The 72,089-nt window shown below is 37.6% G+C and overlaps 3 protein-coding genes across 3 annotated transcripts; 1 reads left to right on the top strand and 2 right to left on the bottom strand.

Annotated features, from left to right (window-relative positions):
- Positions 1–24,876: 24,876 nt before the first annotated feature.
- ctsl.1 (cathepsin L.1) lies at positions 24,877–29,038 on the bottom strand. The gene is made up of 9 exons (XM_039674086.2): positions 28,945–29,038; positions 28,680–28,780; positions 27,940–28,082; positions 27,652–27,849; positions 25,930–26,121; positions 25,664–25,829; positions 25,428–25,533; positions 25,221–25,323; positions 24,877–25,064 (listed from the first exon to the last, which is right to left on the bottom strand). Exons 2-8 carry the CDS (start codon positions 28,777–28,779, stop codon positions 25,224–25,226), a joined length of 1,005 nt encoding a protein of 334 aa, XP_039530020.2. The 5' UTR covers position 28,780; positions 28,945–29,038; the 3' UTR covers positions 24,877–25,064; positions 25,221–25,223.
- A 4,080-nt stretch (positions 29,039–33,118) lies between these two features.
- On the bottom strand, positions 33,119–41,156 carry vgll2b (vestigial-like family member 2b). The gene is made up of 4 exons (XM_039674087.2): positions 40,803–41,156; positions 39,903–40,209; positions 35,244–35,663; positions 33,119–33,889 (listed from the first exon to the last, which is right to left on the bottom strand). Exons 1-4 carry the CDS (start codon positions 40,887–40,889, stop codon positions 33,846–33,848), a joined length of 858 nt encoding a protein of 285 aa, XP_039530021.2. The 5' UTR covers positions 40,890–41,156; the 3' UTR covers positions 33,119–33,845.
- A 9,733-nt stretch (positions 41,157–50,889) lies between these two features.
- On the top strand, positions 50,890–62,997 carry ythdf2 (YTH N6-methyladenosine RNA binding protein F2). Its single transcript, XM_039673574.2, has 6 exons — positions 50,890–51,066; positions 51,231–51,255; positions 53,271–53,350; positions 54,886–56,502; positions 60,868–60,930; positions 62,348–62,997. The coding sequence occupies exons 1-6, from the start codon at positions 51,040–51,042 to the stop codon at positions 62,369–62,371; spliced, it is 1,836 nt and encodes a 611-aa protein (XP_039529508.1). The 5' UTR covers positions 50,890–51,039; the 3' UTR covers positions 62,372–62,997.
- Positions 62,998–72,089: the final 9,092 nt, after the last annotated feature.

Here is a 72,089-nt window from a genome sequence, read left to right as displayed (position 1 = left end):
AAAGAGGCTACTTCCACCAGGGAACCCCATTTTCTTGAAGGCCTTGAAGGTCAGCAACAACGTTAAGATAAGTGGAACGTGTCAAATTTACGTCCATATGAATGGCTGGCCCCAAGGTTTCCCAGCAGAACATTTCCCAGAGCATCAGACTCCTACCATGGGCTTGTTGTCGTCTCACAGTGCATCCTGCCATCACTTCCCTGGGTAAAAGGCACATATGCCCGTCCACGTAAAAGAAAACGGGTCTCATCGGACCAGGCAATATATTCTTCTACTGCTCCAAGGTCCAATTCGATGCTCGCGTGACCATTGCATGCTCTATTACTTTGTATCTTACGTTACGGCCCCATAGAAGCTGTTTTTGTAAAAATAGGCTAAAGATTGCGTCATAACCACGGGACTTTCTGTCGTACAATAGAGACATTACCGTATAGACAGGAGGAGAAGCTCGCAGGCAATCTTTTACTGTCTATGAGGCAATCGGGGGGACATGAAGGCCGAGGTAGAAGCCCATAAATAGAGAGTCCATAAAAGCAACGAGACAAAATATTTTAACAACTCTTTTGAGGAATTAGGGGATTCAGATTTGTCTTGGCACAGCTAGAAGATTTTCAACTGTCAGACTGTCGTCACGCTCAGTTTGAGCCTGCACAGTTTCTTAGACATCAGACAGGAAGTGCTATAATCGGGCTTCAGTCTTCACTGTTGAAATCAATGGGGTCGCTGTGTCCATTTCTTTTACTGTCTATGGGGATACTGGCGGCTTCACTTCTGACCAATGGACGGCGAAGGGGCGTTGTCCATCTTTTTTACAGTCTATGTTGCCATCTAATGGCAGCAGAATACAGCTTTTTTAGACATTTCCGCGGATCCATGTGAACGAGGATCGTTTTGACAATGGTGTTGTCTGTACGCAGAAAACACAGGTCACACTCAGTGTGACAACAAGATGTTACTGCCCTCTCTCATCCACTTATCCACTTTACCCCCTAACACCCTCTTTTCTCAATCTTTTATTTGTATTTATTTATTAATATTTTATTAATTTTACATTTATTTATTTTTTTATTTAGCGTTAAGTATTCCATGATGTCCAATTGTTTGGTCCAGGGAAATCATATTTTCCCCCTCTCCACTTTCCTTTAGCAAATTAAATTTGCTCCTAACTGTCCCACTGCAGTTAATTAACTGCCTGTGGTACCAAATTGCAAATTTACATTTTTATAGTTTTTCAAGTTAATTAGCGTGCTCACTCAGCCAGACACATCCTGTTTGTGTGTCTTCCGTTTTGGACCACCTGTTTCGAAACTATTCTGACAAAACAATGTCTCTTGGTGACAAAAAAAAAACCTTCAGCATTTACAAAATTCCTCAAAGTGATGTCATGAATGATATAATAACATAAAACGAAGTTTCTCTAGAACGTTGATTAATGATTGAATATTTAACAAACTCATTTATTTATCTCAACGTACCTCTCCGTGTTGCTCCCTTTTTTTCTCTTTTTTTTCCGGCAGACCCTCAGTGATAGATTGGCAAGGTGACCAGGCTCAATCTACTAAATGCCTGTTTTGTAGAGTCAAGCACACCCGTTGGTCAGCAGGATAAACCTATTGGGGTGAGTTGTTGAATATATGCCCATTCTGCAAATCAGAATATAAAGATTGTCACCAAATACCAAACTGAATCACAAAAGTATTGTTTTGTAACTTGAGAAGTAATTGCCAATAGAATAATATGTGCTCACCCCTCTGTGACCCCATTGCAAAAGACACAGCCAGAATGTGTCTGTTTATCACAAAAGGAAAGAGAAAAATCCTTCTGATGAGTCACATGACCTGTCAACCCAATGCGTTTTAGCAAGATACCTCTGGGTGACAGATACTTCACACTCATTTCATCTGTATTACAATTCTGTCATCATTCATTAAACATTCAGATTGAATTTAATGTGTTTTTACGTCCTATATGTTTTTTTTTTTTTTTTTTTTGATTTATGGATTGTTTAATATACAGTAGTGGGTAAAATGATGTTCTGCCTTGGAAAATTCATCACCCTTTTATTATTATTTTTTTTTTTTTAAAGACATTGTAAGCATATTGTTATGTTTATCAGTGTAAAGCTCAATGCTTCTGTCTAATGCATCCCTCCTGATCTCTCACAGGCCTTGCTGTCTGTCTCGGACCTGCTGTTCCCCATATCTCCCCTTCTCTTAGTTAGCAGCATTCACAAGCCAGCTGTTTATAATTAAATTTATACGCAATGGTGAATAGCCAGATAAAGGGAGCAAATAGTTCTGTGTGCTTTAAATGCATTGCAGAAAGTCGACAAGCATATGTACAATACCACTAATTAAGAGGGTTGTTAGGAAAGGGCAAGCTTTAGGTGATCCTGCTGTGATGTAAAGGCAGGATGTACTTCTCATTTTTGCTGCATCCTTACTTTTTTATACAACATATGTGTGCGTGTGCATGTGCATGTGTGTGTGTGTGTGTCTCTCAGTGCTTTTGTAAAATTATCCGAAACCCCTAGAGAGGATCTAGCCAGATTGAACGAGCTTGTTTTTTTATGTACTTTTATCATTTTGTTTGGCTCTTTGCCTCTTTTCAAGAGTGTGATAGATCGAGTGAGTATACTGTTGCTGTAAGGTCCCTTTCCAGTATGGGGGTAATGATTTCTCAGTGGGTAAACAAAAAAGAATGTAGAGCACTTTTTTTTTAATGTAGAGCAAGAAAAAATTAATTTACTTGTTACACAGATAATTACAGTTAATTAAAAATGAGATTATCATTCAAATTAAAATCATCCTGTCAACATATATAGGGAGCAAGGCTGTAAATCAGCGAATTTGAGTGAATTGTGGATGTTTCAACCAATAAGACACACAGAACAATAACATCCTGTATGTCTGTTATATTTACATTATTTTCTTTCTCCTCATAAAGTCATATATTTTGAAAGGGAACAGTTCGTTGGTGAGCGTGCGACTGAATCACAGAATTGCTGTGAACTAATGCTTTATCTCTGAGGACAGAGATCAGCTAAAATAAACATCAACGGATGCCATTGCTACCTTGGGGATGGTCCTCCATATGGTTTGATCACACTATGGTGTATTCAAGCAGAAATATTCTTAATAACAACTTTAATTAAACTCTGAACGACAGATTGAGACTTAACCATGTACAGTGGCCCTAAAACTGCAACTATAAGCACTTTAAAATTAATGTAATTGCATTAGATATAAAATACTAGTATTAACTCAAGTGCCATCTGCAAACAAATTGTACCCATTTTATAACTTTTCTGAAACATTTTTGCGATGACTTTTGCCCATCTGTTGTTGAGGTGTATTAAGAAAAATCTCAGTAGTAGTTCATCACAATGGCAGCTGTGACTTTTTATCTCACCATTCTGACTTATTTCTCACAACTGCGATCAATTCTGACTTCTTTTCTCAGAATTGTGAGATATAAACATGCAATTGCGAGTAATATAATATAAAAATGGAAGCCCAATTCTGAGGAAAGAATTGCATGATGTAAACTCTCAATTATGAGAAAATAATTCTGAATAGCAAGTTATAGTCCAATTCTGAGGGGGAAAAAAAATTCTTCAGTGAATGTTTATTTTTGTCACAATTCTGACTTTATAACTTGCAATTGTAAATGTAAACTCAAAATTGTGAAAAAAAGCAGAATTGTGTGAGAAAAAAAAGCAATTACCTTTTTTATTAGGCTATTATTCTTTGGCGGAAACAATCTTCTATACATCACAATGTTCCACTAACATGTGACAATCAAAAACACTTTTGACTTGATTTTAAAAAATAGGCTATCAATTATTTTATAATAATTATTTTTGCTTTATTTATTTGAAATAATATACGTTTAGTCACAAATCACAATGTGCTATACAGATGTGAAGTCGCTGCTGTGAAGACACGAAATGAGAAACTGGCACAGTCACATTTCCTCCGCTTGTTACTCATCAGCCACAGATGTCAGCACTCCTTTTGTCCTTGTAGTTGATGAGCATCAAGAGACTGCAGCTGTGATTGGTTGACATCCAGCCAGCCAAGTTGCTTAACCGTGGTGCTGTCCATGGTGCTGCAGCACACGAGACAAGAACCAAGGTTTTAGGGATTTTATTTCTCTTTTGCTAATCTGGTCATATCTGCAATGATTGCAGTTTTCATTGAATGAATACAATATCTAACATCCTTTTATCCATCCTCCTGTTCTACTTATACTGTTTAAATAAAGTCCTCAACTAAAATGTTCTGGGGGTGAGTCTACTGTCCAATAATCCCTGTGGTAATAAAGTTGCATTGTTTTGTATTGTATCACAAGTATTTTATATATTTAAAAAATATACTTCTCTTTATTGAAAACATAAATGAACATGTTCATTTAGCGTAAAAAAAAATCCCATTTAAAAGGCTAATGTGCGGGAATGTGATCTCTGATGGCAGTTTCAGATAGTCTGTATGTCAATACTCATTGTAAGTAACAAACTTATGAACTATCATACAGTACAGACACGCCACACCAGTCACACCTCAAAAGTAAAGCACTCCATTGTTAACATAGAGTAAAGGCCTATAAAGAGATGTCCGGCCTAGGAAAATTGACCTAAATTTGTATATATATTGCATATTGATAGACTGAAATGCTGACCAGCAAGAGAAGCTATGTTGGAGTGGCCCCCAGGTTACTGTTTGAACTGCTTATAAATTCATTGGACTTCAGCCCATCTGATAGAACAAACAGAGCCAGACCTATAAACTGAGCTTATGGGCCCATTAACTCCTCTCCAGGTCCATGTTTATCACAATATTGGAAGTGCAGGATAGTCCCTACGGACACAAAACAGCAGCGTAATCCACTTTGGCAAACCTCTGTGATCGTTTACAGCTCATTCTCGTGCACTAAACAGGTTTCATGGGCGTGTAGGAATCACTGGTGAATGGTGATCTCAACCCATCTCAAAATATGAGGCAATTACATTATGGCTAATTTGCCTATTTAGAGCAATTTTACTTCACATATATGGCACATTAAAGCGACAAGTATACAGGAATCTCAGTCACAAAATAACATGTCTAGCATGCCTGAATTCTCATTAATGATTGCAGCATAACTACTTTTGAGAGTTATCTTTATGACAATTCAGCTTGTGTCATTCACACCCAAAGTTTTATTGTGTTGACCCACACTGTTTTTCACGTGCCTTCCTAGATGATCATGTGCTAAATGGATGTCTTTAACAATTTACTTTTTGGATTTAAAACGCACCTTGAGCAACTTCACTCTGCTCAGGAGTACCGTTGCTCTCACATGATCATTTGGTCTAAATAAAAGAGTTTTATAGAAATGCATAATGGGTGTCATGCTCAACAAACTTATTCTGTAAAACAGGTTGTATTGCTTTTGGGTCAGGGGCCGTATTCACAAACAATTGCATCTTAACTATAGAATCAATTTGTAATGTGCATGTGAGCGCCATCAGCGTTTATCACAGGTTCGCGTTTAAAGTCTGTTTAGAGACATTCATATACATTTTTACCTTACAGTTACTGTCTATCAAGCCTCTAGTTCATAAACACCAGAGGAGAACTGACCCCCGACTGAGCCTGGGTTCTCCCAAGGTTTTTTCTTTTTTTTTTCTCCATTGGGTCACCTGATGGAGTTTTTCAGTTTTTTGCCACTGTTGCCTTTGGCTTGCTCAGTTGGGGATAGTCAAATTAATTACCCAATCAGTAATACATTTGATCAACTAAACCGAACTTGGATGTTTTTCTACTAAGAAATGGACATTGTTGTTATGTCTCATTCTTTCTTTGATACTGTGAAGCTGCTTTGATGCATTCTATATTGTGAAAAGCACAATATAAATATACTTGACTTGACTTAGGAGTAATCCTAAATCACACTAAAATATTTAAGCTAGAAGTTTTCTCTTAAAAGCTATTCACAACGTCTTTCAGACCTACTCTTTGTAAGGAAAAATGACAACTCCTAAGCTAAGACTGAGTCTTTGTTGCTATGGATGACGTCAGTTTCATGCACGAGGTTCCTCGCAATGATCACAGTGATTGGTTGTTAGATGACAGGGCCATCATGCAGAACATAACACCACGCAACAAATTATGGAATATAATCTAAATATGTCCTACACAAAATAATAATAGTAAATGTCATTGAAATGCATATAATGACATGTTTGTGCAGGCCCCAGTGAAGTGTGATTCTAAAAAGGCAGAGAGAGAGAAAAGTTGTGAATTCAATTAAATTAAAGTAGCCTAATACCCCAATGAAAACCGCAACTTGCCTAATAACAATTGTGTTAACACTTGCTTGGTTAATTGACATCCTATTAGCCTAAATAGACTACTTAAAGCAAGGAAATGTTGCTGCTATTGAAGTAATGTAATAGTTGAATGACGGTGGATTATGAACTTGCCAAAATAGAAAAGAAATCCCAACTGGACGCAGGATCAGTTACTGCTGCTGGCCCAGTTGCTGCTGGGGAAAAAAAACATAATAAAAGGGAAATTTGGCACAGGGATATCAAGCAAAACTAAGTGAGAGACATGGGAGAGGATTTGTTTGCAGATCAAGCATTCCCGCTTGTGTCGCACAATTGTCTGCGAGAGGCGGTGGTATGCACTACAATCCTTTGTGAATAGGTCTTTGTGAGTTAGGAGTGCTTTTGACTTCTTTTAAGCTGTCCGAGACTAAAATGCGTCGTGAATGACTCTTAGTGAAAAAAAATAATAAGTGACAAGCCCATTATTTTCAGGGGTTGCTCCTAAATTCGCCAGAAGCTACTTTTAGCCTTAAAATTCTTTGTGAAAACAGGCCCATAAAGATTCTAAGAATCCTCTCAGAAAATTCATAATTTAGCTTAAAAACGTTTAGGAGTCTTAGCTTAAGAATGATTCAGGACCGATATGAGAGAAACTCTGAGAAAAAGACAAAGGCCTTGTCCCAATATCTGAACTTGCGCCCTTGTGCCCCTCAATGCGCATTCTCACTAAGGGGTGCAAGACCGTAGGGTGTCCTCATCCTCTAATATTGTTCTCTCCAGGGGTGATCATAAGGGCACTTAATGCACCCCTTTCGCAAGGGCGCATCAGACCTCACTTTGCTATGGGATATTACCCAGAATCCTTGTAGTGTTGTGACGTATCGAACAGCTAACCAATGGGGGAGAGCGCTTGCCTTGCTATGATGCTTTTCGGGAGTGGAAACTCCCAAGATAAGGGAAGCTGGTGTGGTGTAATAAAAATATTAGTGTTTTAAGATTAATATTAAGATTAATTTTAAGATAAATTTTACTTCATAAAAAAACTTTTACTTGAATTTTTAGATCTGAATTTGACCAGTCAAATTTTTCGATCTGAATTTGAGCAGTCGAATTTGAGATCTGAATTTGAGCAGTCGAATTTAATCAACCTGAATGTATTTTATTAGAAATTCTGTAAGTTGATTTTTTTTTTTTGAGCATTGAAAAAATATTAAAAACGAAATTCAGGTTTTTAAAATAGAAATCAAGGCCTATTTAAATTTCAGAGGTAAATCCAAAACAAATAAATTCAGATGCATGGTTTCCAAAGTAAAATTATTACAAAGGGGTGAATTCGGAGCAAATAAATTCAGATAAATGTTTTTCAAAATAAAATATTTCAAAACTAAGTATTCAGTGGCTATTAAATTTCAAATAGTTATGTCTCTTATTTGCTCTCTTATAGTTAGCTAGGTTTTTAACATGAGCATCGATTTTTTTGTACTCTCCTTTGTGCGTATACAGTCAGATAAATTCCTGCAGGAACTCATGATTCATGTTGAAGCCTATGTCATATAAAAAAAAAAACTGTGAGTGTTCGACTTACTGTCTGTACACATCTCAGTTCAATTTAATTTCTAAAGGAACATGCCCTCAATCTTACACAATCATATCAGGCATTCACACTCCGTTCTTGTGCATTTAGTGACACAAGACAGCTCAAAATCCTCATTTCCTGTCAGTTATCAACACAAATAAGCTGCAGTGTCACAGGTGCTAGTGGGTTGAAGTGTTAATGTGGGTGAGTTATTTGAGCCTGATGTGTGTGTGTGTGTGTGTGTGTGTGTGTGTGTGTGTGTGTGTGTGTGTGTGTGTGTGTGTGTGCGTGCGTGCGTGTGTGTGTGTGTGTGTGTGTGTGTGTGTGTGTGCGTGCGTGTGTGTGTGTGTGTGTGTGTGTGTGTGTGTGTGTGTGTGTGTGTGTGTGTGTGTGTGTGTGTGTGTGTGTGTGTGTGTGTGTGTGTGTGTGTGTGTGTGTGTGTGTGTGTGTGTGTGTGTGTGTGTGTGTGTGTGTGTGTGTGTGTGTGGAGGGGATTTATATATCCTCACGTCTGGATTTTCATTTGGGAGAGAATAATAACAGATCAGATATGGGAGTTAATCACAGCTTTTCTTCTTTATATCACCCATGAGAATTAGACACTGCTCTCTCTCCGTTTCTGTCTCACTTTGTCTCTATCTCTTTCTCCTTCACCTTTTCTATTGTCATCTCTCCCTTTTTTTTTCCCTGTGTAAATGCCTCATAAATCAGGTTCATATAAAGCAGCCATCATAGTGGAGGCAGCTGTTGTCCCCCAGAAACTCATTAAAGAAAAAAGAGAAGCACTCTTCACTAATGAAAGTGAAGTGATGTCTAGGTCTTAACACACATTATTCTACAAGGTCTTATTGGGACAGTGAGAAGGAAGTGTTGGAATATGATAAAGAGGCATGGAAAGGAGGAGAAGAAAAGAGAGGAGACATTATATTGGAGTGTTATGATGATTAATAAGATTCTACGAGGGGTAGAGAAAAGACAAGCTGAAAGTTAGTGATACAAAACCGTCAGATAACAGAGGGGAAATGAGCATGTCTGTTCTCACATATGCTGTACATACTAACACAATAAAACAGATGGAATTAAAAAAAAATTAACTTGTGTTGAGGGACATATTAGCATGAATTTTTTTGCTTTGTTTGGCTAGTCAAATGTTTAGGCCTTTTGTAGTATAAGCTTTAAGTGCTGCTGTTTTTAATTGCTCCTTTGGGAACGATTGTAGGACTGCACATGCACATTAGCTGGCCTAGTCTGAAGAATAAGCGTTTTAATGCTATTTGAGCATAAGCAACAACATTTATGAGACATGTGTTCATGTCAGATTTTGTTGTTGATTTGAAATGTTATTCAAATGTGAGAATGGCAAGCAGGGTTTGAGGTTTCAGGATTTCCCCGTTCAAGTATGGGACTTGGTCTTGGATGCCTGAAATATCTGCCTGTTGTTGCAAATGCAGGCGGCGAGTGAACAGATTTTCCTTAATAGAGAATTTCACTAGAGTTAACATGCTAAGTGCAGATGTTTCATGTGTTTCATTTAGATTTAAGATTTAGCCTAAATATTTTAAAAACAAACCAATTTTATATGAATTTGTATAGGCTAAAGTGTTTTGTACATAAAATGCAACGCATTCTCATCCTAGGGCGTCATCTAACTTACGCTTTAAAACCAACACACATTGCACCCTTTAGCGTCATCTTTACTTAGATGACGCTTCCGTTATGGGTAGGTTTAGATGTGGGGTAGGGTTAGGGTTAGACCACTAGGGGGCGCCTTCTGGCACGTATGTATCTGCGTCTCATATTGACGCTAAAGGGTGCCATGTGCGTCGGATGTTGACGCATGGTCAAAAGCGTCAGTTAGATGACGCCTTGGGAGAAAAAAAAACATTAGCATGAAGGTCCACCTCTAACTCTACATAACAAACGAATATTTTAACGCATTTCAAAAATTCTGAAAATATCTATAAAAAAGACATCTAAACTAAACAAGGGAAAGGGGGCTAAATAATATATTAATTCATACATATATATGCAAAAAGTTCAATACTAATACTCTAAGTGTATTATGTGTCCATTTGTACTGTATATGTAAGTGTGTAGGCCTGTAAATGATTACGCTTCAAGCTATTTTTGTCCAGGTTCATCTTGTGGCTGATATATGTCAAGAGTAAAAGAGGTATACTACTATTATCAATAGAAATGTTGTGTGTGTCAGTGAGACAGAGAGAGGAAAAAAAAGAAATATGCGGTCTTGAGGCTCAAATGTGTTAGACTGTTGAGTGATGCCCTGTCCGGTTGCTGTTTTGACACTTGTCAGCTCCACACCTCTGTCGATGTTTGTGTGTGTGTTTGTGAGTGTATACAAGTGGGTCATTCTGACAGAGTCACTTGAGCCTCTATGGACCCTGTTGGAGAGAAAGTGGCAGGCTGGTCAGCTGTGTGAGTGAGCTGAAACATTTAACCAAGCTGACAGGTTAAACAAACTCAGATGACCAGGTAGAAGGAACATCCACCTCCATCTCTTCCCCCTACATTAACCTGGAACAATCACACTAAACGCTATGTTTATAGATTTTGAGTTGGCAGTCTGTGAATGTGATGCCAAAACAACAACAACAAAAACAATTACAACGCAAGCACAGTTATTATATTTAGCTAAACATAAAAACGATACATATATAAAACTATATATAAGATAATATTTAAACTTATTTTATTTCAGCTAGTTGCCAAGGAAACATTTCGGATTCCCGAAATAAGTAACTCTAATGATCCAGTTCGTTAAATGATTAGTTCCCGACATAGGCGCGTAATTAGCGGGTGGGACATGTCCCCACCACTTTTTGCCAGGGTCGATATTGTCCCCATCACTTTTGAAACAGCTTGCGGCATGGATCATGTAACTAATAAATAAAACAACTCTAGTTAACTAGCAGAACATTCATTTAGTTCGTTTGTTAAATAAGAGGCAATCACGCAGGCTGAAATGTGTTGTTTTTTAAATCAAGTGGTCAAAGTGTTGACTGCGATCAGTGGCGCGGACACAGTGTTCACGGTCTTCACACGGACAATGCCTTGCAGAGACTCTCTGTTTGTTCTGGTGAAATCACAAAGTAAAATGCACACAAACATGTCCCTGCTTGATATACAAGCACTAATAAACATAATCGGTTTTAATGAGAAAAAAAAACAAACAAGAAAAAATATATGATTGCAGATTAGAACCCGAGTCCCCAACACATTTCAAACCAAACTGACGTCCTTGATAGTGAACTATCCAGCATAGTGGTTACTGAATCAAATCCAACTCACGATTTTAGTTTGATTGACTCTGAACGAGTCACATGCAGTGGAATTGCTTTGCTGTTTTGGTTGTGCAGCATGCATGTTTTTTTTTATAATTTGAATAAACCATTGTTTACTGAGTGACAAACCACAGTGCATGGGAAGATATGAGAGAGAAATAATGAAATAATGAGGAGGAGACAGGTGGAGGGAAGAAGTAAAAGGAAGGGAAGGCTGGGAAATGAGCGAGACTGATGTTCAGCACTCTAGAGGATTGACATGTTTGAACACTACACTGGCATGCAAATATAGATAAAAAAGGTTTACCATATTTAACAGCAACTTAATTATCCACGTGAGATTGATACGTTATGCAAGACAGTTTTGGATAACTTAACAAAATTAGTACTCATTAATTGAAACGTGACGTTTTGTCAAACATATACACAGGAAGACACTCACAAATTGAAATGTATAAGCGATCTAACGTAAAAGTTCAACGCGTTCTCATCCCAAAGCGCCATATAGGACGCTTTTGCAAAAGCGTAAATATCCAACGCACATGGCACCCTTTAACGTCTAATGAGACGCTTCGGTTAATGGTTAAGTTTAGGTATGGTGTAGGGTAAAGGTTAGACCACTAGGGGGCGCCTTCTGCCCAAATATGTCTGCGTCTCATTTCACGTTAAAGGGTGCCATGTGCGTTGGATATTTACGCTTTTGCAAAAAAAAAAAAAAGTTTGGGGTCAGCAAGATAACAAAGACATTGTTACAAACAAAAATCTGTTTCATTAATGCTTTCTTTTCATCAAAGAAACCTGAAAAAAAGTATAATTGTTTTCAACAAAACATTGAGCAGCAAAAAAAACATTTCAAGAAAGATATTAATATGTGTGTGTTGAGAAAATCAGCATATTAGAATGATTTCTGATGGATCATGACACTGAAGTAATGATGCTGAAAATTCAGCTTTGCCAACACAGGAATAAATTGCATTTTAAAATATATTAAAATAGAAAACAGTTACTCTAAATTGTAATAATTTACAAAACGAGGACTTTGCCTGATCAGCCTACCAGTAACTCATTGACATTCGTCTGCTGTCGAAATACTGTAAGAGCATTGTAACACATCCACCCCTCTACACTCCTGTCTGTTGACACATCAGTTTATGATCTCATTACACAGTCCATTAATTAGCAGTGAATTAGTAAGAGAGAGCAGCCAACAGTGAACACCTGTCCACACACACTCATGGGTCCTCTCCTCTCTGGTATGTTTGCTCAGCTCATGTTTTACCCGTATGCCATTCTTTTCATTCAACCGTCTGTCTGATGCCATGCATTTTCAGGGCCCTGTGCCATGCCATAGAATGCCTCTGTGGGATGCTGAGCAGCTTTTTTTCTCAGGCACTCAGGAGGCCACCTAATCACATTGGCAATACAGCACAGCCTATCACTTAACTACCATGTCATTCATCACCATGGCGGATAATTGACAGGTTCTGCTGTAACTGGAAGAGCTGTGTCAGCACAGATAAATGCAGGGCGGGCATACAAATGAAAGCCACTGTATCAGTTTAGATGTTTATCAATGCGAGGCGCTCTAGAGGTCTATTTTACTGCAAATCGCTTTCGATATAAAATTGTAAATATAATACAATAGAGCGTGAGAGGGCCATGAGTAAGACACAATATGGAGATCCAATAGCCAAATATAGGATGCTGGCTGTCATTATCTACGTCAAAGACCCCAAAATAAAAATGCCTAGTGTCTCTGTAGGACCTATTTCTTCTGTGAAATTCAAAAGGAGATATTTAAATCAGAATGTCTAAGCTGCTTTTTCTATACAATGAAACGAGTGGTCACAGCACCATGGCTGTCAAGCATGTTTAAGGCATGATTTTCAGTGAATAACAAATTAAATGTACACAATCTCACAAAAAGATTTCAGAAGACATATACTGCAAAAACCATATAGAAATGCTTTTACGGTTCTTTTTGGATCCTGACATCCTGGTCCCCATCCACTTTCATTATATTGAAGAGATAAGTGTAATGATTCTACAAAACAGCTCATTTTGTGCTTGGCACTTTAAACTATACTTAAGTGTAAACTGAATGTGCAGTATTTTTGGACACGTAACTGAATGTTAATTGCAGGTAAATGAAAATGTATTATAATTTAAATGTATTAAATGCAATTGTGTTTTGGCCCACTTAACTTAAGTACATCCACTTGTAATTTCATAATTAGGCTACTTCTATTGGAGTGACAAGGGAGAAACAAATCAAACCCAAATGTGACAACTTTACAAATCATTCAAAGACAACAATGACTCACCAACACTGACTGAAACATGGGGCTATTTATAATAATAATTAATAATAATTCGTTACATTTATATAGCGCTTTTCTGGACACTCAAAGCGCTTCACATAGAAGGGGGGATCTCCTCAACCACCACCAATGTGCAGCATCCACCTGGATGATGCGACGGCAGCCATATTGCGCCAGAACGCTCACCACACACCAGCTTACTGGTGGAGAGGAGACAGTGATGAAGCCAATTGGTGTATATGGGGATGATTAGGAGGCCATGATAGACAGAGGCTACTGGGCAAATTTGGCCAGGATGCCGGGGTTACACCCCTGCTCTTACGAAAGACATCCTGGGATTTTTTATGACCACAGAGAGTCAGGACCTCGGTTTAACGTCTCATCCGAAGGACGGTGCTCTTTTTGACAGCATAGTGTCCCCATCACTTTGCTGGGGCGTTAGGACCCACACGGACCACAGGGTGAGCACCCCCTGCTGGCCACACTAACACCTCTACCAGCAGCAACCTGGCTTTCTCAGAAGAATTTATAACAGAGAAGCTAACAAGATACAATCAGGAAACCAATGATCAAAATAACTAAAGGCACTACAAACAGACATGAAACTAAGACGTGAAACACAATAAAAGTCCTTAAACACTAAACAATTATTTATAATATGTTATATAAATTATTAAAACATTTAAAATGTAATTTTTTTAACTTGATATTATTAAATTACTTTTTAAAACTTCACTCTTAAAAAAACTTTTGCTGATAATTTACTCACCCCCATGTCATCCAAGATGTCCATGTCTTTGTTTCTTCAGTCGAAAAGAAATTAAGGTTTTTGATGAAAACATTCCAGGATTTTCTCCATATAATGGACTTCAATGGGAACCAAACGGTTCAAGGTCAAAATGAGAGTTTCAGTGCAGCTTATAAGGGCTTTAAACGAAACCAGACGATGAATAAGGGTCTTGTAGCAAAACGATCGCTCATTTAAAAAATAAATAAAAAAGTTGTAAGTTTTATAAGCACAAATGCTCGCCTTGCTCTGTTCTGTGATGAGCGTTTGTGACTCTCCTGTTCAAACTCGTTCATCAAAATGAACAAATCTTTTTTTCGAGTCATGACTCGAAGGGTCCTAGTTAAGACCCTTATTTATCGTCTGGTGTCATTTAAAGCCCTTTGAAGCTGCACTGAAACTCATTTGGAACTTGACTGTTTGGTTCCCAATGAAGTCCATTATATGGAGAAAATCCTGGAATGTTTTCATCAAAAACCTTAATTTCTTTTCGACTGAAGAAAGAAATACGTGGACATCTTGGATGACATTTTTTTTTTTTTTTAAAGTGAACTACTCCTTTAAGTGTGTTAAGAAACAGTTATGGAAGTGTACTCTCTTTAAGTGGCCTTTTTAATTTATATTATATAAGTAGTTTTTTAATGTACTTTTAAGATTAGAAGTATATTACAGGTGCAAATAGAATACAATCAAGCACACTTCTTTTTCACAAGGGTCTTAAAACTGTTTTGTTTTCTCCTCCCAAAAGGTCACCTCTAACATCATTACAAAAAATATATAACAACTGTGTTACTATAAACAAGGAGCTGAACTCGGCAGTGTGGTCAGGTTTTAAATTACTGCTTTCCAAAGATCACTGAATCCAAGATGTGACTCAGATAGATTAGTCCTTCTGTCAGATCAATAAGTAATCAATAGCCATACCTGCTGGAACAAACCTGGTGGGCTTTTGACAGGCAGAGGTGACACAGAGACATCAGACACAGTGCAGGGCCGGGACCCTTCATTAGCAGCCAAAGGCCACAAGGTCAAGTCCTGCCTGAGGGACTTCTGCGACACAAGCCTCAAAAAACGAGGGGAGGATTTGGTAAATCTTTCTGTCTGTTTGAAGGTCTGAATAAGAACAGGCACCAGGGGAAAAGACAGAAAGAAAAAGAAACGGGTCAAAGCGGGTTCATGGAAGAGAGAGAGAAAAAGTGTACTCTGATTGTCTGGGTGAATTAGAAACGGTAGATATCTGCGTGCTTCTCTCACAGTGTCAGACACACTGAGAAGAATACCAATAACATCATTTCAAAACACGTAGAAACAATTATGGCTCATGACAACAGCTAACAGACCTGATCACATTCACACTGACACTTTAACTGGAAATCAAAATATGATCATATTCTCATCCCTCACGTCGTGAAACATTCCTGAACATTTTGAATGTGTTGGTTGCATCTTTCTTTTTCCACATCGTTAATAGTTTGTCCAATACTGTTAAATATGAGGCACAAATCATTCGCATATAATAACCAATTTCACTTCCTTTTCATTTCTTCCCTGTTAATAAGTTGAGCGTGCTGTGTGCTGAAGACCTCTTCCTATCTAACTAAAACTCTTCTCTTTGTGCTCTCAGTAGTTAATTTCATTTAAGTGCTTTAATTAAATGCTGTTTTGACGAGGCTGGCATGGAGAGACATGCACCGAAAAAGGATCAAAGCATATTAAGGAATCTCCCCTCTTCTCGGGAGGTTAATATTTCATTTTCAGCCTAATTTGCACCAAATCAAAAAGACATTGGAAAGCCGGGCAACAGCACGCAGCGGCTGTGAGCTTGGACCAGACATATCTCATTCCCTCTTATGTAGCAGAGGAAATTATATTTACCATCTATTTGAGGGAGAATGACCATTGTCTGGCCATGGCTATACGTGAGTGGTACACATTTGCTATTGTATATATATATATATATATATATATTCAAATAAATATAATAAACTAGATGAAAATAAGAAAAATATCATTTTAAGAAAATGCAGTTAATAAATATGCAAGCATTTCGGATTTGGAGCAGAGATGATTGTGCCCAGAGGTGGTCTGTATCTTCTCTTGCTCCTGGATTGTTTCTCTCATCAATGGAAAAACTTGGAGTGGACCTGGAGCAGTCAGAATTGCTGTCACTCCAGTCCACACACACATACTTTGTTCCAGTCTGCATTACTTGGCAACACAAAACATTTATTCATTTGGCTGCTTTTGGAACTATTTTTGTTGGCAAAGAAGAAGATACACTTACTTACTGCCCAGATTTTATTTGAAACATAAGTTACTTGTTATTAACTTCTGTGTTATAAAGGAATACTGACAATACATCCAACATCCCTCCACCTCCTCAACTCAAATCAAACACATCTTGGCATTGATTGCTCCATGAATCTACTGTTTGCGCTACAGGAAATGCCATCTCTTTTTCTATTCATTTCCATTACGGATAAATATTTTAGTCTTCATGAATTCTGTAGTCTGTGAGAGTAGTTATCCCTAGACTTTTACCTCACACACAAGTATTAAATAAAAATGTGAACTCATGAATAAGAGAAAAACAGCCCTCGAAAAAATTCTCAAGACCAAGACCAGCCATTGAATTTAGCCGTTTCGGGGTAAGACCAAAATCTCTAAAACTCAAGACATTTTTAACATTTTAAATCAGACAACAATGAAATCATAAATTGAGCTTCATAATTTTTAAACTGTAAACTGATGTTTACAGTTTAAATGCTATACAGTATTTAACAGCTGCCATATTTAGCAGCATGATTTCTACACACACGCTCTCTAATCATGTCACAATGTGAAATCATCCATAACATCTGGTTTGTAGCACCCACTAGAGGAGTGTGTGTGTTTTGCGTGTGTATTTGAAAGAGGCAGATGATAGCGTTCAGATTAAAACTCTTACTTTACGTTTGGATTGAATCCCGTAGGGACAGCATTAAACAACACTGCCTGAGAATCTGTATGTGTGTGGAAATGAGTATTAGTTTTGATTGGATTGAGGCTGGGGATTTGTGTATTTCAACTGAGATTACCAATGCGATCCAGCCTTTGAGAGCTCTCTACACACACTGACAGTGACACGGGGAAGGGGGGTCAGTGTACCTGACCCTGTTCGCTATAGCCTTCTTTCTGAAGCCCGCTTGCTTGGATAATCTCCCTGTGTCTAGGCCTACGTGCACTGAAACGTGGGGGTTACAGAAGAGTGACATTTCAAAAATCTGACAGCATGGATATGAATATGTGTGTTCGTTCATATGTGTGAATTTAAGCGCGTGAGGTGAGGTGAGAATTTCAGTCTGGTTTAAATGCTTCACTGATAGTGTTTTAACAGTGCCCTCTGCTGTCTGACATACCAATACACAACTCTTATTCACTCCATTAACAGAATTTAATAGAAAAATACAGGTGCTCCTTGGTGATCAGATTAAGCAACTAAAGAAATGAAGAAGTCCTTGAGAAATGTTGTGGTGTCGACCGGTAACTTCAGCGCTCAGGTGAGTTCAGTATGCACGATCAGCCAATTGTGGTGGTTCTACTCATTAGCTGTGTCCCAATGTGAAGGCTGCATCCTCCGAAGTCCGTATTTGAAGGACGGTTGGCCGTATTTGAAGACCGATTGCGTCACAGCCGCGCGACGAAGTACGTCCCAATTCAAAGGCTGCATCCGCGTAGTCCGCATTTAAAGGCCGATTGCGTCATCTCGGTGGGATGAAGGCTGTCCCAATTCAGTTATGCATCCTCCGAAGGCCGTATTCGAAGGGCGGTTGCGTCATTGCAGCGCGACGAAGGCTTACCTAATTCAAAAGCGACGCCAAATGCACCCTTCATTTCCCCGTGAAAGGAACGATACATAAATGGACACTTCGCGGACTATCCTACCCGATCCTACCCCATAAATCATTGCGCGGGTGACGACAGCATTTTTATTTAAAAAAAGGGTGGCCGAGAGTTCAGTGGTGGACGGCAAATTCACATTTAAATGTAAAAGTATTATGTTTTTATTTACTCAAATAGCCAGAGAAACCTAAGAGCCAAAAGTTTTTTGTTTTTGTTTTTCGTTTTTTTTTCTTCTTATTATTCATCTTAACTCATTCGTCAGCATTGCATGGTTTTGTCAAGTGGAAATACGAAAACGGCTTTTATAGCCTTGTATTGCATTTCTTGTACATTGTATTTCTTTATTATTCATTATTTCATTATTTTGTGCAACTTTAAATGTGTACACAAAAGAGAATTCATGGCTCTGGATATTTGTTTATTTTTGTAAGGGTCTGTGAGTGTTTGCAAGGTTGATACATTTAAACTATAATTTTGTTTTGTGTCGTTTAATGTAAAATGTGTAGTGTTGTGGTCCTGTAAAGGAGAAAAGGGTAGGCTACTTCACATTTGTACATGAATACTTTCGCAGTATGAAGTTCCTTACATTCTCCCACTGGTTATTTTAAAAATTAAAGTAACAAATTGTTGGTCCATTGTCACAATATTAACAAATTGTTGCTAACTTCAACTTCGTCCCATATCAAAGTGCGCACCTGAAGCGCTCGGACCGGTCTAGCCTGCGGAGGATTGTTCTTGTCGCCTAGCAACTGTGACTGACAGCTGACGACGACGAGCGGGAGTACGTTTGCACTGGACTTTTTATATTTGGTTTAAAATATTCAAATAGGATTGACAGCCTGTATAAATATATTCACCATGGTCCATTTAGACAATAAAAAGAAAACCCTACAAAATCGTATGGTACGATTAACATTTGAATAGGCTATTGGCTATATATGTGCCTATGTTTTATCATTATTATTTTTTAGGCTATTTCATTACAATATTTACGTAGGTTAACACCCAATATTTGAACAGTTTACAGTGTAATCTGGCTATTCAGGACGCAGCCTCTAGCATTAAACCAGCTCTGGCCAACTCTTGAGCCGAAATACATGACTCGAAATATTTTTTTAGTGGTTATGTGAATTGAAATTATGTGATTTTATATATATTGCCCCTCATTTAAAGACAGGACTATATAAAACATAAAATTTCCAGTAAAATATAAAACAACAAAATGACAATAGCCTTTCTCCATAGCTGTTTACTCAGTTTCATTAAATGAATGATCAGGGTGGCAGCTGTACTCTCGCTCCGTTGCTTGGCGCCAGGAGCAGTAATAGGGAACACCTGGCAGCGCAATTAGGAAATCCCACGAAGGCTACATGAAGCGTCCTTCGAAGGCCAAATAGACTGCATCCTTCAAAGTCTACAGCCTTCGAAGTACGCAGCCTTCACATTGGGACACAGCAATTGATTTTATGTCAGTCTTATCTCTGAAGGCCCATTACAGTAAACAAAGCCAGATGAATGCACGAACACAACCAAAACACACGTATCAGTTACATTGTTTGTTTTCTTTGTGTGTGTGTGTGTGTGTGTGTGTGTGTGTGTGTGTGTGTGTGTGTGTGTTTCAGAATGCCAGCTGATGTTATTTAGCATGCAGATAATCATATGGTGTCATCACATGTTAAGGTTCTGCCACTTTTTCAAGGATACATTGATAGCGCTGGAGAGTAGCTAAATAATTTAGCAAAACCGCTAACTTTAGGCATAAATTGCAAGGTATACTTCAGATTCATCAGCATAGTATATAAGTATATGCTTTGGCCTTTAGCAACAATGAGGCTAGTGTTCAATATAGTGTGGCTTTACAACAAGCTAGTGTGCTAAAATGCTACAATGACCTGCACAGAATTAAAGGGAAAGTTCATTTTGAAATAAATTTTTGATATGTTTTAGTTTACCTCAAGGGGATCCAAGATGTAGGTGTCTTTGTTTCCACAGCATTTTCAATTTTGACATTTTTTGGTCAAACCGTTGTTGTCTGTCAGTCATACACTGGAGGTGAAGGGGGTCCTCAATCAGTTCACCTCAAAGAGCATGCACAGAGAAGTCAAAATTAAACATGATTTAATGACTCGTACATGTAAGTACACATTGATGGCCTAAGACACGAAACGAGCAGTTTGTGTGAGAAAAAGAACAGTATATTTATATCCTTTTACCTCTTGTAATCATAGCCATGACAAAATGATCTGACGGCACGGGCGCTTCGGTCTGCGCATGCGCTGGAAGTGATCACTTGCACGCCTACGTCACTCTTTGTTTATACAGAGATTTCGTAAGTTTTATCTTTCACTAAACATATTTAGATATATGGGAAACCGCAATGGAAGGCGATTTCGGTATATCTATAAATATGTTTAGTAAAAGGTAAAACTTCCGAAATCTCTGTGTAAATATTGAGTGACGTCACACGCAAGCGATCACTTCCGGCGTAACATTGAACTGATTCAGTTCGGTTCAGTTGGACATTGCACAACTGATTCAGATCACTTGGATTACACGAGGTAAAAACGATATAAATACTGTTCGTTTTCTCACAAAAACCGCTCGTTTCGTGTCTTAGGCCATCAATGTGTACTTACATTTACGTGTAATTAAATCATGTTTAATTTTGACTTCTCTGTGCATGCTTTTTGGTGGACCCCCTTAGCCTCCAGTGTATGACTGATAGACAACAACGGTTTGACTGAAAAATGTCAAAATTGAAAATACTGTGGAAACAAAGACACCTACATCTTGGATGCCCTTGAGGTAAGCTAAAACATATCAAAAATTAATTTCAAAGTGAACTATCCCTTTAAATGCAGAGGACAAATTCCTCTGGGATAACCATACTTGGCCTTCACCAGTCACCATTGAGTAAATGGACTTGAACTCGCATAAACTTTTTTATCTGAAACCAAACAATAGACAATAGAAAATAGTTCATGTGTACCGAGATAAAATCCTGCAGGCGCACCTGGTAACGTGTTATTTTTCTAACACAAAATAAATATTTATTAATATGCATGACAATATAATTACCTTTATAATTTGGGTGTCTTTTGCAAGGGGGATCATCATTTTAGGGGTCCTTGCCATCAAAAATTTTTGTCATCAAAAACTCCTAAACTACATAAAGAGGTTTCAAAAAAGAAACTCATGTCTCGGTGTAGCTACAAGCACAGAAAACCCTTCCTTCCCACCGACATTAGTTTGGGTAATTAATCTTTTCTTCTTTCACTTGCCACAAATATCGCTCTGTATTTTTGGAATAGCAAAAAAAAATCATTTTCATCACAAACACCACTGAAAATGAGAGCTGAGAGTCTCATTAACCAACAGCTGTGTGGTGATGATAGATTCATAGAGAGGAAAAGAGGAAGGAAGGAAAGAGAAAATGATGGAGGATGAATATAGCATATCAAATCTGTGTAAAATTGATAATATATTCATGTGTTCATGATGCAAATATATATATAATATGTATATATATATATATATATATATATATATATATATATATATATATGATGTAAATGAATGAGGCGCTGTGATACAAATATGAAATAACCCTCCTCTCCTCCTAAGTAAATATTGTTTCTTCTAGCAGGTTGCTTATGCCTTCCTTGATTGGCAGTATCAGTATCATTAGCTCAATATAAAGCAAAATAAGTCAATGTTGAGTCCCATCCATGACAGAAAATCAAATGTATGTGTGTGTTTATGATACAAGAGTGAGTCTGTGGGTGTTAATCGCACATTAATCTTGGCTAGAATGCTGCAGCTTTTTATTCTCGCACAAATATTAAGATCAGCAGTATGAGATTGAATGACTCTGAACTAGTAAATCAAGAAGAGCTGAATTGCAGAAAGATTTTTTTTATTCTCTTATGATTCAATCCATCGCCGCCTCCTATGGTTATCAACATGAGAGGGAGGGTCATTATCATTATTATTGCATGTGACACTCTAACGAAATGCCATCATCAATCTTGTAACTGGTTCTCAGTAGCTTGTTATAGCATTCGAATGTTGTTTGTATGTTGGACTGGATAATTATGGCAAAAGTCACTGCAAAAACAAACAGATGTTTAGATATAAATTCATAATTTCTTCCACTTGCAAAGAATAATGTGAAGGGACTAGTTTTAAAATCAAAAAAAAAAAAAATCATGAGACTATACAGAGGCGAAAGCTCACCTTAATCCCACACAACAGCATAGAAACTACAAAGGTACCACAAGTTTAGGACTGTTTCGCCATCCAGTGGTTATAAGCATGAACTGCATTTCAGTTTTGTTTTGGGTTTTTTTGTTTGTTTTTTGGGTTGAAGTACTTTTCTTTTCCATCAAGTTAATTTCAGAAATAAATAACATGTGACATAAAATAAACAAAGTAAGATGATATAAAGGAAAAAATACAAAAAACAGAAACCCAATCTCTTCTTATTGCTTATGGTTTTTGGGCCTTGGAGTGTACACTGATCAGCTAAAATGACCACCTGTCTAATATACTGTTGGACTGCTCTCTTGTCTCAGTGTGTGCACTAAATCGCTCTATCTTGCGGCAAAGCTTTGATAGCACTCAGCTTAGCCCAGTTCATTCATTAGGATGAATGGGAAAGAAAGGTGGTCTCAAGTAACCATGCCATGCTCAAACTTGCTTAAATCCCCTTTCTTTCCCATTCTGACATTCAGTTTGGAGTTCAGGAGATTGTCTTGACCAGGACCAAACCCCTAAATGCATTGAAGCAACTGCCATGTGATTGGTTGATTAGATAATTGCATTAATGAGAAATTGAACAGGTGTTCCTGATAATCCCTTAGGCAAGTGTATATGGAACATTCTGATGCCGTGTGATGTCAGCACAAGCAGGGTAATAACCAATGAATAGGCAGATCGAATGGAATGATGAATGGATGAATCATCGAATGGATGATTTTTTTTTTTTACTTCAACAGACGATACATGTTAAAAAAAAATAGTGTTTATAAAAAAATGGCCTACCTCAAGTTGAACAAGAGGAATAAAGAAGTATTTGATGATTAAGCCTGTTTTAGAAGCTAACATCAGGAGTTTTTGTGACATTATATGACTAGTTTTCCACGCCAAATATATCTAATTCTCTGTACTGGCATTTGAATTAAATAATAATGTATTATTTTAATCATAAATACTTACACATCATGGTAATATTCCTTAAACTGTCTTAAATATATATGTGTATTACTCTTTTACGGCAATGTTGTCATGAGAACCTAACGAGATAAATGCAAAGTACTTTTTTTAGGTCAAATGTGACCAGGAAATTGTAAGATGTTTTTTCACTCAGTTTGCACATACTGCTGATATATGTAGCTGTGACAATGTGCCTGGAATGCAGGAAAATGTGCCAAGTCATTTTCTGTAAAGTAAATTTTGACAATATGTTTGGAATCAGGAAATCACTGTGGAATTATTACCAAAAACAAACTGTTAAAAACTGAAAACATTAAAACTAAATCATGCATTCAAAAGCATATAGAATTATTTTTAACGGACCGAAATCCGTAGTTAGTATGCTATCAAAATAAATATTAAAGTCAAGCAAGACAAGTCATGTCATAAAAAATATCCATGTGTTTTAATAAAGATGTAAAATAAAGATACAAACTCTCTCATGAAGTCTGTGAGGTATGCAGTCTAAATAAAAGTACATAGGCCTACTGTTTTAAGGGGGGTGTAGGAGACATTAATGGGTTCATGTCATTTTCTTTCACACCACTAGAGGGTATAAAATGTATTTGTGTTGTCAAGTTCACAAAGGTCTGCACATAGGTCAAATAAACTTTTTGATCGTGATTGACTTGAATGGATTGTTTTGATGACATGCATTATCTAAAAAAAAAAACAATTGTATTTTTTTTTTTTAAAAATAGAACAAACGCGTGGCTAACAGGGGAAAAAGAACTATTGTATTGTATGGTAAATATGGTATTTGTGAGGGCATAAACTGATGTGCCAAAAAGAGCCACTGATGTGTATTTGAAAATTAGATTATGAATGAACATATGCTATGTTTGAGGTTGCACAAAAGCCACTAATAATGACAATAAATGGTTTCACTTTATTTGGATGGTCCCTTTAACACATTCAGTTGACTATAAGTAAGGTTGCACCTACATCTCTACTAACTCTCACTAGAGTGTTAATAGTATTATTAGACTGGTAGGGTTAGGGATAGAATAAGTTGACATGTAGTTGCAAAGTTACTTATAGTTTGTAGAATGTTTGTTGGAGGATCATCACAATAAAGAGTTATCAGATATTAAGCAGACAATCTACTAATAATCTAATGAGAGATATAGTTGAAATGTAGTTGCAAAGTTACTTATAGTCGACAGAATGTTCAAAAGGGACCATCAAAATAAAGTGGTACCCAATAAATAGTGAATACAGGAAGCCGTATCACAGGGTCTATTTTAAAACTTTATATTTCAATAAAAAAAATAAAAAAATAAAAATGCATATGTTCCTTACAAATAAACCTGGAGAGACTTTCTTGTGGAATAAACTTTACTGAAACACCTCCTTAAGTTTAACTTTCAGTTATCATATTTTCATGAATTCTTACAGTCATTATAATAATATGCTTGATAATAACAAATACCCCACACTGATACGTTCATTTTTGTTTTTATTCCATATTTCGTGTTAACATAGTGTTTTGAAAATAAAAACAATAGCTATAAAATCAGTTTTTTTTAATAAATGAATTTTCATTCAAATAAAATTACAATTATGATGAGGTATTATTGTAGAATCGGTTCACATTTAATTTTCTCCCATCTGCTCCAGGTCCCTTTTCCTGCAGAACATAATAAAATTATTAGTATTATTATTATTATGTAAACTATGGAATTTATCTAAAAAAGTAAGCCTATGTCTTACATTTTAAATAAAACTTGCCCCCAATTCAGTGCTCTGACTAAAGCCATAAAAGCATATTAGCATAAAACCTCACCAATTAGACCAGAGGGTAACTGGCTGCAGTAGCAATGCCGCATTGGTTGTTCTTGTTCCTTGCCATCATGATGTAGCCATTGACTCCCCATTCCAGCCCCCAGCTAAAATCACAGCAGTTTGAGCATTTAGCCATTTCTCTGTTCAGTCGTGTACTATCAATTTGTTAAATCATTCTTGTTTCGTTGTCTTGTTCTTTTTTCTTAACCTGTTCTTAACAAGCCAATAGTCCCCTCCAGTCCCAGTTCCATAACCAACAGCCAGAACGCCATGATCTAAGTCAGAGCTGCTGCAATCGGGCTCGTCATAGACGCCTAGAAACAATAATCAGTACATTAGCTTGTCCATTAATTAGCCAGCAAATATAGAATTAAAAGATGAATAAATAGTGTTCAAAGAATACATTTAAAACCTAACACATAAAAAATAGGCGATGGCAGTTACCAGATTCATAGAGCTGAAAGCTGCTGTGTCCAGCATCGATAGCAACAGATACAGGGCCGATTGTTGCAACAGCCTCCTGTAGTGCACTTTCATCCCCACTGGCGACATCGACGTATCCTGTGCAAGTGGCAGCTATGGTGCTTGGTTTAAAACGGCACTGACCATCCTGTGTGGAGAATATTGATGAGCAAAAATGGTTTACAAAAAAACCTCAGCTGAAGTTTTACGGTTGAGATTTTTTTCTCACTAACATTGTTAGGACTCACCGTAGCCTCATATGGGTAGGACTCCTCTGTATCCAGACCTTTATTGGCTTCGATGTACTGGAAGGCCTGGTCCATTAGTCCCCCATCACAGCCCATGTTCCCATAAGCACCAGAACAGTCCACCAGCTGCTGCTCACTCAAGGACACCAGTTTTCCTGTCTTCTTGAATGTTTGACCCTCCAGGGAACCAGTCTGAGAGACAAAAGAGGGATGAATAGCAGCAGAGGCATGCTGAACTGGTATGGCAAGCCGTTTTAGCTTCAAATGTTGCCAGCATACTTGTCGTAATTGCATTTTAAAAATTAAAGGTACTCTAAGTACCGATGTTCAAAGTATTGTCAAAGGCTAGCTAGACTCTAACTCCTCCTCATCCCGTCCCCTCCCCCTGTAGTTTTACTGATACTTCATTTAAGGTGTAAGTTAGATAAATGCTTTCATAGAATGCAGAAAAAGAGAAACATTACCGGGAAAAACCTACCCTATCTCACAACCAATTCGTACGAGTGATTAAAAAGTGGCTAATTCGTACAACCTCACTCGTACGAATTCATACGATTTGTCTAAACCCACGTGATGGTTAGGTTTAGGGGTGGGTCAGGGGTAGGTCAATCGTACGAATTCATACGAATTGGCCAATTCGTAAAATATGTACGATTTAGCAAAATCGTACTAATTTGTACGAGTGAGGTCGTTTGAATTGTTACGAATTAGCCACCTCGTAAAATTCGTACGAATTCCCGTGAGATCGGGTTTGAAAAACACGATAAAACGTTTTACCACCTGACGTTATACCTTTAGATCCCATACAAGGACGCTATAATAGAAAGTTAATAGCTTAAACAGCGGCTCTGTTGTAAACAAATATAGTCAAAGTTGTCAATAGGCTATGAATGAACATTTAAATTCATAAACAGAATGATTCACACAAACTGTTGCCCTACTGTGAGTTAGCTTGATCATTTACAATAGAAATCGATCGCTAGCTGCTAGACACCTATGTTGTATTCACCAAAGTTAGCGCTGACTGCATTGTTCTAGCTAATTATATCCTTGTGTATGTTAGGCGAACATGAAAGTCTATTTAGAAAAACCAAACTGGATTTACCCACCTGTCCAGCAAAAACAGAGCTACCTGAATGTCGGATTGCCGACAGAGTTCTTGCCACCTTTCAAAGTCTTTTCTGATGTAAATTCGGGACTTCATGCATTCCTTCTCCTTTTCCCTTTTTTCTTAATTTTTGCATTTTGATCTGTTCATCGGAACATCGTCTCTTTAGTCGTGTGTTGGCCTGGCCATATCAAACTTAAAGAGTTTTGGCCTAAAAAACTTGTGACATTGCTTAGAGCAACTTACAGTAAAATTCTTAACAATTCCAATATAGAGTGCTCTCTAAATACATTTTTACTGCATTTTTCTAGTAAGTATTGAATTAGAGAGCTCTGTTATTGTAATTTGTACTAGTAAAAATTAAATTAAGCTCTCTAATTGGAATTCTTACTAGTAAAAATTAGATTGTAGAGCCCTCTAATTGTAAATGTTAGTAATAAGAATTGAATTAAAGAGCTCTCTAATCATAATTGTTTGTAAAAATGCAATTACAACGAGTAACGCTGAGAAAAATTTTAAGCTAAAACGGCCATTGCCATTGAACCGGACTATATGGAGTGTTTAAGCATTTGTCATTTAAGATCTGTTTGTAATGGCAAAAATGTGGGTCTTACTGCACTGAAGGCCCAGCATGATCCGCACTGCTTCTGATCTTTAACATCGGTCACGTAGCCCTTGTCCCTCCAGTCAATGCTATTAGGCAGCACAGCGCCATCTCTCAGCCGGAAGAATGTAGAACCTCCACGGGCCTTGGTGTGATTCATGGAGCCCAGGCATCCACGGAACACCACCTGTCTGTATTCCTCGTTGGTCTGAGAGAGGATAGGTGGAAGAAATATCATGAATTCTAAACTTTTGAGTAAAGCAGAACAAACATATTTGACAACATTTTAATTTCTTACCATGTCAGCAAAGTATGTCATGCCAAGCCTGTAGGATTTGATGCCCTGATCTGCCATCATGTTGTGGACCAAAACCAGTTTGCGATTGGACAACCAGGTCATCCTACGGTGAGATTCTTCCTCAGTTGAACGGTAGTTTTTACCTGAGGCACATGAGAAAAGTTGATGAGGCATTGTTTTAAACAGCGTTAACTTCTAATTTCTGCAAAGGTTTTGCTAGTTTCAGTGTTGAAATAGCCATTTGTTAGTAAAAACAAAATATTTAGAAATAAATGAAATGTGTATAAAGCAAATCAAACATTTAGCAAAAAGGCAAGTGATGTTTGACTGACAATTTAGTTTTGATTTAAATGAATTTAGTTTGATTGTAGTAGTGTCATCTTTTATATTAAAAAAATATATAATTTATATAATATAGCTTTTTATTATGAAATTTCATATGTGGAAAACAAACCATTTTCTTTCTTTTTTTTTTTTTACAACAATGTTACATTCACAAGCATCTCCTGACTTTTGTCACCTTCACAGTGTCCCATAAGAAACCTGTTTGATACCATGATCCAGATGCAAAAATTACTCTTTACTGTTTGCATTTTTGGCACTTTTGTCTTTGCTCGCTGTCTGAGTCTGAACGGCTTCAGTGTTTGTCTGTTTGGTCTAGTTTTTTTCATTCAGTAAAGAAGAGAACATTTTGAATCTTTTTCCCAATTTAATACAACTAAAGAAGGAAACTCTCTTACCAAATTTCAGTTTCCATGCGTAGAACTCCATGTCCTCCAGAGAAAGACTGGCAGCACTGGCAACAGCCAGAAAAGCAGCAGCAACAACCAAAAGCCTCATCCTGCATAAAGAAAGAGATGTGACAAGTTTGAGGTGCACAAGTTAAAACAGAACTGAGTGGCATATGTCACTGTTTCCTTTCTTCTATAACACTCCCACACATGTTTCTGTATAGTTCCAGTATAGTTCCATAGGTCTGAAATGTGGTTAAACCTGAGTACTTACTTGTGATGGAATGTATAGATTTCCTTGATGTCAGTCAGCTGTGTTTCAGTGTTTGTGAGAATAAAGATCTGAGTTTTTATAGGAGTCTTTAGTGTCTATGATCAGGTGCCTCTCATAAACCCATAAAAAACAGTGATGCCGAGTGTAGAGAAAAATAGAGGGGAAATTACGCAACAACAATTGGGTGTAATGCTGGGGAAAATGCTGCGTAGAGGGAAGTTTCCTGTAATTACCGATCAGTGATTCTTTTATTCTGTTTTATTTTTACAGGGTTTTTTTTACGTTGATTTTTTTCTTTTTCAGTGCAGCTGTATATGAGTTAAGTTGTTTGCATATAAAAAAAACGGTCAGCTTTCATGACAGTGACATGACAACACCCTGAGATAAATCATAAATATTTTTGCAGTTTTTTTTTTTTTTTTTGCAATTTTACTACACTTCCAGTAACACACATCATGTGACATATTCTTTCAGAGCCGGTATACGTATGTGCGTGTGTGTGTGTGTGTGTGTGTGTGTGTGTGTTATAGCTATAGTTCCTACATGTTCCTAAAAATGCCTGAAAACATCCTCATTTGTTAAACACAGCATAGACATAAATAAAATAATAATTTTGTGTTTTAATTAAGTTTTCTCCTTAAAATCAAAATAGATAATTCTTATTTTTATGGAATAATGCAGTATTTATGATAAATTATTTATTCATTCAAATCATATGCCTCTTCTATCCATCTATCTATCTATCTATTTATCTATCTATCTATCTATCTATCTATCTATCTATCTATCTATCTATCTATCTATCTATCTATTTTAATTTATCTATTCTAATTAACAAACTGAAAAACTGAACCAAATACAGAATAAGAATTATTTATTCCATATTATATCTATTCCATAGAATTATTTATTCCATATTATTATAGTATTAAAAGGCATCTTAACAAAATGCATAAATAAAATATATGTAAAAAAATTCCATTAACATCATGAATTAAAATTATTAAATTCATTTTTAATTAAAAGTGCATCAAATCTATTTTGTAGACTTGCTGATGTCATTGTGTCCAGGTTAAAAAGCTCTCAGATACCAAAAGCGACCAACAAAATAGATTTTATTTCCTGTTCAAACTTGTATATCGGCACACCCACATGAAAGAACACAATTTTACTGTAAATTAATGAAAATAAAATAATTTCATCATCCCATTGCATGTTATAATAAAACAATACTAAAATTTTAAATACTAAAGTTATAGGTCTACATCATTAATAATTTTACCCTCTGACAGAGATGTCTTATATTCTAATCCAAATGATTAAAATATGAAAAAATGGTATTGAGCAAAACGGCTTCTCGAACAAGAAAAACATGCAGGACTTGATTTTGTACATCGGGAATTGATTGGATTGTTGGATGGTTGGGGCTTATTGTTGCTGTGATATTATGTGAGTGACTGACAGGTTGTTCTATCCTCATGCCAGTCAACATGTCATCAGAGCAGGGAAGAACAATGATCCAATCAATTGACCCTTCGCAGGGAATTTGATTGACAGGCGATCAGACCAATCATAACCCAGAGAGTTAATTTTGTAGATAAACGTTGGAGGGTTCGAACTTGAAAAACACAGTGTACTGAAGTCTTTCCGTGGTTAAAACAACATTCCTTCTTATGTTCCTTCATGTTTATTTGATAAATTAACTACAGGTAAGTTAGAAGGAAGAGATGATCGGTTCATGAGCAGCTTTAACTGAAGCTCAGACTACAGCGATCAGGTCAGACACATTAGAGCCACAAAGCAGAATTTATTGTTTAAATTGTAAAAAAGGCTCCATTTCTTTGTATCTTATGGCCCAATAATTATAATTCAATACAATTAAACAGTCAATACAATTAAAAATTCATTTTAAGAAGCCTCAGGCAAAGATAAGAAGCTTCCCTGTCAAAACATTCACGTGTGTATTTTTTTCACAATGATTTTACTACACACTGTGTACTGTGTTGTTTTTTTTAACTCATTCTCTCTTCTCTGCCTGTAAACATTGTGATTAATATAGCATTTGATTTCCTGTTAATGTGAAATGTCGTTTGAGTTGGAAGATTTTGAAACACATAGCTTGCCTCCATTTCCTTGAAAGTTTTACCGCACATCAGACATCCTGTTTACCTCAGTCAAGGTTTTGCCCCATTAACATATGAAGAGTTCAGATGCAAAAGCCTCTAAATGCCATTTGAAATTTTCTTCTAGAATGATCATTTTTATCAAGCTTGTATATTTAAGTTCAGTGATTTCACTTAAATGGCAATGATAATTACCTATGAATTGTTATTTAAGTGAAATTACTGAACTTAAATATACAAGTTTGATAAAAATCATCATTAATGAAGAAAATTTCAAATGGCATTTAGAGGCTTTTGCATCTGAACTCTTCATATCCTCCCTGCTTCTCTATCACCTTTTGTCTCTTTCAAGTAGCGACATAATATTTTTGCCACCCTCTCAGATGATCATGAACTCTGTGGAGTCAAGGCCTTGCCAAAGATTATTCACCTTCATTCATCAGTCTCTCTCAGCTGTTTTTTGCATTGTCATGATGACAGAGGTTAAAGATCAAGTGACATGACAGCAAAGTTCCCTGCATTTGAAGAACATGTCAGATGTGGTTTAGGGGAACGTGTTGCAGTTCCCATTAAATGGACAATGAACTGTTTTGAATGGAATGGACAAACTACAGACATCAGCTTGATTGGTGCGTGTGATTTGTGGCAGTTTGAAATGTATATACGTAGGCATTTGTGTGTGTTCGTGTGTTAGTGCTTAGTATACATTGTATGTATTCTTGTTTGTGCATACACGGGCATTCTTTCTCGTTATTGTCTACTATAAATTCGAATGCTTCATTATATATTGTTGTATTGTACATAGGTCTGGTGGGTCACAAAACTCATCACAGGAAACTATATATATTTTAATAGAAAACAGTTATATTACATTAATAATATTTCACAATAGGGGTTTTACTGTATTTTAGAAATAAATGCAGCCTTGGTAAGCATAAGAGACTTTCAAAAACATTAAAAATTATTGACGTCGTAAAATTCTAAAATTGCACAGTTAATCATTTTGCATATTGTTGAGTGCAGTTAATATGTATATACATACTTTTGTGCAATTTTGGTTCTGTACGGGAGTGCCACTTGATCTTCAACGTAAAATCTGGGCTCTGAAGCAAAACAAAATGCAAATGACTGATCTAAACCAGGTAACCAAGTCATGAGAGAAGCCAACATGACAAAAAACCACTTGCATGCATTATTTCTGATCACATGTTTGAAGTATACAATCTTTACGACTTCTGTCAAGTGACTGACTGTATCTGTGTCCTGGACAGACATTATCTGCCGACACAAATATTTTACCATCTAACACATGATTGTCATATAAAAAACAATATAACTCAGAATTTTTTCTATTCACACCATTTTTAAAAAAAAAAACAACTGCAATAGCCTACATGACCGGGCAGTCATGTTTTGTTTTTGTTTTTAAATGTGTGTGTGTGCGTGTGTGCGTCGATGTGTGTGGGCTAGGATTATGGGATAGAATATACAGTTTGTACAGTATAAAAATCATGTCTATGGAAAGTCCTCATAAAACATGGAAACGTGTTTTAGCTTTTGTTTTAGCTTAAAACATGAATATAAATAGTCCCTGACAGACAGAGATTTTGTACCAGCTGGCTGTCATGTTTTTGGCAGGGGAGTCTTAGAGGAACCAACTATTCATGCACCCGTTTATAATTTCATCATTGGACAAGAGTGAGTTTGTGCCCTACAACATCAGTGATAAGCCTGGAACATCTTTCCTTCCAGAGGAACATAAACACAGTATTAAATCTAGGCTTCAGGAGCTCATCATTACCCAACATACACGTTCAATGTTCCTATGACTAACATGTTAGCTGGATAAGGGTTTCTTTGGTTTATACTTTGGATGCCATGAAGACAAATCAGCTTTTTAATGTTCAAATCAAATCTGAGACATATAACATATAACCATATCTTTTTGAAATTAGTAATAGGTCATGACAAGAACAAGGCAACATACTGTATTTAAATGCATGTTTAATAAGGAAATACAAACACCTTCTTGCATTTTTAGTCTTTTCATTTTGAATTCAAGTAGACCGAAACATAAAAAATACACCTCAAATGACTTTCCCCTTATAACAACATCAATGTAACCTTTTCAGTTCTATTACTGTAACTTGGGAAATAATTTTATTTCACTCTTTTGGTTTATTAATTCTTTGAGATCTTTTTATTTGAACTGTTTCACACCATGTTAAGAAAAAACAAAAAGCGAGAAAAAAAAACAGCACTGGCCGTGAATTTATTTTAATTGAAACACATAAATACCATTGTATATATAAATAAAAATACTGTACATGAGAAGAAAAAAAATAATGCAAAGATACAATACAAACATATTACTGCCATCCTTATTCAATCAATATAAACAGCCAGATTTTTAGGAAATGTATCATTCCATATATACTGCACCATGCGATGTTTCTTGCGTCTCAACGTCCAAACAGAGAACCGAAGAGGGCAAGCTGGATTTTTTTCACCACAATAAATTAATTAAAAAAAGATCAAAAAGAGGAAAACGGATCAAAAACAGAAAGACCATGTCATCTAGTGCCCCTGCCTCCCCCAGGCGTTCTCTCATCAACCTATTTCATATCTCCATGGTGCACACAAATAGTCCTGGAGCGTGTTCAGAGCGTGTGCAGAGCTGGTGGAGAGCCGGTGTGCGCGGGGGCTAAAGAAACAACAGTTCGGCTACAATGGGCCAAACTGCAGGCTTTAATTGGGTGGTCGATGAAGGGCTTCTCATTAAAACCAGTACAGCTCCTTCCCTTTCTTGTGGTGCTGGAGACCTGCGGTGCAAAGCAGACATGAACACAAAGGCTGAAAACAAGGAGGACCCACACACACACACACAATCTCCATGGTGGCTGCAAACTCTTTATATAATAAGCACCAACAACTGAGGCCAAACAATCCATTTCCTGCCATTAACCTGTAGGGCATGTGTTTTGTTTGCTTTTAACATAATTCATACACCTTTCTTAACGGAACATTCTGAAAACTTAAGGGGTAATTGCTGGTAAACTCTCAGTTAGTTTGGAAAATGAGGCTCTGTGAAATTAATTGAAAAGTTGAAAAGTTTACCTGCAAATTATTGATCACGTTTTCACAATGTTCAGTTTTAAAAAAAGCTATAGGGTTTTTTTATGCATTATATTTACATTTTAAAATAGGCATGTCTTTGGCATTTAGGTACAGACCGTTCTACAAAACAGATGTGTCCCTTTTACATTTATCTGTAAGAAGTAAATTTGATAGTGAATTGCATGCTGATGCTGACTTACTCTTACGGTACACACACACACACATTCACGGAATTTAAAATCAACAGATTTCTAGTTCCTCGCATGCTTTGCCTCTGACCATTAAAGGAGAGTAAATGTTAAAATTAAGTGTTATTTAATGTCTTACTCAATAATAATTTTAAAGAAATCTAAGAGGTTTTCTGGTATGTCTGAGTTTTTGGGGTTACCATCGTGCTGAAGAGTAGAGCCTGTGGTTCGGTTGACAATTGGTCAAAGACTATTAAGCCGATAATTACTATATTTTAAAGTAATGACAGTGCAATCTTCAGCACAGTAATTGTCTCTTCTTGAATTAAATACTTTAGTACATGCAGGTGTGCTTGTGCTTTTGTGTACTAGCTTGAAAATATTCTCTATATCTGTGTGTTTATGCTGCATGAGTAACAGTATCTGCAATATATTACACATGCATTACCATATCTGAGCACATATACATATTATATATTTATTATGAAGTTTATTACTGAACATACATACAATTGCATTATATTAGTAAATATATTGTCACATATTTTTTAATTTTTTAGTGGGAATTCCTTATTATTCAATATATTTACAAATATGCTGTTAACCATTTAATATATAAATCATTCATATATAGGGAAATATATTTTCTTTTCATAAGGGAATTCTATTTGTTAATATTGACATTTCTGATGTTGTGTCTCCAGGATTGGCATCAACCTTGTTAGTATATTTTTTCCCTTTTTAAAGTAATGCAATTTTTATAAATCAACATAATCATAATTTCAAGAAGTACGCTCTTTAGGGACGCATTCAATTCTTCTCTTTTTATCTTTTATTTTGTAGCTGTTTTGCCTACATTGGAACACCTTACCTGATTCCATGTTGAGAGCCAGACTCTGTGCCACTTCCCCAGGCGGAAGCAGCCCTGGCCATGTTGCAGTGGGTTCCAGCTTTCCCACTTCATAATGCCCAGGCAGCGTGGAGAGATGAGGCGGCCGGACGGCAGGCATCAGCAGAGGTCCATAGTGGGCATCCAGCCCGGGATTAGAGTACAGTTCATGGAGGGGCCGTGGTGGGGGATAGGGCTGGCTTTGAGAGTAGCTCCAGGACTCTGATGGGTGTGGGTGAGCGTGTGAGTGAGGCAGACCGGGGTGCAAGGCCTGGGCGTACGGGTCCATAGCGTAGGTGGGAGCACCTGTGGGATCACAATGGGGACGGCTGGGCAGAGGGGGGTAGTTACTGTCCCAGAAAGATGGAGGGAAACTGCGTCGACTGCTTGAGGATGAAGCTTCTGATGGGGAGAGAAAGAAAGAATGACAAAGAGAAACAGAGACCGGACAGAAACTGTACATTTTTATACAAATATTTGGGGAGCATCAACTTCTTAAGGATTTGCTGTCCATAAATTTAGGTGAGCTATTAAGGTATGCCCCACACAACAAAATGTGGCACTAATAAACAAAACATTTTTGTGGTATGTAAATGTAAAAAATGATTATTAAAAATGACAGTACAGTACTACTACTGTTCAGGGTCAGACACTAATGGTGGCTTGGGGCAAAAATGCTATCTGCTGCAGATTCATTTTGCCGTTGATAGTGTTAACACGGTTCATGAATTCACTCTTTCTCGCGCTGTGTTTGTGTATGTGTATGAGTGTGGGCGTGGTCGCTGATCAGCTGCTGATTGTCATCAGCACCATCTAATTCTTATCAGTGATCTCTATTCATGCTCTTGGCCTTGTGTTTGTCAGAACGTTGTTGGATGTACTGTATCCCTGGGATTTGCGGGCTTCGTCTGGTTTTCCCATTCCCTGTTTGGTTTACGTCACAATAGCCTGACTTGAACGCACTGATGACATGTGATGTCTGCACAAACAGGGTGCACGGAGGTGTGGAAATATGTGTTGGCAGGTAGGTAAGACGTGCAATAATGCCCTTGGGAATCTGTTTAAGAATGTTTAATGAAGTTTAATGGAAAGTTAATTTCTACTGTTGTTATGGTGACCTCATCAGGCAAATATGCCCTCGCTTCACTAGCATCTCTTTAGGGGGCTCTGACTAACCTGTAATCTCACATCGGTGATTACTGAAATGTTGTGTGTGAACACCATTGAAACTGCCTTTGGAGTGTTTAAGCTTTAATAAGAGCGGTCAGACCCCCCCATAATTTGCACGCAGGTGTCAATTAGTTATCATATTATCATATAAGCTGAGATTACATTTCTATGTGTCTCATTTGTCCACATATAAGGCTGTTGCACCTTAGACTCTCAGGTCAGGCTTGTCACATGATTTCACATGATTTCCAGCCCCACGCCCTCAGATGTCTTTCTGATGGAATCATATGGTGTTCCATTTGCTCCTAAAGAGCTTAGCACACATCACAGAAATACACACAGCCACATGAGAGAGATGAGAGACGGAGAGAGAGAGAGAGAGAGCTAGAAAGGAGTAAGAAAACCCATTAAAGATATACAAAAGAAAAGGTCAAGACAAGAAAATATGTTTTACTGAAGAAAAACAGACATGATTGACTCACATCCTTTGCAGTGTTTCGCACATTACATGTTAAAAGTGAAAAGAAGTTCTCTGAAACAGAAAACCAACAGTTGTTATCCCTAACCATGCCAAACAGATTATTTTTGCACCCATTGCTGCCACTTGTGAACCCTTTTTAAAAACGCAGCTCAAGAGCTTGTCTTTTTTCAGTTCCACTGACCTGTATTCTGTGGGAATGGCCCCTATGACAGTCTCTGTCTGTCCTAAAGGTCTATATAAGGCAGAAGTTTAAACCTGGACAACCGCATGTGGTTTTCTTCTACTGTCATGTCAGTTCCACAACACCTCCACAGACCTGCAGAACCCTGTCTCTGCTCGTGCCCTCACCTGTTGTTTTTACTAACCCTCTCGCCCCCTGTAACCCCTTGTAGAATGTGGAGGGAGGGGTGAAGTATGTTTTTAGCTGTTACTTTTATATTTAGAATTCTTCTGAAAAAAGACACCAGTGATGTAGTCGTGATCAGAGGAGGGGTGGACGAGCTCCTCATAAATCTGACACTTGGTATTGTGAGCTGTTTGAACGCGATATGAGCTCGAGCCACTGCGCTTACCGCCACGTATAAACATAGTATCTGTTGGGAGGCAGGCAGTGTCTGAGAGGCTAGATGAAGATGTCACAGGGAGGGAGGGAATATACCAAAGGTTCATAAAGGTAAACACACACATTAAGCACATTGAAGACACTTGTGTGATCTGGTATTCAACAGGCTCTGCACGCAATCTCACTTGGCGGCACAAAAGGCGGCACATTTATTTAATATTCTCATGATATCGTGACCTCATATGATTTTCTTTCTTATGCAGAACACAGCTGTTTCAGCTGTTATTGTCTTACATTCTGACCGTTTCGAAGTTTGAAACTCATTGACTTTAAAAAGGTCATGAATGGAGAAATTAAATTTGATCTTTTGACATGTAAGAGTTAGGGATGTCACGATTTGATACGTATCACGATGAACTCCTGATACGATATTATTGCGATACTCCATGACAAAACGTTAACAAAAAATGTACTGTTGATTAAAATGCTAAATTTGATCTTACATTGTGGGTATAAATGAATAGGCTTAGGACTTGGTTCTGACAACCCAATCTATCGTGTAAGACGGACCTGACAGAAATGCCACAACATTACTGTAAATAACCGTATTACTTTTAATGCCTAATCTGTGATTATAGATTTATGAAATGTCATGATTCATGTAAGTCAGATGTTGTTTGTCTCAAATTGAAACAAAATTTGTTTATTGCGTAAGTAAATTTAGCAAGTGGCTAAACGGTCAATTTGACTTCGTTTTTTTTCAATAGTGTGATTGAATTACATACAGAAAGCGAAGAATGAACTCTTCCTTTATAATTGGTGAAGTTGTCAATCTACAGACTTGTCTGTCATCGACTACAATGCTTATTGCTGCAACCTTTCATGCAACGTGAGTAGATCTAAATCTAATGTTATAATCAACACTTTCAAGATTAGTTCATCTCGACAGCTGTAATAGTAAAAAGGTAGCCACTGTAGTAAAAGTTTTTGAGAGAGTTCCACAGGTAATACTTATTTATATGCAAATATGTTAGCCAATCATAGCGGTGGGCGTTTACATTGAAGTCTCACAGCAACCATGCCCCTTAAAACCAAGAGTTCAAATCATAGGACTAAAATCAGGGTAGAAAATGGCCTTATATTTTTAAATTCTGACCATTTTTTGTGTACAAATCATACTAACATTATAACTGCACATCAGGAAAAAATGCAAGTTCTATAAAATAATGGTTCCAAAAGCGGGTTTTCGTAGTGATGCAATAGAAAAAACATTTTTCCACTATAAGGAACCTTTGTAATAGTGGATTTTAAAAGATCTTTCAATGCACTTTAACAGTGCAGAAGAAAGAAACCCGCTCAGGTTTGGAATGAAGAGTAAATAAATAATCGAATTTTAACTTTTGGGTGAGCTATCCCTTTAAGAATCCATCATTCTTTCATTTCTCTCGAACTTTGTTCTAACAAGCAGCTTCATTCAGTTCCATTAAAGGGTTAGTTCGCCCAAAAATGAAAATTAAGTCATTAATTACTCACCCCCATGCTGTACCAACCCCGTAAGACCTTCGTTCGTCTTCGGAACACAAATGAAGATATTTTTGATTAAATTTGAGAGCTGTATAACTACCACATTGGCTCCTAAAGGACTGCCTCTTGACGGCCCAGAAAGTCAATGAAGAAAATGTTTAAATATCCCAAGTGACTACCGTGGCTCAACTATATGTTTATCAAGCGACGCGAATACTTTTTGTGCGAAAAAACAAACAAAAATAACGAGTTTATTCGACTATTTCTTTTCTTCCTTGTAGGCCAGAACGAGACTTCCTTAGATTTCCACGACGCATGCGCGAGACTTGCGATCTGAAGTAGTGTAAGCTGGCGTAAGCAGATCGCAAATCTCGCGCATGCGTCGTGGAAATCTAAGGAAGTCTCGTTCTGGCCTACAAGGAAGAAAAGAAATAGTCGAATAAACTCGTTATTTTTGTTTGTTTTTTCGCACAAAAAGTATTCGCGTCGCTTGATAAACATATAGTTGAGCCACGGTAGTCACTTGGGATATTTACACATTTTCTTCATTGACTTTCTGGGCCGTCAAGAGGCAGTCCTTTAGGAGCCAATGTGGTAGTTATACAGCTCTCAAATTTAATCAAAAATATCTTCATTTGTGTTCCGAAGACGAACGAAGGTCTTACGGGGTTGGTACAGCATGGGGGTGAGTAATTAATGACTTAATTTTCATTTTTGGGTGAACTAACCCTTTAAGTTCAAATTGATGTTCAAATCCTGTGCAGTTCATTTGAATGCATATAAGATGAGATTGCTTAGATGAGATAATTTGTGCACAATTATTGAATTCCCTTTTTTGTGCCTTTTTCTTCCATTTGTATCAGATCTCAGATCAAACTGATGGACACTTTCCCCACACTCTCACCTGTGCTGGGATCGCTGTGCCTCTTTTTGCCCTCGGCCTCCATGTAGGTGCTGAGAGCTCTGGAGAAGTGTTCGTCCACCACGCTGCTAATGTCCCCTTGGTAGTAGGTGAAGAGAATGCATCGTGAGCTCAGATATTCTGCCTCCCCGACCTCCTTGTCCTTCGTAGTCTCCTCTACCTGTCCGGAAGAAGAGTATGGGGATGGAGACGGACCCCCCGAGCTGGAGCTTCTGGCAGAAACCGGGACCCCCACGCTGTCCATCAGATCCCTGCAGCGAGACGAGGGGCTTCTCAGACCAAGGGGTGCCTATGAAAATTAGGTAGTTGTGAACCAGTGACACATTTTGTTGTATGTCTGACTGTGTCAATGTTTATGTTTGTGTGTCTGAACCATATGATTATAAATCTATAAGAGTGTATGCAATTGCAGATATTAAAGATATTGGTAAGACCAGGCTAGTTGTCACACAGAAAAGTTACATTTTGAACACTTTACACTTTACAGATTTGTGTCAAAAATCCAGTTACACCAATGAAATTGAAACTCTCTTAAATAAGGATTATTTTTCTGAATTCTTTCCTCAAAATTAAAATTAATATATACTCATACAACCTGCCCAGAGCAATAGGTCAATGTCTTCAATGAGCTGAATCTTTGTGAGCTGCATTTCTGTGCATTAACGGAAATGTTCAACTGTTTTTAATAGCCAAGACTTGAAGGTTTGCGCCTATACTGACTGAGAGATGGACACTGGAGTGTGACAACGTGCCCCGGTCTAGTCGTCCTCACACACACAGCAAACATATTCGTCATATATAAACAATAAAAGGTGAGGATAAAATACGCAAAAACTTGCATGTTTAATTAAAAAGTAATTAGTGCATTTCACATAGGCTTACCGGTAATGTGCTGATGAATGCTGAAGCTTTGTGCGCGTACGGTGGGTAATGACCAAAAGCCGGGTACATAACATCCAGACAACTCATGATAACCCGCTCGCTCCTCTTGGCTCGCAGGCAAAGGGACAGTCGCGCTCTGTTTCACGTGCAGAAGCAGAGAAACAGTTAAGGAAAGTCAGGTAGGACAGTACAACATCTCGGTGTCGGTAAGCAGAGCGCGCGGAGACTGATCAGTGGTCAAGGTGACGCACACCTGACAGCTGCGCTCGCTGGACTGTGGTTTGGTTTATACCACAGAATGTGTCCAAGACAGAGCTTCACATGACGACCCCTCCCACCATGCAAGACCCCCGACAACCCTCTAAATTTTCACTGCGTGATCCACACAATGCAGAGAACGTCCGTGAGTTTTGGGCTACTGGACAGGCAACATTCCTGCCATGATTAATGGTCAAACCAATTACGTGATAGATTTTTTTGAATATATGCAAAATAAATACAAAGCATTTTTCTATAGGCTAACACAAATTTAACAAGTAGGCCTATAGGCCTATACAGGGTTAAAATGATAGCAGAGAAATAAGAGTTACAAACATTTTGTTTGTCTCAAACTGTGATATGCTATTGCAATATTTTTCTTCTAAAAGATAAAGTTATTTATAAATTAATATGTATGTGTGTGTGTGTTACATGGACATCAGTTTAGATTTTTTTAAATGTAGTTTACTTAATTTACATTGTGTAGCCTAACCAGACACACACACACACACACATATATACAGTATATATATATATATATATATATATATATATATATATATATATATATATATATATATATATATATATATATATATTAGGGCTGTGCAAAGATTAATTGCGATTAATCGCATCTAAAATAAAAGTTTGTGTTTACATAATATATGTGTGTGTGCTGTGTATAGTTATTTTGTAAATATAAATACACACACATGCATGTATATATTTAAGAAAATGTGTTATTCATATATAACATATTTATATTTATATATAATAAAGATTATATATATATACAGTATTTACGTGCAATTAATTCTTAAAGATACATGCATGCATATGTATTTATATATACAAAATAACTATACACAGCACACACCGATTTATTATGTAAACACAAACTTTTATTTTGGATGCGATTAATCGCAATTAATCATTGCACAGCCCTAAATATATTTTAAAATAATATTTGTACTTAATACAATAAAAATGATGATAAAAACTTGTAAATATAAAATAAATGCATATTAATAATAAAATAAAAACTCTAAAATAAAATTTACTTTCATTTACATAATTTGGAGAGAAAAATATTATAAATATGTGTATGCTGTTAGAGCAGTACTAAGCAAAACGTTTGTAGTAAACTTAACTTGCTGCGCTGAAGAACATTGAAGGTATTTGGCTGATTCTCAGGGTGGCACATTGGTGTGAGGTATAGACTGGACACCCAATCCATACCAGCACTTCAGCAAAGAGATTCCTCTCAAATCTAGCTCACATTATCACCTTCACTTAAACAAACTTGAGGTCAGTCAAACACACACCCAATGTCTCTGTTCCACTGTTTAGAATAATATTCCAAAGCTGTTAATATTTTATTCGAGAAAGAGCCTCCTCAAGATCCTGCTCTGTAAACTGTTTTAGATATTCTCTCAGATATTAATATGTGCACATTGGCTCTTGAGTGCCAGGAGGTTTCTGACAGACATTCTAGAACGTTAAGAGAATCGTGTGGAATATTTGCAGAATTTCATCCAGCAGTGTTAAACAGAGAGGAATGTCTCTGAAGTGTTTGCTCAGGGTCGACAGAGGCGATGTGTGCCAGAACTATGTCAGCTTCAATTGACCAATAAACTCTGTCTAATTTGATCTTTTTTAGACCAACCGTTTCTACCAGCTGTCGTTTTTTTTTTCTCTTCATTTTTAATAAACTCTGAAACAAAAAGAAATATGCAAATCACCTAATAAAATGTAAATATTACATAAAATATATAATAATAATATCATTAGGTAACAAAGGGTCCAAGTTTCATTATTAACTAGTTGCTTATTAGCATATTACTTGGATATTAGCTGTTTATTCATAATGCCTTATTCTGCATGCATGACCTTATTCTGCATCCCAACACCTAAACAACTTAATAACTATTAATTATCAGTAATTGCGGGTTTATTAAAGCAAAAGTCATTGGTTAGTTAATTGATAATTGGTTAACTTGATAATTGGATCCTAATCTAAAGTGTGCTTTTCATTATAATTCATTATTATATCTAAAAAATGCTGGGTTGTTTTAACCCAATTTTGGGTCAAATATGGACAAACCCAGCTGTTGGGTTAAATTTCTTAATTGCATTTTTTAATTCAACATTTGGGTTTGTCCATATTTGACCCAAAATTGGGTTAAAACAACCCAGCATTTTTTAGAGTGTAGTAGTAGTAGTATTATATTAAAGGTAAACATACACTCTTAGAAGAAATGGTTCTATTTAGAACCAGAAATGGTTCTATAAAGAACCATTTTTTTTGGTAAAAGGTTCTATTGGCCAAGTATGGAACCCCAGGGTTCTATATAGAACCCAGAGGAACCATTTTTTAAAGAGTGTATAAAACCTTTTGGGTTCCAAATACGTAGCGCTGATAGAACCTTTTAAGGTTCTATATAGAACCTTTTCTTCTAAGAGTGTACATTATATAACAAGATATTATTCATTGTTTAAGCAGGTTCCATCTATACTGTCACATATTGTCTGATCAGTATTAAAACTAAAGAAATCACTTGCAGAATTTCATGCAAATGCATTGTAATGGCCTGTTCAAACGACACCGTTAATATATATTCATACAATTACGGGAACGAGAGACACGGACACTTAAGACAAAGTTGGATCAAGCGCCACACTGCTGTCATGAGTACATGCTTAACTATTCTATTCCCTGCTGGAGGTCAAGAGGTCTGAGACTATTAACCTCTCATTTTACATGCATTTAAAAGACATGTTATCTGAATGCTTTCTGGAGTCATGGACATGCTGTTGCCCATCTAATGTCTGTCTGGGCTGAAGCACACTCTGAAACTTTACTCGCATTGGTGTGTTTTTTTGGGATACAGAGGGAATGATGCAATGCCACAGGGAAAGGGGTTGAGAGCTTCAGCGTGACGGACAGCTGCTCCTGATGACACGCAGCACAGGGTTTAAAACAGACTCTGCACTATGACCACATGAGGGAGGAACCATATATATTAATGGCCATGACCGATTGCTCTCTCTCTCTCTCTCTCTCTCTCTCTCTCTCTCTCTCTCTCTCTCTCTCTCCCTCTGTCCCTCTCAAAGTCTTCCCAGCAACACATATCCCTCTCTCCTTCCTTTTTGGAACAGTAAGTCATTTGTCATTACTAAGAAAACAGGTTGTATGACTATATGCGTATGCGTGTGATGTCTAGCACAGTCTGTATCACAATCTCTGAGCAACAGCGAATGACCCCTGATGTTCAGCTCTGAGTGACCAAACTAGGGAACAGAGAAGAAGGACAGACGCCCCCCTCGTCACCCCAAACCTCCCCCCCCCCCCTCTCTCTCTCTCTCTCTCTCTCTCTCCTACCATTTCTCTTTATTCCTGTTTCATTCACTATCTAGGACCATCTTCCAAAGACTATGCCTTTGTGTGTGTGTGTATTTGTGAACAAAGAGAAAATAAACACTGATTGCATCATTGTTTGGCTTAGACCCTTGACGCTAGACAAATTCTCTCAGTCATAAAACTAAACTGACAACTCAGTCAGGTGATCACAGGGATTAAAATACCATGTAAAACATATTACAGGATTGTATATTTATGAGCAATAATAATCACTCATAGATTTTCATGTTCTGCAATACTATCAGATTCTCTTACAGCTTGTTTTAGTTGCCATGAAATACGTGCATTGTTTACATTTACATTTATTCAGCTGATGCTTTTATCCAAAGTTACTTACAATTGTTATATATGTCAGAGGTCGCACGCCTCTGGAGCAACTAGGGGTTAAGTGTCTTGCTCAGGGACTCATGGGTGTCTCACAGTGGATTCGAACCCTGGTCTCTCACACCAAAGGCATGTGTCTTATCCACTGCCCATCACCACCTCGACTATTGTGAGCATTGTGACATGCTATAATAAAGAACATTTCTAAAACATTTTTAAACCAAATATTCATATATGTTTTGATATTTATTTATGCAAATGTTTGTATTATGTAATACAGTTGGTTGAAATAAAGTTGATTGCAGGATCTATTTGCAAGCAGTTAAAAGGTTTATTTACATACTCAAGAACATGAACAGAACAACCAATGTAAACGACGTGAACTGATAACAAACAGAAGGAAGAGCTTACACAGAACAAACCATCAACTAAATGAACATCAGGTGCAAATGATCATCAAACAATGGGTAACCTTGGAGACAAACTACAAGTGGGGAAAAGGAACAAAGAGGAAAAAACAGCAAAAACCCACTTATAGTAAACCTCAAACAGATAAAACAGAAAAGGGTTTTACATTTTGTTAGTTTTAGTTACCTATAATTGTCAGTGTACTGAAGAACAGGCAACAGGAACAATGTTCTCAGGTACTTATTGAAGAGATTCAAAGAAACAGCCCAGGTAAATATCACAACGTGGTGAAAGGCACTTGAATGACTTGTAAACAGTTCTTTGTCTTTTTGCAGGATGACCCGGGACTTGTTAAAATGGATGCAGTCTGAAGATGAGGATGATGATGACAGGCAGATGATCAGACAGGAAGTCTGGTAAGACAACTATATGTGGATGAGTATGGCTATACTGTTTATGCAAGAACCAGATGATTAGTGACATGTGCGGGAAATCACTCGGGTGAGTTTGAATGAGGAGGTGGAGTTTCAGGGAAACGGGGGCAGCAGAAAGCCGAGTATGCACTGAAAGGATTGGTGCACAGAGTTTTGGGCGTACTCTGCTCAGGGAAGATACCGGCTCCAGATGTTTTGGTGGCTATGGCAATCTCAGCGTTCTCAGGAAGCATCCTATCTCCTTGATCTTCCTCTCGTCTGCCCATTCAATCGTGGCTGTTAAACTCATTGACTCACCTAAGAGAAAGAAGAATGGTCTCCATACTCTGGAGTTGAACTGAGGTCCTTGGTCTGAGACAATGTCCTCAGGTAAGCTGTAATTGTGAAACCCATAACTAAACAGAGCCTCAGAAGTCACTAGCCAATGGTAATCCTACAAGGGGATAAGGTGCCAGGCTTTCGAGAATTGGTCCACGACCATAAAGATACAGGTAAAGTAGTCAGAGGCAGGTAGGTTTGTGATGAAGTCCACTCCTGTAGACCAGGGTTGGTGAGGAATGGGCAGCAATTGGAGTTTCCCTTCAGGGAGATGGCATGGTGCCTTCCTGAAACATGCCTGAGAGTAAATGGAACATAAATCTGTCCCTCAGGACCTCACGCTAAAGCAGGTACAGTGCGGGTGGCTTCGACGAAGTTGGCTTCCAGGTCCCATTGGATAGGACAGACAATGGCGGCTAAAGAGAGCACTATTACTAATTGTTAGTTAATAGTCGTTACTGGAATGTTAATAATGCGTTACCCACCTTTTCCTGTGTAGTTCATTAACGATGGGACAGTTTTCTAAAGTTTTACCCAATAAAGCTGACTACACAATGAATCTCTTATTTAAGTAATTCTGCAATTTGTTATAATGAGAGGATTTGCAGAGAGGACGCACAGAACTCAACAATAGACAAAACCTCAACCGTTTTGAGTGGTGAGTGGATTCTAACCTAAACACCTCTGATTGGCCATTGTGTTCAAGAGGTCAACAGATGCTTGTGATTGGCTACATTGCTCAATACTGCAAAAACACAGCGTAAATAGAAACCGCTGATGCTCTCCAAACACAGAAATACACTAGATCGTTTGCCAAATCTGTTTTGCCAATGCTTTTACGACAGCAAAAAACAGATAATATCCTAGCCCAGCAGATAATATATAGGCAGCTTTTCCCTCTAAATGCGATCAGAAGCAGCAGCATCCAGTGGTTTGAACAAGAAAATTCCACACCAGTCTCAAGTTCGTGGCCAGGGGAAGACTAAACCTTGCCCAGCTTTACACACTCAGCCGCTGCCTGAATTAAATTTAATTCCTAAAAATAAATACAAAACCCTCCCCATACCACTTGGAAACTCAACCATTTATATAGGGAGCCAGATCTTGTGAGGGCCCTGAAACAACAGCCTGCATTTAGGGCCTGATAAGTGTGTGTTGTCTGTTACCACAACAAAAGCCACAAGCAGTCTGATTCTGCACTATAATCAGAGCTCTAATGTTTGTTTAACTTTAGCTTCAAGTTTTTGCATCTGATAAGAGGAGGGACTGAAGATGCTTGATTGTCATGTAGGATTATCTCAAGATTAAAATCTGGTTTCAGACTGAACAAGATCACCACATGTCCAGTTATGTTTTTTATGTTTGATGCTTGGTGCATCTTATCATAATTTAAACTATTGTAATTATGATCATGGGGTTTAGTATGACTTTTAGTATGATCTAGTTTGATCATTATGCTTAATTTACTTATAGATAAATTCTCGCCTTCAACAAAGCTCACAACAAACCATTTATTGGCCTTTAAGCCATAGGATTTTTTTAAAAGTAAATTATCATCTTTAACGTTTTATTGCCTTTTAATTTAAAATGTTAAATCTTGTTTTTTAGATTATTTATTCATGTTATATTATATAATTTAGGCCTATATTATATTATATTATATTAACCCAAAGCTAAAATAAAGCTAGAAACTTACTGTTAACATGTTAAAACTGTTAACATGAATGATTAATTGTGCCTGTCCTCTTCTCTCAGTGGCCTTTATCTCCATCAAACACTTTCTCCTTGGGCCTGTTTATTAAAAGCTAACCCACTCAGAATGGATAGTACGTGAACAAGCAGCATGGCTGAAGTAACTGACGGGTGCTACATTCCCCCTTTGGCAGCCTGGAGTGTCCCAGCGATGTAGACAAGCAGCTGATGTCATTGTGTGTGTGTGTGTGTGTGTGTGTGTGTGTGTGTGTGTGTGTGTGTGTGTGTGTGTGTGTGTGTGTGTGTGTGTGTGTGTGTGTGTGTGTGTGTGTGTGTGTGTGTGTGTGTGTGTGTGTGTGTGTGTGTGTGTGTGTGTGTGTGTGTGTGTGTGTGTGTGTGTGTGCGTGAAGGGCTAGCAGGAGATTGTCACCCTGCTGTTGAACATTCCTGTCCCACAAGCACAGGAGGGCACTACTGCCCACAGAGAAAGAAAGAAAGAGAGAGAGAGAGAGAGAGAGAGAGAGAGAGAGAGAGAGAGAGAGAGAGAGAGAGAGAGAGAGAGAGAGAGAGAAGAGAGAGAGAGAGAGAGAGAGAGAGAGAGAGAGAGAGAGAGAGAGAGAGAGAGAGAGAGAGAGAGATGAACTGATTGAAGTGAAGATGAAGTTACAAAGCTGTTGTGTCACATGCTCCAACAGCGATAATTTACATCGCTGCAGTCAGATGTTGGTGCCTCAGAATGCCAGGAATGCAGATGAGTTCTTATTGCACACTATAAAATGATCTCTGGAACTCAAAGTTAAAGGGCAATGTAAAATTCAGCATAAAGTATTTTGTTATTTAGTCTAATTAGGGAATTCCATATTACTCTGCATTTCATGTGCATTTCACATTTCAGATTAAGATTGATTTATTCAGAGATGACATCATAGAGTTCACTGCTATTTTTATTGGCCAATAAACTTGTAATTCTGCCCTTGGTTACCAATCAGAGAGGGTCTAGGACAGGTATGGGCAACTTTGGTCCTGGAGGGCCACTGTCCTACAGAGTTTAGCTTCAAACCTATTTAAACACACCTGAACAAGCTAATCGAGGTCTTCGGGATTACTAGAAAGTTATTGGCAGGTGATTTTCATGGTTGCAGCTAATCTCTGTAGGACAGACGTTTCCCATCCCTGGTCTAGGAGAAAGAAGAAGAAAAAAAAAACACTTTCAACCAGACTTCCAAATCTATGTAAAATTATGTAAGAATTCTTGAATCTATTTTCTGTAAAATAAAGCCTGTCTCTGTGATAACAAGTTCATTGCCCTGCCAACTCTGCAACTCAAACCAAATACTTTATCCAATAATTTTCCATCTCTTATTTCTCACAGGGTCATGTAACATATACTAACGTCACCCCTGTGCAATGTCAGTGTTGGACACTCTACTCAGATCAGTACTATCCATTTTAAATATAAAATTCACTTGTCATCGAACTGTCATATGCATCAATGATAGATAGGCATAGCTGACATCACAGCCATGTGAATGTTAGACATTTTATGTCATGGAAAATTTGTTGAAATTAAGTATGTGGGAAAATTGGGTTTTTCTTTATTACGAGTGTTAAACCCAAACGATGTGAACATCTCAACTATTTACAAATGACAGTAACATTATGCAAATCATGACATTGACTAAAAATTATTACCGGTATATGCATTGTGGGAACTTCAAATGTGACACATGCAATAACAACTTCCCCTTTTTCCTCTTTTCTTGGTTATTCAGTTACAGTTGAGAAAAAAGTTGTGTGTGCTTGTGTTCGAGCTTTGAGGTGGACCAAGTGATATTCCTGATGGGATTCTGTGCCATTATATATGCGTTAGAATATATAATCAGTTTTTGTCTGTATATGATTTAATTGTATATGAAAAAAAAAAAACTAGAAAGGTAAGGCAGCTATTGTTAAATTTCTGGCTTTGTGTGTGAACAATGGCATGTGTGTTATTTAAAATGCAATGCATTACTTGGTAGATCACACAACTGCTGCTTGCCACCCTTCTCGTGATCAAACTTCTTTGAAAGTTGACACCATCAAAGTGCATAGGCCTATCTCCCATGTTAAAAGTAAAAAAACAAAACAAAAACAATGCAGCCTATTTTTCGGTTAACAGTGTAATTAAGTACATCACTCTTGAAAAGAAAACATAAAGCAGTAGCATGCAGGCTTATTAAAGTAGACAACGTTTGTTCAAATGAATGTGCTGCATAATAATGAGGACATCTACTGGCCTACAGGTGTCAGTGCAGATATTATTATTGTGGCTTTCTTAGTGCTTGCGTTTTTCACAGTTCATCATACAAAGCGTACAATAACAATGTAAACTTATCAATAGAAACGATAGCAGATTGTTTTTTTTTTTAGACCTACTTTCAACCACCAATAAGCTTGTTTCCCGCCACTGAGGTGCCGTTGCCTGCCTTCGACGTATCATTTGTGGACTATGGTAGGCCTACTAAAATAATTAAAATTTGTCAGGATAGACGGCTGAAATGTGTTCTTATACTTTGTAATAACTTAATTGTTAAAAAAAATTACTGTTAATTCGTTGAAAATAAATATTTCCTATGGCCTATAGTATTTAGGCTACTAACGTTATTTGGTTTACGGTTTTTCTACATTGTCTAAATTTCTAGATTAAATTTTCAAATATTCTCCCTTGGTTTCACAGACACGTCTTAAACTAGCCCCAGACTAAAATGCACGTTTGAGCTGTTTTAACTGAACTAACTTGCATTGACAGATATGACATCTGTGCCATTCATTGTTTTGTCTCAAGATGCACATCAGTAATGTTTTATAAGACACTTTTATAAAGGCTAACGTTACTACAATGTCTTAATTGAACCTAATCCGGGTTTAGTCTAAGGCATGTCTGTGAAACCGGCTCGGCCATTTTTTTATGTTCTAATAGCCTATAGGCCTCTTGACTTTATAAATAAACTTTCAACAAATCGCATACTCTATAACAGAAATAATAACGTTACATTTAACTTTGTGAGTAACGGGCACGACAACATAAAGCACATATTTATTAAAGTTTGTAAATATCCAAATAAGATTTCCCCATCACGGACATACACAACCTCCTCCTCCTCCCTGCCGTGCAGCGGCGCTGTCCTGCCGTGGATGAATGTGCGGCGGTCGCTCGGCCATGTTAAAGTGTGGAGGAACTGCAGCCCGCCATTGTGTGTCTGATCTGCAGCTGTAGCGAGAGAGAGAGATAGAGAGCGAGCGAGAGAGACGGGCGCAAAGACTCTAAAACACACGCATTTCCCGTTAACTTTTACCCGCAAACAAACGCACAGTATAACACACAGGCTCCGGGGAGAGAGAAATGTCAGCCAGCAGCCTTCTGGAGCAGGTAAACAGAGGCACTTTGTGAACATTGAGCAGAAGTGGCGTCGAGGCGGGTTTTTTTCTCTCTCGCAGCGCGAGTTCAGGCCTGAGCTTCATATAAACCTTCATTTATTCTCCCTCTTTCCTCTCAAAACTCACTCCTTCATGAATCACCTGGACCCAATCCAGAGACCGAAAGGCCAAGCAAACAAAGGTAGGTGAAGTGCTGGCATTCCGTTTTTGCGCTGTAAAAAGAGTCGCGTGTTGGTGCTGCTATATTAGCAGGCCGTGTGTTCATACCAATTCCGCTATTAAATCAAGCGGCTAAACCTTCTTAAAACAATCCCACGTGGGATTAGAAGTGAAGTAGGTCTTATAGTGGAGGATATGGTTGGTTTTAGTCTCACGGAACTGACAAGAGCTTGTGTTTATAGCCCACGCTAGTTAGCCGCCTAGCACAAGCGAATATGAGTGAGGCCGAGTGCAGCTGAACGCGTGACACACACTCGAGCACCTGAACACCCACATACACCCTGCTTGAACACAGTTTTTAGGTGTTTACTTCAAATGTGGTGGTGTAAGTGTCCCACATACCCTTAGATCAGCACCTCTGTCAGTGGCCAAGTGGCTGGGGTTTAAACATGCTGCCGGGAGGAACCTGTTTAGGGAATTTTCAGCACCACATGAAGTGCATCAACCTTTTACAATCCATTTACGTGTTGAATTAGAGGACATGACCACGTGGATATGATGTGAGAGCTTTTAATTCTTTATTTTAGTTTATTTTCAATGTAAAAAGTTCTGAGGATGTTTTTCATACATTATTAGAAAAAAGTAGACTGCCAACAGACACAGTGACAAAACGGATGGGGAAGTACCTAAACATCTAGTATAATCTTAATAAACTATGTACTATATACTAAATAAGCTAAGTTAAATGCTCTAGACATGAAGTTGAGTGCTATACATTTTCAGCAAGATGGAAATGACTGTTAAGACAATTACACTGTTATCAGGAATGGACCGATATGAACATTGTGGCGGATCCTAATTACCAATATATTGACGGATGGATCTAAATCCAAATTTGTATATAATTTGAGAACCTGATAACAAAAACTAGTCTCACCATTAAAAGCCATTGTCCCAAGCACACAATTATAATGTTCTTATTTTATGGAGCCCATATATAACACTTGAGCAGCACATGTTGCACTTAACTGTATTTTCCTTTGTGAAGTGATTACAAACATATTTCAGACGATTAAAAAAACATGGCGAGCAGTGTGTATCAGAAGAGTCTCAGCTAAAGAAAATAATACCTTATCTGCTTTAATATATCTGCAATTTTTTCTTATTGGGACGATAACAATACTATTAAAAATGAACTTCTATCGAACATACCAGTGGCCAATATATCTTAAACTAGTATAAAGATCAGATCGCTGGCTGGTTTCTGATGTTGAAATGTAAATTTGGCTGCGATCAATAACCACCTGCATTTGATCTTTCTGACAGTATAGTAAAAATTCTGTCTTTGCTTTGTGTCTCTAACTGGAAAGAGATATTGTCAGATTGTCCTTTTCGTTAAAAATTATGTAATACTTTTTATTCTAGTTGAGTTTGACAGTTAGTGTGATGAATCCACATGTTGAGTTCAGCAGCAGATGCATTGATCTGATTGTGCATTCAACTTGTGTACATTAACGGCACCTCCAAGTCGTATTTGAGTGGGCATAATCTGTATTTGGGAAGGGGGCATCAGTCAGAACAGAGACAATGGATGTAGATGGTAAATCTGTTAATGTTTGTTTATTTTTTGTGTGTTTACAATAAAAATAGCTAAGTTGCCTGTACAAAATTATTGGACAATATAATAATTAATTTCAGTTTATAGCACATTTAAAAATTTAATAGAAACAAAAATGCTAAACCACACACATTGTACATTATATTCATGATTTTGTACAAGTAATGTTAGAAAGGCTTGCTTTTTTGTGGAAAAGGTACTCTCTGACCAAAATGATTTGAGCGCACCTGATTTTGTAATTGACTTCCCAGGAGTACTTGAATGCACTATGAATTTTGTTCCTTGGGAAGCACACAAGTTCCTAGATAACATTTACTTCCTCTCCTTGCTTTGGTTTACACTAGTCCTTTTCATTAGGCTGCTGTAAAAAAAAAAAAAAAAAGTGGATTCTCTAACATTCTGTATCTTCTGCTTTCCAGTGCAAAACGGAGCTGTTACCCAAAAGGATACTTTGAACGATGATGAGTTCGAGCCTTACCTGAACGCTCAGCCCAGACAGGTAGGTCTTGTTTCAGAGCTAAACAAAAGAACCCATAGAGACAAAGAGCAGGGTTATTGTTTTTGCTGCCTATTCTCTTGAGGGTTCGTTATGGCCTGTAATTGCATCCTGGTCTCTGTGCTTTGTTTTTTTTTATTGGGGTGTCACCATGGCACTCTACTCTATGGTCAAAGACTGTACGAGTGTTGATTAAAGAGGTGTGTGGACTTAGTCAAGTCATACATCATATCATTTACATAGGCAGATATTTATTTGCAGCCTAAATCTTAGTGTGCATTGACGAGTCATAGGAAATTGTGCAAATGCAGTACAGCTGTTTACCATGAAATGATGTAACGGTGATTAAGGAATGAAGTAATTAAGTATTATGTTAGTTCCTGTCTAGAGGTTCCAGCCATTCTATAATAGAATTTCTTACAAATGAAAAAAAAATTCAATTTATCAAGCTTTGCGCTAATGTATGCTGAAATAGTGGGTTTTCTGGCAATGGATTTCTGTCTTCTCAGAAAAATGGGACACAAGTGAATAAAGGGTCTAGTATTCTCTGTCAAAGGAATGCTGGGATCTTTTGTAGGGAATCTGTGCCACTGTTGCTCTAACAAAGCTGATTGCTGGTGTTGAAAATATGAGCAGGCTCTGTGCCTGGAGGGGGTCTCGGTCCTTGACCAGTCCTAAATGATATTCTCGAAGCTCAACATTTTCAGAGAGATGTTTTAGTAAAGTTGTTAGTACAGTCTTATGTTATGGTTAGCTGAGCTCAACGATGAAAAAATGGCCTGATGACCCAAGGGCACTTTTTTTATCATTCACTTGTATTTTTATTGCCAAGCTAAATTCTTTCCTTTTTTTTTTGTCAGCCAAGTAAATTTTATGTAGTGTGTATTAGTAGTTTTTGTTGATATCGCAAGAATTAAATGATAGTAATGCAAATCAGTTTGGGCATATAACAAAAAAAAAAATAACTTACTCACTAAGTCTGCCTTTATGACTTAAATATACAGTAAAAGCATTAAAATTGTGAAATATTATGGCAATTAAAACCTTTTTATTTTAAATGTTAAAATGTTATTTATTCATGTGATGGCAAAGCTGAATTTTCAGCATCATTACTTCAGTCTTCAGTGTCACGTCTCATGTGTTCCTTCAGAAATATCCTGATTTGATGCTCAAAAGCATTTCTTATCAATGTTGAAAAGTTGTTCAATTGAATGAAATTAAAAAAAAAATGTAACTGATCCTAAATGTGTAACGATTATATATATATATAATCGTATATATATATAAATCATTTAATTATATATATGTGTGTGTGTGTGTGTGTGAAACGATTGAAAAGTTTAGACATCTCTAATGAATTGTAAATTAATTAATACATTTTAAATTATGTTGACTGGTCAGTAAAATTGCTGAGGCAAGTAGTAATCAGTACAACTGGCCTGACTACAAGCAGCTTTTATATCATACTTGTTTGTATTTTCAAACTGTGCATCTGATGGTGATCAATATGAAGCTCATGTATTTTCCTTGTTTTGCAGAGCAATGCCTATACGGCCATGTCCGACTCCTACATGCCAAGTTACTACAGCCCCTCAATAGGCTTCACCTATTCTCTGAATGAAGCAGCATGGTCTACAGGTGGTGATCCCCCGATGCCTTATCTGGCCTCTTATGGACAGCTTAGCAATGGGGAGCACCACTTTCTCCCAGATGCCATGTTTGGCCAGTCTGGGGCACTGGGGAGCAACCCTTTCCTGGGACAGCACGGCTTCAACTTCTTCCCCAGTGGGATTGACTTCCCTGCCTGGGGGAACAGCAGCTCTCAGGGACAGTCCACACAGAGCTCAGGTTACAGCAGCAGTTATGCCTATGCTCCTAGCACACTAGGAGGCGCAATGATCGACGGACAGTCTCCCTTTGCAGCGAATGAGCCGCTTAACAAGGCTGTGGGAATGAATAGCTTGGATCAGGGCATGGCGGGGCTTAAAATTGGGGCTGGGGACATGGCACCCAAAGTTGTTGGTTCTGGACTTCCTGGAGGGCCACTGAGTCAGGTGTCTGCAGCTCCCACCATGCCACCCGCCTCCATGGCTCCCGCGAAAGCTGCATCTTGGGCAGACATTGCCAGCAAGCCTGCCAAACCTCAGCCTAAGCTGAAAACCAAGGGGGGACTTGGCGGGACAAATCTGCCACCGCCTCCAATCAAACATAACATGGATATTGGGACTTGGGACAACAAGGGGACTATGCCTAAACCAGCAGCCCCACAACAGACTTCCCTGCCCACTAATGGACAGCCGCCCAATCAATCGTCTCCTCAACCGGGTGCTACTGCTGGCGGGGTGCCACAGCTGCCCCTCAGTAATGGACAGCTAGGGCCTCCTACTGGTCAACTCGGTCAGCACCCTCTTCCTCCAGGTGGCCAGCCAGGTGCTGTCCCACCTCCACTATCCCAGGGCCCTCCCCAACCCTCCCAGCCAACCCGCTGGGTGCCTCCACGTAACCGTGCTAATGGCTTTGGGGACGCAACGGGCGGACCTGGCCAATCCCCTCCAAATTCAGGAATGGGTGGCGTTGCTGTGCCAGCAGAGCCCCACCCAGTTCTGGAGAAACTGCGCATGGTGAACAACTATAATCCCAAGGACTTTGACTGGAACCCTAAGCACGGTCGTGTCTTCATCATCAAGAGCTACTCTGAGGACGACATCCATCGCTCCATTAAGTACAATATCTGGTGCAGCACAGAACATGGCAATAAGCGCCTGGACGCTGCGTACCGTTCGCTGGCCAACAAAGGGCCTCTCTACCTGCTCTTCAGCGTGAATGGCAGCGGGCACTTCTGTGGCGTGGCTGAGATGCGATCGCCCGTGGACTACAACACTTGTGCAGGTGTGTGGTCGCAGGACAAGTGGAAGGGCCGTTTCGACGTGCGTTGGATCTTTGTGAAGGACGTTCCCAACAGTCAACTGAGGCACATTCGTCTGGAAAACAATGAGAATAAGCCGGTGACCAACTCCCGTGACACACAGGAGGTTCCGCTGGACAAGGCGCGCCAAGTGTTGAAGATCATCGCAAGTTACAAGCACACCACCTCCATTTTTGACGACTTCTCACACTACGAGAAACGTCAGGAAGAGGAGGAAAGTGTGAAAAAGGTAACCTGCCATGGCCTTGCTCCATCAGGAATATAAAGCTGATTATTTTTTATCCAGTTCTTCAAAGTTCTTTTGCTGATGTCAATTTCAAAATGTCAATTGTCCTTTTGATATTTTCCCTCTAAACTCATACCTTGTATGCTCTTAGAAATGGAGTTCTTTATTTTATCTAATTCAGAAGAAGATTAAGATAGCTTCCCTTGTCACATACACATTTATATAAGACAAACACTTTCAATGTTTTGAAAATGCAACCTCACATGTGGCATGTTGCGACAGGTCATTGAAATGCAGATTTGTGGTTTAATGCACAAATAAAACAAAGAGCTAGATTATAAGTAGAGGTCAACTTCATCGGTTTTGCCAATATATTGGTACCGACAGTTGATTGGTGGAACTATCGTTATTTGCAAAAATCCACACTGAAAAAACCTATCACTGGCTGAGTTGTTTACGTTAACACGTGAGGCTTCACGGAGAGCGCTGGCACTTCAGATGCGCATTTAAAACATCAACAGCGAAACTGTATGAATACAGAACACTAATGCAGCATCTAGTCAACAAATGAATTACTTTATAATGATATGGCAATATGTACTGACAAATTTTTTTGTCGCAATTGTTACCATCTATTTCCATTAGTTTATATCCAGCTGGTCACTTGTGCATTCATTAGCCGGCAAAGTTACATTTAAAGCTAGTGATGTGATTATCTCAACATTGATATGTTCATGCCACCGACAGAAACGAGCAAATTAGAAACGTGTTTGATTTCAGTTCCTTTATCGCTGCAATACATATTGTCATCATAATCAGGTGTTCTAAAATATAAGCAAATAAAGTGAGGGAATATACATGTAATTTTAATGCTCCTGGCCTTTGCAGATATTTAAATATGTCCATCTTTAAGCATGACTCTTTGGATTAGGGATGAGTCGCGATCTTAAAATAGTCGAACTACATTCGAAATTCGATCATATAATTGCTTTTTCAAATATCGTTATAGTTTGCGCAATTCCAATGTGACGTAATTGACAGGGCACCTACTGTCACAGATCGCGCAGCAGTGTTTTTTTCCTGTCGGGGACACAAGGTGTCTCTAACATGAATGAAACCCCCTACTGCTCGATCTAGGACAAACAACAGAAGAAGAGCATTTTTGTGACCGCTAACAAAGGTGGGTAGTAACATTTACTGTCTATGGTAGTAACAAAGTAGGTTACATTTACTTTGTTACATTGGGCCACGTTCCTAGTTTATTCCAAGCGCGGTATCTTTTTAGGCATGAGTGATGCCCAATTTACAAATGAGTTCTGTTCAAAGACTTCATCAAACAAGTTGTAATAATTTTTTTTTTTAGTTTGCGAATCAGTTTGAATGATCTGTTCAGTTTCCTGTATGCGCTGAAGCGTTTTAATTCACACTTGACTCAGGAGTCGTGACAGGAAGATTTTAAGAACGTCAAGAGCGTTGAATTAAGTGGCTGTGGATCTACAGTAAGGCTAGTGAAAGCAAATCTGCAAATGCTAAATTTTTGCCAGCGATAAGATCTAGTTGATCATCTTCGTATGCTGTCTGTGAATGAATGATTCCACAGGATGAGACATTTGAGTTCATTTCATTCAGGTAATACATTTTACAACCAAACAGATTATTACGCAACGATAGCTCTGCTACCAGTATGATGACATTATCTGTTTTTGGACATATACATTTGATTGAAACTAATTTGTTTAAAAAGTAGGCTATTGCAGTAGCAAGGCAGGTTCACACAAAATCATTGGCATATGACGTTTTTTTTTAACTAACGAGCATCTAGATTGGCGATGTAAAAACGGACTGTTATGCTTATTGTTATTTTCTTTTGTTAACTACCGGTATGTTAGAAAAACGACAAAAACATGTTACTTGTTCAATTAATAAACAGTTTGTTTGACAAATCACTAAAGATGAAACTGACCTTTGGCCTCCCTTTCTGTCATTGTATGTAGGTGTTTTTTTTTTTTTCTTCTAACGATAATCGACTTTTGCTTCACGATTTTCAAATGGCATTTTTGGCAGAAATTCACATCCCTACTTTGGATTTAAATGAAATAGTAACACTTAACAATAATATTACATTTTTAGCATTAAGAAAGGTTAATAAATGAAGTATTATTCATGGTTAGTTTAATTTCAACATTTGAAGAGTTCAGATGCAAAAGCCTCTAAATGCCATTTGAAATTTTCTTCTTTAATGATGATTTTTATCAAACTTGTATATTTAAGTTCAGTAATTTCACTTAAATAACAATTAATAGGTAATTATCATCGCCATTTAAGTGAAATCACTGAACTTAAATATACAAGCTTGATAAATGATCATTCTAGAAGAAAATTTCAAATGGCATTTAGAGGCTTTTGCATCTGAACACTTCATTTAGTAATACATTTTAAATTGAGTTTTAATTTGTATTTGATGTTATTACTGTAACGTACTAAACTATCATGATTGATCAAGGTGCAATGGTAATGTTAAAATATTAATACATGCAGTAAAAATGTATATTGCATAATGCAGTTCATGAAAGCTAGCTAATACATCTTTTATGTATCAGCCACATTTAGTAACATACGTCTGTACTGTTTTGGGTTTGTGAAGTTAAGTGTCTTATGTAGCTTTAATTAACAGATCTGAAGTCGTACCTTTCTGGTTTTGAAATTAAAGGTCGGTTTGACCTGTTATAGAGCAAATAAACAACAAATAAATTTGCTTAATGAAAATTGGCCTAGCCTATTTGCTTGTAAAAAGAAAAGAAAAAAGTATCTTTCCATTACTGTCATTCCAAACCTGGATGAATTTCTGCTCAACAGTTATGTTCAATCAAAGGTTGAGGTTCAATCATTGTATGGACAAATAGTTTAAAGATCCTGTTTTGCAGGAGATAGTCAAGATTAAGGTGAATGTCTCTTAACTCATTATGTGGCGCTCATGCAGTTTAAATCTTTAGAATTAAAAAAATGTTTTTTCTCAATTTCTTTCAAACAGTGTTTACCAGCTTGAATCCCTATAACCCCTCTTGTTTGACCAGAATGTTAGTATGTCAGATGACAAACTTTCGGTTAAGCCCACCTTAAAAACTCCCAACCACAAGTAGCACAGCTCTTGCAGTTACTGTGTATCACTGCAAGAGAACATCAAGTTACTTGAAAAACATTTTGCTGCCCATAATTCAGACTTGCAGGTGTTTTTTTTTTTTTTTTCTCACAATAAAAACCGTGTGAGACCATGTTTAGTGGCACATGTATACTAACGTGATATATGGGTGGTGTGATCACTTATTCTTTGTCATTTAATTTATTGATTCATGACTTTTCTTTGCTGTTTGTTTAATATAGTATATTTCTGGCTTGGTGTTAGTTTATTGTGGTAATTGCGCTGACCCTATAAAATCAGTTTTATTTTTTCCCTAATTCCATTTTATTTTTTCCCAAATTTCGTTTTTAATGATTAGCAACTTAATGCAAAATAAAACCTGCATGTACAAAGTGCTATCTTCCAGACCCTCACGCGTAAAAAACGAAGTATGCTTTGGGCTTAAGTGCATCTCTCCATTTTGAAAGAATTTTTTTTTAATCTTTCTGAATAAATGATTTAATGATCCATTCATTCTTGTTTCATTTATGGATGAATCAATGTTTTTAAACAAATCTCTTTAATGAGTTGAATGAATGATTTGGTGACAAATACATTTGTCACTTGTTGCCACTTAGTGGTGTAACAATGTAATGATACTTTGTAATAATGTAATGATACGATTATCCCAGTTCTGTGATCATTTTAATGTTTGTAACAGAAGTAATGATACAGTGTGTTTGAAAAGACTGAAGCGTTTCATACCAATACAACTGCTTTCTCTGAGTCAGTGGCAGAGCAAACGCAGATTTGAATGTTTCGGTGGGATTTGTAAAAGGTTTAATAGTTGTCATTAAGGAATGAGATTGCGTGGGTGTTTGAATCAAGATCGCTGTCTTTTAATGATCAATCGGTCAACTCTTTTGAAAGAAATGTGCTGCTTCAAATAACTATTGCATCGATTACAACTTTACACCACCAGGTGGCAACAAGTGACTGTTAAAAATTGTCAGTCATTGAATCGAGAGATTTTTATTTATTAATTTAGTAAATTCTTGTTCACTGATGAGAAACTGGACATTTAAATTGTTTGGTCCAATTTGATGATTGATCAATTCAAGAATGGTCATTGTCAAATGAATCAATATTAGGCCTGGTATACAAATATTGTTGTTCTCTGTAATTTGCATTTGAATGTTGTTATTTGGCATTCCAAAAGGATTTGACTAAACTATTTCTCTCTTGGGCAGGTGGAGGTTCAGGGGAGTGACCCGTACTCCAGTAACTCCAGTCGGAGCCACTACAGAATGCAGGTGACGCATCTTGCAGATTCGCCACTTTCATACTGTCCTCAATCTGTCTGCATGCTTGTAAATTAGAGTTTATGTGAGCTTGTAAGTAATAGGTCTAATCTGTTAGTTTTGGCAGCAGGCCCTGACATTTGACAGTTTCGCAACTTGAATGTGCTTTAGACTGTTTGGACTAGTCATTTGATGCATTAGTAAAAATATGCTCTGAGAACGTTCTTAAATGTTTTTATGGCATTAAATGTATGTGTGTGTGTGTGTGTGTGTGTGTATATATATATATATATATATATATATATATATATATATATATATATATATACATATATCAAAGGCCACTCCTTGGCAATCGTTGACGTGATTGGTTTATAAAGGGAGTGTGTGACGTCCAGTGCCAGCGATTTCAAACCGCTTGTTTTTTTTTTTTTGTTTTTTTTTTTAATAGAAAATACTAAGAAAAACCATGTGCAAGTCAACACCATTGCTTAAAGCATATTAAAAACACCTCATAGACATATTAACAACATTTAAAAGAAAGCTTCTTTCACTTTATTACAATTCAAAAAATATTTACAATTTTCGTGATCTTTAAAGGGTAGTTCTAGCAAAAAGAGCCTATTTTGGCAAATCTACCCGAGTCAAACGTTGCATTTGGAGATCGACTATTTTTGACTGACAAAATGCAGGCGGCCGGAAACTGAACTGATAAAGTGAGTCGTACAAAACATTTCTTTTTTGTAAACTTCATGTACACAATGCTCAAGTTCAGGTGTAGAGCCCCTGGTAATACTTCAAGCCTTCTTAGTGTTTTAAAAATAGCGATTTTGGTATGATCATGTCTCATGTAATCTTAATCAGTGTTTCAACCAAAGGCGTCAATAAAGCTGCTTGTAAACGTTGTCAGGTAATTTACCTAAGAAAAGCCATCCATTGTCTATAGTCAACTCGATAGTCAGCTAGAAAAATTAACTCTAGAGAAGTATTTTATTAAATATATGCACTATATTGAATTTTTACCTAACTTGTATTATAAATCTTCAGTATTAAATGCTTTTTTATAAATGTTTATTTAAAAAAAAAAAGTAAATTTATCAACTATCATTCAAATACTTCCTCGTATGTAATTTAAATGCAAGTTCCCTACATATTGGTTACTTTTAACATTTAATATTTTAGTAATATTCCAACTGGGGTTCCTTTTATATTTTGTTTTATTTTTTATTTTTTCTCTGGAGGAAATTTGCAATGCCTGATAGGCCCCAATTAATCTATATCGACTTAAATTGCAAACTTGTGAATCAAAATTTTATCATGACATTTGTCAATGCCCAGCCCTATAAGAGTTCAAATGTAATTTTTGTAGAATTTGCTGCCAGTGACCTCTCAGCATCCATTGTTCACAGTTGTTCATTCTCTCTTCCAGGATCGTCAAGGACGTGTGAAGTAACGGACACCGCTTTGGGCAAAAGACTGACAAGGCCCTATTTTCTCTCCCCAATCTTACCAGATATTTTCAGAAATTATTTTGGGGAAGATTTAACCAAGGATTCAAAAAGAGGAAAAAAAAAAGAAACTCAATGAAGACTCTGATTTCTGTTGACCTAAAAGACTTACTTTGAACTTGTAGTAAAAGAAAATGACACGATTATTCATAGGACTACAACTTAATTCTATAGGATTCTAATAGTGAACCCAGTACTTCCCACTTTTGTTGGTCCCATTTTTGTTCTGCTGCCTCTTTTCTCCCCAAAAAAAGTTTTCATTGTTTTTACAGTCCAAGCACATGACTTTGCTTCTCTTACAATCTTGAGGGTTTTCTTTTCTTTTCTTTTTTTTAACAAACAGAGTTCTAGTGTTCTATTATGTCATTTCTCTGTTAACTCCTTCTCGTTATCTGAGATGAAACCATCCATTCAGGACGTGCAATGATCGTCGCCTTCTCAGTGGATCTTCCATTGTTGGTTAATTGGCCACTAGTCCAGTACAAGTCTCATTACCTTCTGAGGAAAAAAAAGTTTACTAAGATTATAAAATGGAAAAGTGTAATTAAAAAAAGAAAATCTAATGAATGTTCAGGAATGTCCTGGTTTTTTTTTTTTTTTTTTTTTTTTTTTTTTTGGTAATAGAGGGTGTTTGGTTGGCAGGAGACAGTAAATGGACTAAGCAATTTGTTGAGTTAAGGCTTTTGCTCATTGGATCAGTTTTATAGTGTATAAAAGGGGGTTATGTTTGAGAGACGTCAGCTTATTTTCCATTTACTCCTTTTCTTCTGCAAGTTAAAGAAAAAAATAGTTTCTATGGGCTGCTCTGCTCCCGTCTTTTTTTTTTTTTTTTTTGTTCTCGTCTTTCTCTTCAGTTTCTTAAGTCTGCATTGAGATGGGCCTTGTGCCCTCTCTTTCTCATAATCAGTTCATTAAAAATAAATGTGGTATACTCGGCAGAACTTGTGTGTTGCATTTTCCCCTTGTTTGACTAAGTACATGTCCCAAACAGCCTGGTCCGTCCACCCAGCACCCACACTCCTCTCCTACACTTGCTGCCTGCGCACTTCACCCCTTCTACTTTGTTTATGTCAGTGCGTTAAACAACTGCGGAACTGAGCAGTGTCAGAATAAAGATGCTGCACAAAACTTCAAGTCTGTTTGCTTTCTGAAGAATTGAATTGATAGTAAGATTAGAATTTGCTGTAATGCTACTTTGTGATGGCACACTGTATCCATGGCCATCTGCTTAACTGTCATTTGTCTCAAACACAATGTTTTTCTTTTCAGGAAGCAATGGCGGAAGTGGTTGCCACTTTAATGAATCAATAGTTGGGTTAAGTATTTTGAACATACTTTTGAACTAAATTTAAATTAATTCACCAATAACCCCTTAACTTGGTGGTTGAGTAAGATCGCAAAGAAGAAAATGTTTGATTTACAATTAAAAAGCTTTGGAGGTGAGATTTCTTCCTTACAAGAGTTGAAATGTTTTTTTTTTTTTTTTTTTCCGTTTTCTGTGGGTTGGCCAGCTTTTCTCTTGATCTCGATGTAATAAGAAATAGGCTACGATTATTTTAAAAATGTTGTTCTCATTTTCATTATATATTAACGAGAGTGATTGTATTGTTTTATCTGCGGCATGCTTTACCTGTTTAATAGACAGAAGCAAATTCTTAATTCGCCTTTGGATGGCGCTGTTTACACGTCCAACCTGAACGTGGATGTACCTCGAGTGTGTAAACAAAGCTTATGTTTAAAATAATCGCTAAATTCTTGAATAATCATTTTCTGAAAAGAGTACACTTTTTTTAAGCTGCATGTTTGTAACGGGATGCACTGGGTACCCTTTTATAAAGCTATTGCTGATAGGATTTGTAGTTGCATCCCGTTACATCTGTATCCTAAAATAACAGGAGACAGACGTGTAAATCCTAAAATGGCGGCACCATGTATAATTGAGCATGCTTGTCCAACAGGGGGCGGTACAACTTCATTTTTCATGTGCATCCCTAAACTGGTCCGAACGACCCTTTGATTGAAGAATAAGTCGCACTTATGACATTAATTGTTAATTTGATGTTAAAATAATGTATTTATTTTATTCCCTTAGTCTGTGAGTAGATCTAGGCCTACTCCTTTAACAAAACATATCACTTTACTCTTTAAAAGCACAGTTCATAAAAAAATCTTATTGTATTACCCTCATGTTCCAAACCTGTTTGAATACAAATTTGAGAAATATATCAGCTTTTTGTCTGTACAATGATGAATGTCAGAGGTGAACAAAATTGTTTGGTTACCAACATTTTTCAAAACATTATTTGTTGTGTGTTCAACAGAAGAAAGAAAACATTTTCATTTTGGGGGGAGCTGTCCCTTTAAAAATCCCTGAACGAATTCACATTCTCAGAACAGATACATTTAATATTACAGATGCATGTAAAGAAAGACACAGCATGTTTGTTTCATATTTATTTCTCTAATTTGACCTTACAATCAGAAGTTAAAGAATATCACACTGGCCCACACAATCAGCCCATATTTTGAAGGTTTTGTGGTTTGTATTGTATTTCAGTGTGCAACATCACCAAACCTTTCACTTTGTTTTATGAGGTTAAATTTCACATTGAGTTTGAGACAATTTAACTATCCCAACGGTTTTGAGCTTGGGTAATTTGTCAAAGGCTGCAGTGTCAGTGTGGTCACAGCCATCAATCAATTAAACCTTTTAATTTGTGACAGCACAGAGCTCTGCCTTTTTAAGTGCAAAAAAAAAAAAAAAAATTTACAAGAAGCCTTATGTGGGTCTGAATCAGTTTGGGTATAATGTGAATGTTTGAGTCTTTAGTGCATTAAAAATATTAGCCTTCCTATTTGGGTTCTGTGTGTGTGTAGTTTCGGCTTTACTTGTGAGGGCCAAGTGTGAAATAGTGTGACAACCAACATTTTACTGGTCGTCACTTTAAAAAGGTTTATAAATGTGTTTTTATTCATATGTTTTGCATGATTGGAAGGTTTAAAGAGGTAGGAATTTGGTTAGGCAATAAAAAATATAATTATAAAATCAGAGTAAGTCTATGCAATGTCCTCACTAATATAGCCTATAGTGAAACAAACGTGTGTGTGACTGTGCACGGATGATATTGGGGGGTGTTTAATGTATGAGGGGGAATGAGATGCAGCACATGGTTCAACCTCCCGTCTGTCTATATCATGCCGCCTGAGGGGCCCTTCTCTGACCTCGGCCTCTCTCTCCCCAGGGACCCCAAAACCTCTTGGGATCCCCAGACAACATAAAGGTGGGGAGGGGGTGGCACGTGTCTCTGAGACCGTTGATGCGATGTGTGCTTAAGACAGATGCAGTAGTCTGTCCCTGTGTCTAACATTCTCTGAAAATAAAGTCTGCTTAGCTTCAAAGGAAAATAGTTAGTGGTCATCCCTGCTGATGTTTACATTTTGATCTAGGCCTACATTTTGTGTAATAAAAACTGTGGGGGTGCCATTAGGTTCGAAGAATATCACAACCTCAAATATAATTTCTTGGGAAAACGTTTAAACGTGAGGACGAAAAAAGCTAATGTATGTATAAAATATGTCTATCTTGCATGGTTTTGGATCAATAGCTATAACAGAGCAGGCCACAGGAAAGTCTGCAGAGAATCAAATCCGTGTAGCCGTTGATAACAGGCTGCACCTGAATAACAAAGAGATGCAGGCCTGAAGACAATCAGTCTCGGTTTTAAGAGCAATAGATGTTGTGAATTTCCGATTTGGGGTCTTCTTGTATGCCAGACAGTATTATCGCTTTTTATCCTGCTGCCGTAGCCGTCCGGATTGTGTGCGGGGTGTGGGGCGAGAAGGAGCGCGCGCTGCGTTTATCAGTGTGTTGACAGTCGAGCAGCCGCATGCGTTCAGCGCATTATCTAGAGCGCGCGCGTGTATTTTTGCCATTAGTAACGCCTGGCTATGTCTGCAAAAGATGCAATTTACATGATAAAATAATTTCTGTACTACACCGACGGACTGATTTATTTCAAACGAATATATGGAGGCCGAACGAAAATATGAAAGGGGCCATTTAAATGTCCTTTGCATAAAATATATTTAACACAAGTTCTAAATAAAATAGACAAATAACACGATTTTAACTTGAAAAGAAAAATAATCTGAATTTAGGATAATAATTATGCAAAGCCTTGCATATTTAAAGGTGTTTGTTTGTCTAGATTTAAAGAGGCTAATACATTTTCTCATAAACAGCGGTGATTTTCATATGTGTTTTTAAATGACAAAGAAATTATCCAAATTAATTAATTCAAAATATTCATGATTTGTAATTTGCTCTTAATTTTTTTCGAAATCACATTAAAATAGGCTAATCTGACGTAGGCCATATCATATCTGTTTTTCCTCTGTTGAGGATTTTGAAAGAAAAGGGCAAAATTAAACCAATTTAAATATATATAAGCCTACCTTATTTAATAAATTCATTTGTTGATATCTTTGATTGTATATTTGTGCAGAGACCGAATATTAGACAGCTACATAGGCTATATTTGACATTATATCGAAACGTTTTAATTATATCAAAATTTGCCAAATTATTCTTTGATCCAAAATAAAATTATTTTATTTTTTATTTATTTTAATTATTCGATGTGGTCGTATTGTGGAATTCAAGAGTGACATAACCTCGACATGATTAAAGTGCAAGTTAACGTTCCAACTCTCAACCTACGTTCATAACTGCAACATTAATATATTTATATGATTTTAAATAAGAAAAAAAAAATTATATAGGCCACTGATTTCCAAAAGCGTCTTGGTAGTGATCGGGCAATTGTTACTTGAAGTCGTCAAGAGGTGAATGTGAAGTGTGGGAAAAAAAGTAGTCCGTCTTAAAGGTTTGTAAGTTGTAGCCTACGAACTAAAACAAAATGCTCTATAAATGTATAAAAGCGTAAAATACAACACCAGCATCGTCACGTGCGGCTTGAATGACTGTCAGAGTGATTAATATTTGCTTTTATTGTCTTCACAGTTGTGTGTTCTTTCGACAGAATTCTAGCCTGAGGGGGAGAGCCTCATCCCAGACCCTGTTTGCCTTTCTTTTGTGAGTAAAATTCATCATTAGTCATAAATAAATACGTAAACTTTGACCCCTCTAAACATCTGCGCCACGTGCCAAGTGATTTATTAGCTAGAAGGGACATTATTTGAATCGCAGAAGCTTGACAGTGGGCCTCATATGTTGGTGTTTGTGCTGTACTCCCGTTTAATATCTCCTGTAGCAGTTTGCAACAAACCCTAAAAAATATCTTACTAAGGCTTTTCTTAAACGTAAAGGGTTTGTTGCAACGGGCCTGATCTTACTGTAAATTCACTGCGTCACAGATTTGGACAATGCTGTCAGAAATGACAGAATCGTGAAATATGCTAGCATTTTTTTTTTAATTGCACAAAATATATGGTTAAATTTAAAAAGCCCTTAATCCCATGCTCACTACACTGCATTTGCATATTGCACTCCAGTGCTTGTAATGATTGCTTGTGTTGTGAAATGTAGGTCATATCGCAACCTTTGCAGTTTTTGCCTTCGAGCCTTTTCCAGAGCATTGTCACTAAATATAATCTAATGGTTTGGGAAAGATGCAGCCATGCTTTTCGTAAATGATTATATGCGTATTAGGCCCTGTGTTCATGTGTGGGGTTTATTTTTTCAATGTGATGACTATTCGTTGGTCTTCTTAAGTGTTTGCGATGTATAAGGGGAGCTGCTTTCATGATATTGCTGTGATTCAGGGGGTGACAGTGGGATGATGCAGTGTATTATTTTATTGTGTACATGATGGCTAATATGAAACCACAGTTGCAGTGACCGTACACAACATGACTCAGTCACGTTGATCGGTCGCTCAGATGAGTGCTGCTGTTGGCTTCTCTCTTGGCATTCACCGCGTGCCTTAATTGTATTGAAATTAAATCAAGGTCCACTGTGAACACAAAGAGCAAAAACCCAAGTTTCCGAACGTCGTCCACTTTGTCTTTTCGTACAAACTCTCTCTGTTCCTCTTCATCTGGTCTGTACTCAAGGCTAACGGTTCGGTCGTGTACTTCTCTCGTTGTCTGTATTTGGTCCCTATGCAGTCTGCACATCCTGTTCTTGTCCTTCAGGACAATACCACGTATCTGTACTCAACTGAAATCTATTTCTTCTCACCTGTCCTCCTCCTCCTGCATCTGCATCTGATGTGGGCTTTGCTGTGCAGTCGAAACCAGAAGTCCTAATCTCTCTCACACACACACTCACACTCACAGACACTTACAAACGCACCATCGCACATCTTTCCGAGGATTCTCCATGTGTGTGCAGTTTTAAATCGCATAATTCCCGTCTTCCATCGGCCTAGATGTGTGGTAAGAACAAAACATACATGACAATGCAACACAAAGCTTCTCATGGTCATATTTTACACACATATGCACAAAAACATTCCAATCAAATACATTCAGACCTCTTCTAGCTGTGCTCTATACCGAATGCATGACCTGAGAAATTACGAGAGAGAGAGAGAGAGAGAGAGAGAGAGAGAGAGAGAGTGGAAGAGATAGAGGGGAGATAAAGAGAATCTACCTTTTGTTGTACCCATTCTGCATGAAGCTCTGGCACCTGCTTTCTGTTTCATTCCAGCAGACCTTTTTCCACTCTCGGCCAAACAAAGAGGACCAGCAAATCTGTGCGTGAGGGATGTGCGAAGATGCAAAGCTATGCACTGCTCTTCCTCTCGTCCATTCAGCACGTCCACCGCCATGATGAGACGGCTGCCAGCATCGCAATGTAAAGCTAGCGCTTCCCTATGACAGTCTGTTCTCTCCCTCTCTCCCCCCACCTCTCTCTCTCTCTCTCTCTCTCTCTCTCTGTATTTTTATTTCTCTCACTCTCTCTCTCAGCATACGCGCACCTATACGGCAAGCAAAAACAAGTACGGTTAAAATCACATCACATAAATGAGTTGAAGCTGATGATGACAGTTGAAATAAATGCATACATATGCATACAGAACATAACAATATTCCAAAACACATCAGTTACAGCCACAAGCATCAAATCACATACAAGGATTACCCAGAAGCACCGTCAATTGCTGCAAAACTACTGACATTAAGCACCAAATTATCTTTAGATTGGTTCTTTCTCCTCGCATTCTCGCTCTAGTGGAGAAAACAGAAGCGTATATCCTGGTTTTTCCCGTTCTCATAGTTCCGTCAGTTCTCGCTATTCTCCATCCAAGGGTGAACGGGGGGGTCCTGCCGAAGCCCTCTCCTTTTTCTGGGGGCTGGAGAGCAGGGTATCAAGGGGAGATGTTCTGGGGGGTGGGGTGGAGGGGGTTAGGGAAGAGGTAGGCAGGTAGGGAGGTTTTCACGCATGCAGGAAGGGAAAATCAGGTGCTGGGATGCCGCAGTTGTTTAAAAACCAAAAAGAGGGAAAAAAAAAAAAGAAAGAAAAAGAGGAGTATTCTCCCCCGTGCCATCAGCCTGAGAAAATCCAGCAGCGCGCGCCACTAAAAAAACACGTATTTTTTATAAAAAGAAAATAAAAGTTGAAAATGCGCATATACATATATAAGCACATCATATATGTATACATATCCAGAGGAAGAGGGAAGGAGCAGGTATGCAAGGGATGAGCTGTTCACACACATAGACACACACACACACTGCGCTGCGCACACGCTCTGGCTCCAATTTATGCTCTCCGTTTGACACCACCCCCACCTCCCTGGGCACATACATACGCGCACATACACGCACACACACACACGTGCGTGTTACGTCCCAGCTGATCGTGGAAGAGAGATTAGATTGTGGGGACAGCTGGCAGGGATTACACACGCAGGGGGTTGACTGAGCAAGGGAGGGGAGAACCTCTCTGACCAAGATATATACACACACACATACATCAACACACAATAAATTGCACATAAAGTGTGCAGCATCACGTTTACCTAGAAATATACTGATATCACATAAATGGCTGCTATATTTGGAAATAGGTGAGCCACACACACATAAAGTGAATGCAAGGTGCACAAATAGCACGCATCTAGACGTTTAGGGTTAATGTATGGTAATACATACTGACTGCTAGGGGGTGGCGGGGTGACACAGTTGACCTTTGACCCTGCACCACTCCATCTTTTCAGGGTGATCAGCTGATTGCAAAAGGGGGGCCAAGGGGAGGCAACCCAATATGCTCTTCTGACACTCACGCACGCACACACAGACGATACATCATGCATGATATAACACACAAACCACTACTTCGCTAATGCGCAGTATCACTGCGAAACAGCCAGAGCTTCAAATGCAAAATAAATTGCAATAAATTCTTAGTTCGTCCAAATCACACATGGTGTTAAATCTGGAAGCGTTTCAAAGCGTGAAACCCCAGTGTACGAGTTGTACAGAGGAGATCAATACTGTTTAGTCTTGGATTTTGAGCAGCGTTTGAACTATATCTGACATTTAAATCAATTCTATGCTTCAGCATTTTCTGATTTAGAAAGCTGCAAAAACATTCTGTTCTTTGATAAATCATCATCTTAAAATTGTATGCAAAATATGCACGGCTATTTAACAGATAGTAATGTCCCTATTTTTCTCTATTATCCTCTGATTTTTTGTAATATTTCATTTAAATATATACATATAAACCGATATATTTTTTTATAATAATAAATATTTCAAGATCACCAAACAATGATAGACAGAATATTTTTTTTTTTAAAGGATCAAAAACATAAAAGGGAATATTGTGGGCACATTAACATCCACAACGTCTTTAAAACTGCATGTTTGCGTTTAACACGCGTCCTCACTCTATTTATGTCTTTGTCAATGCATGTATATTCCTGCATGAGATCATTATTGTATATTTTTTTGCATTTTATGTGTGTACGCCCCAGGCAAAGCAAACAGTAATGAAGTGTATATGGAAGAGATTAGGACCAGTGTGTGTGTGTGTGTGTGTGTGTGTGTGTGTGTGTGTGTGTGTGTGTGTGTGTGTGTGTGTGTCAGCACTAGCCTAGCCTGCATTCCTCCTAGCAATAGCGTCCTCTGAGTGCACTTTAATCTGTAATCTGACAGATTAGCAAATAGGAGCGTTTGAGCTGGATTATCGCCTCATTACAAATGACGAGCATCCCAGGACCTGCTCCTTCTGTGTGTGTGTGTCGGCATATTCTGTATTTTGTGTGTGTGTGTGAGTGCTTTTTGTGCATTGAGAGCTTAATTTAAATACACTCCCATGATAGTGTGGGTGTCTCTTTAAAAGTTACTCCACATTTATTGATTGCATTGTTCAAATCTGAATGTTAAATGGTTAAAACAGTACAAAATGTACTTGTTACATTTTTTTTTTGTAATATTGATATTTTCTTCTGTTCTTCAAAAATGTCTAATTTCCAGCCTTCATTAATTTTTTTTTTTTTTTTTAAATTTAATCCCAGAGTTCATATCTTGTATGTCAGCATCAGATTAAAGTTTCCATCAAAAAATAAATAAACAAAAGCAAAGCAACCAGATGTTCTGCTGAAGCGGCCGGTCTTTGCGCTGCATCATTTTAAAGAGGTCACATAACAGATGGGTCGCTAAAACGTCCTCACCGATGAGCTGAAACGG

Source organism: Pimephales promelas, chromosome 15, assembly GCF_988280905.1.
Source record: "Pimephales promelas chromosome 15, fPimPro1.hap1.1, whole genome shotgun sequence".
In the NCBI taxonomy this organism is placed as follows: domain Eukaryota; kingdom Metazoa; phylum Chordata; class Actinopteri; order Cypriniformes; family Leuciscidae; genus Pimephales; species Pimephales promelas.
The sequence above is the reverse complement of the archived record's forward strand: the minus strand, read 5'-3'. Positions and strand labels throughout refer to the sequence as shown.

Coding starts and splice junctions, on each gene's coding strand:
- vgll2b (XM_039674087.2), bottom strand. CDS start 40,889: ATGAGTTGTCTGGATGTTATGTACCCGGCTTTTGGTCATTACCCACCG. Junction 35,664..39,902: donor GCACAGCGATCCCAGCACAG/GTGAGAGTGTGG, acceptor TCTCCCCATCAG/AAGCTTCATCCTCAAGCAGT. Junction 33,890..35,243: donor GGCTCTCAACATGGAATCAG/GTAAGGTGTTCC, acceptor TTTGCACCGCAG/GTCTCCAGCACCACAAGAAA.
- ythdf2 (XM_039673574.2), top strand. CDS start 51,040: ATGTCAGCCAGCAGCCTTCTGGAGCAG. Junction 53,351..54,885: donor TGAACGCTCAGCCCAGACAG/GTAGGTCTTGTT, acceptor CTTGTTTTGCAG/AGCAATGCCTATACGGCCAT. Junction 56,503..60,867: donor AGGAGGAAAGTGTGAAAAAG/GTAACCTGCCAT, acceptor TCTCTTGGGCAG/GTGGAGGTTCAGGGGAGTGA.
- ctsl.1 (XM_039674086.2), bottom strand. CDS start 28,779: ATGAGGCTTTTGGTTGTTGCTGCTGCTTTTCTGGCTGTTGCCAGTGCT. Junction 27,850..27,939: donor TGACATACTTTGCTGACATG/GTAAGAAATTAA, acceptor ATCCTCTCTCAG/ACCAACGAGGAATACAGACA. Junction 25,830..25,929: donor CCTACCCATATGAGGCTACG/GTGAGTCCTAAC, acceptor TTCTCCACACAG/GATGGTCAGTGCCGTTTTAA.